The 65,415-nt window shown below is 37.4% G+C and overlaps 4 protein-coding genes and 1 pseudogene across 7 annotated transcripts; 3 read left to right on the forward strand and 2 right to left on the reverse strand.

Moving 5' to 3' along the window:
* The first annotated feature begins 12,105 nt into the window (after nucleotides 1-12,105).
* LOC147549259 (malate dehydrogenase, mitochondrial-like) lies at nucleotides 12,106-15,536 on the forward strand. The gene is made up of 7 exons (XM_086666605.1): nucleotides 12,106-12,740; nucleotides 12,852-13,025; nucleotides 13,128-13,296; nucleotides 13,511-13,572; nucleotides 13,703-13,827; nucleotides 14,553-14,670; nucleotides 15,192-15,536. Exons 1-7 carry the CDS (start codon nucleotides 12,498-12,500, stop codon nucleotides 15,327-15,329), a joined length of 1,029 nt encoding a protein of 342 aa, XP_086522731.1. The 5' UTR covers nucleotides 12,106-12,497; the 3' UTR covers nucleotides 15,330-15,536.
* A 438-nt stretch (nucleotides 15,537-15,974) lies between these two features.
* DSEL (alpha/beta-Hydrolases superfamily protein) lies at nucleotides 15,975-17,930 on the reverse strand. The gene is made up of 2 exons (XM_086666606.1): nucleotides 17,310-17,930; nucleotides 15,975-16,740 (listed from the first exon to the last, which is right to left on the reverse strand). The coding sequence occupies exons 1-2, from the start codon at nucleotides 17,889-17,891 to the stop codon at nucleotides 16,141-16,143; spliced, it is 1,182 nt and encodes a 393-aa protein (XP_086522732.1). The 5' UTR covers nucleotides 17,892-17,930; the 3' UTR covers nucleotides 15,975-16,140.
* Nucleotides 17,931-26,954: 9,024 nt separating this feature from the next.
* Nucleotides 26,955-31,074, reverse strand: LOC147549261 (uncharacterized). The gene is made up of 2 exons (XM_086668269.1): nucleotides 27,645-31,074; nucleotides 26,955-27,130 (listed from the first exon to the last, which is right to left on the reverse strand). Exons 1-2 carry the CDS (start codon nucleotides 31,072-31,074, stop codon nucleotides 26,955-26,957), a joined length of 3,606 nt encoding a protein of 1,201 aa, XP_086524395.1.
* Nucleotides 31,075-44,906: 13,832 nt separating this feature from the next.
* LOC147549262 (uncharacterized) lies at nucleotides 44,907-47,881 on the forward strand. 4 transcript variants are annotated; one of them, XM_086664916.1, is made up of 5 exons: nucleotides 44,907-45,266; nucleotides 45,408-45,453; nucleotides 45,675-45,834; nucleotides 46,499-46,542; nucleotides 46,610-47,881. In XM_086664916.1, exons 2-5 carry the CDS (start codon nucleotides 45,425-45,427, stop codon nucleotides 46,683-46,685), a joined length of 309 nt encoding a protein of 102 aa, XP_086521042.1. In that variant the 5' UTR covers nucleotides 44,907-45,266; nucleotides 45,408-45,424; the 3' UTR covers nucleotides 46,686-47,881. The 4 variants fall into 4 exon arrangements, 1 of the variants encoding a protein (XP_086521042.1); XR_015236595.1 differs by lacking the exon at nucleotides 45,408-45,453 and having other exon boundaries at nucleotides 45,668-45,834; nucleotides 46,499-47,881; XR_015236597.1 differs by lacking the exon at nucleotides 45,408-45,453 and having other exon boundaries at nucleotides 46,499-47,881.
* Nucleotides 47,882-50,440: 2,559 nt separating this feature from the next.
* Nucleotides 50,441-52,792, forward strand: LOC147549263 (putative cellulose synthase A catalytic subunit 6 [UDP-forming]; annotated as a pseudogene).
* The last annotated feature ends 12,623 nt before the right edge of the window (nucleotides 52,793-65,415 follow it).

Consider the following 65,415-nt stretch of genomic DNA (forward strand, 5'->3'; position numbering starts at 1 on the left):
TGGATCTAAAGCTTCAAACTCTCATACCCCTAAAATTATAGACATCATAAACCGTTTAGGTATTTTGGATTTAGGGTATCAAGGAAAACCTTATACTTGGAGCAATAAGCAATTTGGTGAACACCTCATTCAAGAGAGAATAGATAGGGGGCTAGCTAATCTTCATTGGCTGCAACATTTTCAGACTTCAGGAGTCACCCATCTGGATGCTGTGGGCTCGGACCATGCACCCATTTTACTTGACAACATAGACCTCAGCCAGCTTAGTCCTAAACCTTTTAAATTTATTCGGACTCAGATGACCCACCCGGAGTGTCACAGTTTCATTGAAGACAACTAGAATTACATCACAAACAATCAAAACAGTAATAATATCCAAGGAGATCTCAAAAAGCTGAGTAGAAAGCTCACCAACTGGAATAAAAAAGTCTTCGGGAACATTGAAAACAACATAAAACAGACTATGAAGCATATCCAGGACAACAACTCTAAAGAGGACTACATCCGACATAATAATAAACTAGAAGAGTTGTACAACCAACAAGAAAGTCTTTGGAAGGAGAAGTCTAGGAATAATTTTCTCAAGCTAGGAGATAAGAATACTAAATACTCGCACTCTCAAGCCATCCAAAGAGACAGAACTAACAAGATAACAACTATTAAAGATAACCACGGAGATTGGAAAGAAGACATTAAAGAGATCCAAGATATCTTCTCTTCTCATCTCCTCAATATTAGCGCCACTATTAATCTGAAAGAAGATCCCTCCACTCTTAACCTTTTTCACTCGGCGATTACTCAAGATCAAAATTTGGAACTTCTAGCCATTCAGAGTAAAGAAGAGATTGATCAAGCGATCCAGAGTCTTAAAAAAGAGACGAACATCTACACCCTGGTCCAGAACTTTTTCGAAACAGCCTACCTACCACCGGAGATCAACCATACCCACATTTGCCTCATTCCCAAAACACCCATCCCTCAAACCCCTGCAGACTATAGACCTATTAGTCTCCTCAACACCACCTACAAAATCATCACGAAGATCCTTGCTGATAAATTTAAGCACACTTTGAACCCTATTATCACTCATTTCCAAGCGGCGTATGTTCCTGGTAGACAAATAACGGATAACATCATCATTGGCCAAGAAATTATTCACTCTTACAAAAAGATGAAAGGAGCAACAGGATACTTCGGACTCAAGTTAGATATGTCCAAAGCTTTTGACAGAATTGAATGGAACTTCCTTACAAACATTATGAGAAATCTGGGATACAAAGATCACGGGATCAAGATGATACATATGTGTATCTCGACCTCCTCCATGTCTGTCCTGGTGAATGGTCGTCCGGCAACACTTTCTACCCTACTAGGGGAATTAGACAAGGCGACCACCTCTCCCCGTTTCTCTTCACTCTCGCTATGGAAGGTCTAAGTCGTAAATTGATGAATAGCAATGACAACAAGTTCCAGGGTTTTCCCACTAATAGAGCTGATCTGGAGATATCTCACCTTCTTTTCGCAGATGACTGTATCATCTTTGGTAGAAACACGATCGACAACATTCACATCCTCAAGAAGATTCTCCAAGAATCTGTGAGGCCTCGGGACAAATGATCAACTATGCTAAGTCAAATATCTTCTACTCCAAAAACTTGCATCCTAAGTTCAAGAGGCTGATTATGCGAACTCTTAAAGTCAAATATGCGTCCACCTCGGAGAAATACCTGGGAGCTCAGCTATTCATAGGAGCTCAGAAAATCAAGGTTTTTAATGATATACTCGACCACATCAAAAACAAGCTCAACAAATGGAACAACTCGTTTTTATCCCAAGCTGGTCGCAAGGTGGTCATCTCGGCCATTGCTGCGGCCGTACCCCGATATCAGATGCAGTGCTTTGCAATACCAAAAGGAATTTTCAAACGCATCAAGTCCATTCAAAGGAATTTCTGGTGGGGTAAGTCGAAATGACATTGTACCAAAGCCTGGTCTTTTATCTGCAAGCCAAAGAATCTCGGAGGTCTAGGTATTCATCTTCCGGACCTAGACAACACATCCCTTCTACCCAAGCTGGCCTAGAAGCTTAAAACTGAACCTAATACTACATGGGCCAAACTTCTCAAGGCTAAATATTTCCCGCTCACATATAAACCAGGTCCGGCGAAACCACATCATTCATGGAATTGGAAAATCATTAGGAAGCACTACAACATGATTGATAACTTAGCTATATGGGAAGTGCAATCAGGTAAGGACATAAAGATATGGGAAGATAACTGGATCCCAGATACTACCGGTCCTATCAATAACTACAATCACTCTCGCCTTAACAAAGTTTCCCAACTCATCACGAATAACGCCTGGAATGACGAGGTCCTCAATGCTAGCTTTGATATTGCGACGCAAAACCTCATCAAAGCCATCCCGGTGAACAGTGAAGGCAAAGATCAGATCAAATGGAAGCTTACAAAGTCCGATAAATTCACTGTTAATTCTATGTACCAGCACCTTAGCACCAACAACATTAATCTAGATCCCACAGAGCAGAATTGGAAGTTCATCTGGTCTATTCCCATGGTTCCGCGTATCAAGATCTTCATCTGGAAAATCTGCACTAAATCTCTACCGGTCAGAGATAGAATCGGAAAATACATTGACAACAATATGAATTGTCCTAACTGTACTAACATAGAAACCATCGAACATGCTCTTTTACACTGTGCTCTAGCGAAAAACATATGGTTCCATTTTAATATTATATCGGAGAACATTAATTCGATTACAGACTTGATCTTTTCCTGGGAAAAGGACTCAAATCTCTGTTATACCAACGAAGATATCCACTTCGCGATCATTCTATGGATCCTATGGAAAGTTAGATGCGACCACTGCTTTCAACATGAGGTTAATGACCTGAACAAAATTATCAAAATGATCGAATCGTTTCCTAGAAACAACAAAATCTCGGGAGAAAAGAATAAAAAAAACTATAGAAAAATGGCAACCTCCACCCGCTCAATTCATAAAAATTAATGTTGATGCATCTTTTATTAACATAACATCCAATGTGGGAATCAGCATAATAGCTCACAACACTGAATCTAAATTTATCGAAGCCCAAGTTAAAACTTCGAGGGCGAGAAACAGTGAAGAAAGTGAAGCAATGGCAATATTATACGGTCTTGAATGAGCGAAAGAACAAGATCTAAAGTCTATCATCATTGAAAGCAACAACATCAATATTATTAATCATCTCAACAAAAAGAAGAACTCAGTCCACCAAACGAGCGCTCAACTCCCATGCAGACAAGCTTGCCAAATGGGCCAGAAAGAAGAATAGAAATAAGAAGTGGATCAATATTTCTTGTATTTTAATAGATAAATATTGTAATAACGTTATGATCTCTTAATGAATAGTTTATTTCAACAAAAAAAAAAGTTAGGTTTTAGTTCGAACATTTTTTATTGATTCATTTTAGTAAAAAATACAAGTTTTTATTGTTGTTGGAGTATATGTGGAATGGATGAGTTATTTGTTTCTATCTAGCAGGAAATAATAATAGACAGAATTGCCTGGACCGATAAAATATGGGAAGCATATTTTCAAAATTTTAAAATTTATTAGTGACGGTATATAAGCCGTAAAGTAAAAATTTCTAGGGACGGTTTCTCGAAGTGTCACAATACAATTTTTCGTCCCAAACAATTAATAGGGACGGGTCTCATCGGTCCCCAATGACTTTAAATGACAGCTACATATTCTCTACTAGGTGTCCCTAATAACTAATTGGGATAGATAGTGGTCGTCCCGAAAATTAATTGGGATGGATAAAAACCGTCCCATGATTCGTCCTGATGTTATCTGTGACGCCAGTTTAACCACACACGCAGAACCGTCCCTGATACTTATTTGGGACGGTTTGACGACATTTAGGGACGGTTTTTTGCCGTCCCAAATAAGCCTTTTTTTTGTTGTGTATAAGAGAGAAAAGTGGATGAAGGATTAGACTTTTCTCACTGAATTTTCCACTGAAAGCCAAACGCACCCTCTGAGAAAATGATTTTCCAGCAGTAAAGGAAAATAATTTTCTAGCAGAACTTATTGACCAAACGCGATCTTCTTCTCCAACAGAAAACTTTCTCTCTCTACTGTTTCCCTTTTCTCTTTTGTAACTTCTTCTCTTCTCTATTATTTTATGTTTGGCCTCCTCTTTTTCTCTCTAAAATAGCTCACATAAGAAGAAAACTCTGTAAGTGAAAAAAGAAAGGGAAACCCCTTCGCCGGAGCTCATAAAAAATAAGGAGGGAGAGAGAGGGATGGTAGAGCAGAGAGATGTAAGACGAGAGAGAGAAAGAGAAAAGAGAAAATAGAAAGAGAAAGGAGGTTGGGGAAGAATAAGATGAAAAAAAAGGTTGCCGGAAAAATCGTCGGCCGGTGTCCTTCTCCGACGGTCTTTTCACGACGACCATCTTATGTGGAAAAAGGTGAGGTGGATATTGTTGAGGCGAGGTGAACAAAAATAAAAAATAAATCAAATTACAGAAATTCCATGAGGGTAGAATTGGGAAGTTAGAAAAAATTTAGGGGCCAAAAAGGAAGTTTGAGGGCTAAATCGAACTGCCAGACACTTATGAGGGCCAAAACAGTGAGTTGGTCACAAATTGGGGGTCAAAAAGGAAGTGACCCTTTAATTATTCGTAAGCATCTTGTATTTTTATTAGTTATTTATAAATTATATTAATACATAAAAATATATTGCTAATCTAGGTGGAGAATTTCAATAGCGAGTCATATTTATAGGGTTATTTTGTATCTCCAAGGGCTGACCCATATGTAGACCACACATGGTAACGGCCCAGGCTGCAATTTGTAAGTTTTCGTTTGAAGACATTACAACTACGGAAATGTGGCTTAGTGGTTGGTACTTTTCCTAGTGCGTTAAAGGTCAGACGTTCAAACTTCCTTGCGCCCACTTCAGTTCTTATTTTTTGGCTATTTATCGTCTTTGAGAAGCGTTAAATGGGCCCCATCTATATATCAAAGGCGCCTCTATGAGACAAAGTTTGTGATGGAAATAGGCGCCTTTCAGCTCTTTGAGGGCGTCTTTAAAAATATCCTTTTTAAATTATAGAGAACTAACTCCATTATGGTCTTATAATATGAACAACCAACAAAAATGACCCCCATTTTTTAACCACTTTCTAAAATAGCCCATTAAATAACTTTTTCGTTCTTTTAATGTTTTCTCTTTGATACTTCTTATTTAAGTCCGCCCCGGCTAGCTGAAGATCCTGGTTCCGCCCCTGTGCATCCCATTCTCATCCCATTTATTAATTGGTCAGGTACCCTGCGGATAGATCCAAATTGGCATCCCTAGAATTCTTTGGAAATGGGATGCTTATATTAAAAACATCTGACTCCTATAAAACTTTATACATGCCTCAATACAACAACATAAGTAAAACGTGAGAGCCTGAGTAGTCACATCATTATTGTTGTTGTCAAAAATGACAATCTCGGTTATTAGTCAGGGAATAGAGACTAGATGTTGGATCACGTCTGGATGAATGATGTTGCTCCCTTGATTCCCGTTCCTGAAAATCGGGGAGAAACCTGCAAAGAGTTCGGAAACCTCTTTGACGCTCAAGACAGTCAGATTGCCTTTGCAGTTAAAGTATTGAGTATTGATTGATCCTTAGAGAACGTACCTTGTTGAACGTGATGAGATGCCCTTTTATAGGCTGCTTTGGACCGAATGTGATAGAGGGTGAGATTGAGGCCGTTTAGTTCCACCGTGTTGTATTAAAAATACTTTTTCGTAGTTAGGGTTTCCTTTTGAGTTTTACTCGTATCTAGGATAATTAGAAGTTCTTCTATTCAAGGATCCTTCGTAGATATCCTGCCGAGTTGATAGATCTTCTAGGAGATGTTTCCTCCTTTGAGACTCTTGAAGCCCAAGTTAATCAAACACTTGGGATCGTAGCTGACTGAGAACTTTAGGAAGATTTAGGATTAAGTCGGTAAGCGTGCGGTGCGCTTCTGCATTCCCATGTTCATAGGGCAGACCTGGTCGTGTTTTAGGTCGGAGTTCCTTAGATGATCTTGCCGACCATCCGATTCTGGGCTTAGGTGGCGGACCTCTTCGGGCTCAACTGTTATGTTGCCTTGAGATAGGTTGACCCGTTGGCTTCTAGTCTTTTCTTGACTTTTGGACGTCAATCAACGGTTGACCATTTTATGTATATTCACGAGTCCCGGCACTCCTAAGTCGAAAGTAGAAAAACTAAGGAGTAGAAGTACTCTCAAGTTTTCACGTCGTAATTTGATAATTTTTAGTAAATAAATCTTTGAAGTTTCGAATATATCTAGGCCAGGGTGGTGCTTGAAGCCTGGTCGATCTTTGTATATTTAATTTTTTGAGCTCTGTATGTCAGGGTTGTTTTAGCTGAGCTGAACTCAACTTGACTGAGGTCCTAGGGCTTTCTATTTGTTGGGGTTGTCTTGTTAGAGCATGCCTGGTTGAGAATTCTGAAAGGTTCATCCACGTTTAAATTGCACGTATCCATTCTGTATCTTGGGAAGTAAGTTTCCTCTTTTTCACTTGATTTGGTAACGTCATAGATCTGATCGTCTGATCACGCGTTTTCGGCATTGATCTTTAAGGTAACTGCCCACGGTAACTTCGATGTCATGCGTGCAGTACGTGGCTTCTTTTGGTTGGATGAGCGGTTGAGTTTCATCAAGTCTCATTAATTCACCCCTAACTTGGTCAGTATTTTAGCCGCGATTTGACGTACGGTCATTATGACTTGGTATGTTTTCGAGGCAACTTTATTCGCTCCTTAATGTCTTCTTTTCATCGAGAGGAACCCTTGATCTTCTTCTTCCACTACAAATAGCCTCCCTTGGGTTTGAGTTTTCTTCAAGAACCACTTTTTCAAATTGTTCATTCTTCTTAATATATCTTCTTGCCTCCTGATTTTTGGCGAATTTGCGATGAGGCCCTTATTCTAGTTTCGGCTTAAAGTTTCTTTGAGTGATTTGTGTCCGTGATAGTAACGGCGAAAGGTTAAATTGTTGGTAATGGGAATGGCGACCCCCATGGGTCCTCCTCGTCCGGGATGACGACGACAAAACATTCTTTTTTCTTTTCGCGGTCGATCATCACCTTTTTCGTGGGGTCCCCGGCGAAGGTTGAAGATCCATGTGGTAAGGGATCAATGCTACAGCGGGCAATCTTTGCAGCCCTCTAGCCTTTATGGTTTTCTCTTGGTGCGACCGGTTCAATCTCTGTTGTTCCCCTTTACGTGGTGATTTGATGGTGCTCTTCGTCTTGCTTTAAGACTTACATTTGTACCCTCCTTCCGTAGCAATTTCATCTGTAATAGATGTTACCATATATGAAATAAAAGTTATTTTACCTTGGTTATTTTTCTTATTTTTTTGTCTGCTTGTTCTGCTTATCTTTGTTGATTTAGTCGGGCACCTTTAGTTTCGATCGAGGGTTTGTGGCGTTAGGCTCTTGTGCGCCATGTGCCCGCGACACGCGTGACCTTGATCTTCATGGATTTGCGGCCGTTTACGGCTGATCTTTCTTTTTAAATACCGCGATTTACAAAGCGTCATTTCACTTTCGATCTGCCTTTCTTTTGCGTTGCTTCACCTGGACTTCTTCTTTTTTGCTTCTAAGAGATATGTCTTCCTTCTCTTGACTCCGCGTTCTCCGGTCAGTAGTGTTACCCTAACTTAATGACCATGGAGGATCTCGCTCTTCTTTGTGAAGAGCATTCCATTCTTGACTTTGTTGAGCTACCTCTTCCCACTCCCAAAGAAAGGATCTGGCAGACTTCCGACCGCCGTGCTGGGGTTTATGAAGTCCTTTTTAAGTTAGGTTTGTTCCTTCCTTTTCCTGCCTTCTTCATGGGGGTCTTGGGCTACTATTGTCTTCTTCCTTTTCGGTTGAGTGCGAATGTCGTGTTGACCGTCATGGCCTCTTTCTTGATTTGCGAGCATCTGAGACTCAAGGTTAGTTTGTACGCCTTCGATCAGATCTTTATTTCGAAGACCACTTATCGTTCTTGATATTATTTTGCTTCTCGCAAGAGTCCCTTTATTTTTGCTCCGTCTACGCCGAAGGATTATAAGGGAGGTACTTTTTCATTTGTCCTTTGGATGCGACTCAGGATTTTGGTTTTGTTGCTCCTGCCGATCTTCCCGCATTGCCCTTTCGTCCCAAGGATATCGAATGTCTGAATGTTCTTAATGCTTTGGACAAGAGACTTGCTGGGATCATTCTTGATATGTTTGTTGATTATCCTGCTCTGCTTTGTGGTCACGTTATTCTGACCCTCCCAGGTATTATCTGATGGCTTTTCTCTGGTCTTTAGTTTCTTTGGTTTCCCTTGCTTATTCTGGCAGATTTTTCTTAATTTTCATCTTGTATGAGGAAAATATCCAGCTCTGGTGACCAACCTTCTTCTTGTGGCATTAAGAAGTCTCGCACCAAGCAGTTTGCTGATAGACGCGATCGGAGCTCTGTCGGAGTCGTTATTCGGGAATCGACAGTCCTGCCACTCCTCCGGCTCCTCAGGTTGTGTGTTTTCTCGGTTGATGGCCCCTTTCTTATGCCTCTGAGCTTCTTGACGTACCTCTGACCTTTCTGTCGTTCTTCACATGTCTAGGGTTCCAATTTTGGAGGGACCCCTCTGGGGGAGAAGCCCCTCTGTCTCAAGAGCTGATCATGGTGGTCGTTACAAAGCTGACAAGGGAAAACCTTCTCATGTCCCTGAGATGAAATCGCGCGTGGATGATTGGCCTAAGGACCTTCTGAAGGAGATAACCTTCGACTAAAGATGCGATGCGAGCAATTTGATGGATAGGACAATTGCTGAAGAAGATCATCAAGTTCGGATGATTTAGGGATCGTAATGTTTAGCTAGAAATCAACTACGATCGTCCAATCACGAAGTAATTTGCGAATAACTTCGTCCGGGTCCTACATTGGGTTACACCAAAGAGTGTCGACTTGATCGGAAGATATGACTATAGGGATGAGACATATACATGGGCTAGACCCATAAATATGTCTATAAGGCCTAAAAGAAATTTGGGCAAAGATAGTACAAAAAGACCGAATAAAGGAAATTTGGGTCGGGCAACTAAAAGGGGTTTTAGGCCCATTATAGGGGTCGTCCATGCTTAACCGACCTGCTTATAGGGGCCTGGCAGATCTACCCTGTTAGGGCTTATTCTGGTCGGCCAGGGTAAGGGAGAGAGGAAAATAGAAACATTTTTCTATTTTCTGAAAATCCTTATTCAAGCTTCTATTTAGGTCTTTAAGCAAACCTAATTAGGGTTTTACTCTAACTTAGGGATTCTATATAATACCTTTTAAGAGTTGAATAAGGTGTGCATTTTCTCAAGAAGCTTCTAACTCTACAACATCAAGTAGAGAGAGAGAAAAAAAAAAAGTTCCCAACTATCTATCTAGTCTAAAGAAGAAAGGTGTTATTCGTCTAACCACCATCAAAGTTCTAGCCAACTAAGAGGTGGGAGATCAAGTTGATTACTCTGTGTCTCAAGTAGAGGAGCTACAATTGGAGCTCTTGATCTTCTTAAGCGATTGGAAAGGTTTGAGGGAAAATTAGCGATTAAGGTAATCTCAAACATCCAGTTAACAAAAAAGAAATGCGTGTCTGACGCGTCATCAAAGGTTTCATGATCAAACAACCAAAAAGGTAATGAAGAAAATGCGTGATCATAAGATCAAAACAACCTATCGTAAGAAGATCAAAATGGGAATAATGAATCCCATTCTTCAAGAATTAAAGGTATTAAAACCTCTCGTATCTAAAAAGACACATAAGTAGCCCTGAAAAGCAGCGTTGCAAAAAGACCAACCGCCACGCGAAACAATAACGGTTTCACATAAATAACCCAGGTTGAGGTATGTCCTAAACGCTAAGGATTTATGTACTTAAACTAATTATGTGTGATGGTAATTTCTGTATATAAATCATCTATGGAAATCAAAAGAAATGCTATAAGTTTTTCGACTCCTTAGTTTCTCTTCTTTCGACTAAGGAGTGGTGGGACTCGTGATGATAAAAAAATGGTCATCAGCTGACTAAGGTTAAGAAGTCAAGAAAAGGCAAAAAACCCAATCGATCAACCTGTATCAAGGCATCAGGAGGTTGAATCCGAGAGAGGTTAAGTACGAGTATTCTAGGTGCATCAACCCTGCTCTGGCTCAAATATATAATCAGGCCTTCCCTTGATTTCAAAGAAGCCAAGAGATGCCCGCGTAAGTGGAGGCAATACCTCAATCCCAAAATTTGGAGGGGGGGGGGGGGTGAAGCGTGCCTAATGCTTTCTCAACTTAATCTCAAATCTTATTTTAGATCAAGGATCTTAAGATTTAATAAACTTGGGATACAAGAGTCCCACAGGGAGGAAACTTTCTCCGCGAGATAAATACGATCTGAAGCTCAATCTATCAAAAATACCGAATATCTTTGAACAAGGGAACTTGAATAATATACGAGATAATCCCGAAAACTTGATTTCTTACGACTGCAAAATAACAATTTCATCTCAAGACGGTGGATATAAACCGCCTCATCAACGTCGTTTATCGCAGACAACCACGTAAGCCTAAATAAAGCAACTGACTCGCCTTAAACTAGGTCCGACATCAAAAGCTCAAACAATCAATCGAATGTTCAATCCTTAAACTCGGAAACTTCAACATTCATTAATTAGCTGCCAAAACGCCTTTACTGTTAAAACGCCTTTATCCTCAATGACCTAAAGCCAAATTTAGACATCATTACAATTTGTTGTAGATCGTTGCCGATCAAAATAATACAACAAGATGCTTACCCCTCCCTACAGCTAGAGGGTGTTTGATTTTTGCACTTATTAAATGATTTTCACTTATTAAGTGCGGGCCGGCAATTCTAGGTCGTTTGTTTTTTCACTTAATAAGTGAAAATCACTTCTAAGTGGTGGCAAAGTAAGTGCAAAATAGTAAGCTCCAAATTGGAGCTTATTTTTCTGTACTTACTTTGTAAGTGCTAAAAATGACATTTCTATCCTTCTCCTAATATTGTAATAAACAATTGATAAATACAAAATCTTTTTATGACTTTCGCTATGACTCTTCTCTATCTTCACTCATCCTTCACCTAAGTTTTCCTCCTACATTTTTCTAACATCTCTTCCTTCACTAATCATGGAACACCCAAACTCCATGATACAACTAAGTTCTTTCACCTTCATAATTCTTAATTATTTACGATTAATATTTTTGACATAGTATTCGTAAACCGCAATTCTCTTTTACCTAAACTAATGAACTTATTACGAATTAATATGAAATGCTAATTGGTAAATACACTAAGGTTAAACACAGACAATTTTTCATTTTTATAACGTTTAGATTTAATATAAAAATTATAATCAAGCACTTAGAACTGATGAAAAACAAATGCCATAGCACTTACATTTGATATCACTTACTAAGTGATAATCACTTAGTAAGTGGTAGCACTTGTAAGTGCTAAAATATCAAACACCCTCCTAGACGTTGGCCCCAGTTGGCTCGATCCTTGCCCTGACCATATCATTGGTAACTACCAATACCTAATGGGTCCCAATCGGATGGACATATTTGGTATTTGAAGTACTACTTCTAATGCATCACTACTTATAAGAGCAACTCCAATGTATAGGGGCTGGGGATCCCAAATTCAAATTTGGGAGCCCCAGCCCCTAAGCCCCATAACTCCAACCCGGGAGCCCCAGGGCTGGGCTCCCAGCCCCTAATGTGACCGTTGGGGTGTTCCCAACAGTCACATTTGGGGTGGATTCCCAATTTTTTTTTTAAATTGATATTTTTTATTTTGTTATTTTTTTAAGTATTTTTTTCTAATTTTTTATTTTTTGTGTTTATCTTTTTGTTTTTATCTCGACGGAAGAATATCACATTTTAATTCGTAATCGAAATCTAATAATTTATAGTCGAAATTTAAAATCAAAATTTCGCACACGTACTTCGCACACGTACTTCGCACACGTATACTATTTTGATTTGAGAACCCCGGTTGGGAGCCCGACGTTGGAATCGAGAAAAAACCCCGGGGCTCCCAAAATTGGGAGCCCGAGCCCCACATTGGAGTTGCCCTAATGCTTGGCCTCCCCAAGCCCCATTCCCACCCCTATTATGTTCCAGCCCTTCTCTCGCTCATCTTATTGGACATATTTGGTATTTGAAGTACTCTCTCAACAGCCAAACATCTAAGTTCTAACGGTCCAGTATTGTCCAACTTGCAAGTTGCAAGTGTTGTGCCTCTGACGGATCTAAATTAAAGTAGGGCGTACATTTCCATACAAAATCACAACAAACTCCCCCCTTTCATCCCAAACCACCTTTCTTTCAATCACCTCTGATTTCACACACTCTCTTCATTTTCTTTCTCATCCCTAACCAGAAAATGAGGACTACAATGTTCCGATCCGTCGAATCAGCTCTCAAAAGAGCTTCATCTCGCCGGTATTTTTCATCAGAGTCAACTACTGAGAGGAAAGTTGCCGTCCTCGGTGCTGCCGGAGGTATTGGTCAGCCTCTAGCTCTCCTCATGAAGCTTAACCCTCTTGTCTCTAGCCTCTCTCTCTACGATATTGCTGGTACACCTGGTGTCGCCGCTGATATCAGCCATATCAACACCAGATCTGAGGTTTCCTTTCTCTCTCCCCACTTTTCCTTTAAATTAGATTTGTTTCTTTTTGGGTTTACTTTTCCCCTTTTCCAGGAATAGTTTTTTATTAGTGTTCCTGTTATATTTTAGGTTGCTGGATTTATGGGGGATGATCAGCTAGGGCAAGCTTTGGAGGGATGTGATCTAGTTATCATCCCTGCTGGTGTTCCAAGGAAGCCTGGTATGACTCGTGATGATCTCTTTAACATCAATGCTGGTATTGTCAAATCTCTTTGTACTGCCATCGCCAAATACTGCCCTAATGTAAAGTTTCTTCCTCTGTTTTTCATTTCCCCCCTTTTGATTAGGGTTTTGATATAAATATTTCTTACTAATGTTTATTATTTTCATGATTGGGTGATTTAGGCTTTAGTTAATATGATCAGTAACCCTGTAAATTCAACTGTCCCAATTGCTGCTGAGATTTTCAAAAAAGCTGGGACTTATGATGAGAAGAAACTTTTTGGTGTCACTATGCTTGATGTAGTTAGAGCTAAGACTTTCTATGCCGGAAAGGCCAAGGTTCCTGTTGCAGGTATACTTCTAACCTTACTTGGGTGGTTTCAATTAAGCGAAGCTTAGCGACCTTTGTTGGCCGAACGCTATTCGAGAAAGCTCTTCGAGCACTCATTCAATTTTTTTTTTTTTTTAAAAGCTCTTCGAGCATCCCTTCATTGGTTGCAACTGTATTATCCAAATATTGGTTTGTAGTGTTTTTGTTTATATTTTGGTATTTGGGTGATTTGCAGATGTTAATATTCCGGTTGTTGGTGGTCACGCTGGAATTACAATTCTTCCTCTCTTTTCTCAGGTGTTGTTTCTTTCTGTTTTTTGTTAGATTAAGCTTATTTATGATATCTTGTATTGCTTTTTAGTTTAATATTTGATTAAAATGATTAATTAGATTTTAAGAAATTCTTACGGTTTGTTTGAAATCTTAGGCAACTCCATCGGGTTGTAACCTATCCGAGGAAGAGATCGTAGCTCTTACCAAGAGGACACAAGATGGAGGTACTGAAGTTGTGGAAGCAAAGGCTGGAAAGGGATCTGCAACTTTATCCATGGCGTAAGTCTCTAGTCATAACTAGAATTCGTTTATGATATATCCTAATTGCTTGTCCTGTTGCAAGTACTACTTGATTTGTGCATTAATAAATCGGTAAAGCTGAGATCGAAAGTGTCATTTCCTAGTATGAGCTATAGCTACCTTTTGATTCTCGTAGTCATTTTCTATAGCTTCGCTTGTTGCCCAATCATAACTGACGGAGTCGTCAATCCTAGAGAACATCTAGTTTAGATCATAAGTTAGTTGGCTGGAGATTTTTTTTTCAATTGAATTGGGAGTTGGGAAATTTTAATATGTTGACATAAGTCACATAAAACCATATTAAATAAGTTTGTCTTTCGATCCCTAACGGTCACCCAAAAGTTGCCATATTATTTTAATCGTTCCTTAAACAAGTAGCTGATATTAAAATGGCATACTTCTGGCATGTAAGCTTGATTTGTAGTTGTGAATATACTTACTTGGTTATATTTGGTGTCAAAAAGTCTTGTTTTAGCTTTTCAGATAGGGTTAACCCATCTTCTCTGAATAGGCTAAAACACTAAGAAAACCAAGCTTTTACTTAATTATTTTTTATCAGTTATTATATAATGCATAGAACTTATCTGAATGCATACATGACTGGTTAATTCATAATACTAATTATCAACAATTTCGCATTTCCGTTCTTTCTGCCTTGGACTTTTGGTTGAGAGGGATTTGACTGTTTCTCATGTCTTTCATAGCTATGCTGGAGCCATTTTCGCTGATGCTTGCTTGAAAGGCCTCAATGGTGCACCAGATATTGTGGAATGTGCCTTTGTTCAATCTAACGTCACTGAACTACCATTCTTTGCCTCTAAGGTGATCTAAACTAAATTAACTTTTTTTTACCATTATATTATTCTTTCGATATGCTTATTTACTTCAAATGATTGAAACTAAAGGAAACTTCAAGTAAGAAAATTTTCTTTAATGGTGTGTTTAGATGAAGGAATCATGATTCTTAAGAACTCTTGAATCCTGTTATTCATGAATCCATAGGATTTTGCCTAGTCTATTTAGTAGCCAAGTTAAATCGTAGGATTCATGACAATTTGAATTCTTTTCGAAAAAAAAAAAAAACGGTTTTTGAAAAAAGTGATTTTGAAAAAAATGGTTAAACCCAAAAAAAAAAAATGTTCTTTCAGCAAAAAAAATGCTTTATGGGAAAAAACAGGTTTTTGAGAAAAATGGGTTGAAAATAATACCATTTTGCCATGTCGACCAGATAATCCATTTTAGCTCATTTCTGAATTTATAATGGTGGATCTATGCAACAAATCTATTTAGGCTCTGCAAATAACTGAATATTGACTTTGGGAATCATGGTTATATGTGTTCAGGTAAGGCTTGGAAAGAATGGTGTAGAGGAAGTGCTTGGACTAGGTGCACTTAACGATTACGAGAAGCAAGGATTGGAAAATCTCAAACCAGAACTTCTATCTTCAATTGAGAAAGGGATCAAGTTCGCAAATCAATGAGGGGATCTCATCCTCTGCCCAGTCTATAAGGCAGTGATCGAATGAGTAGGAACGTCACAGTTTTGCATTCATAAATGAAACTTTTGTTGCTGCTGCTGGATGGCAATGCAGATAACTAGTTATTTCATGTGAGAGTATTTTAATAAGTGATAGCACCCCTTTCGTGGGATGCTGCATGCCTTAATCAATGTACTTTTCTTCCTTTTCCATTTTCTTATTTTATTTTTGTAAGGTCAATCTAGGCCATGTCACCTGAAATTACTGATGACATCGTGGATCGATTGTGCTACAAGCAAGACATGAGTTGAACTACTTAAGACCTGAATATAAGTGTCATTAGACACGATGGAGTTAGGTGAGCTAGAAACATACTCTTGGCAATACTGCAATAGCTCTAACATCTTATACAGGGTATAATAGATAGGGGGTAGAAAACGAGCCTGACTGGAATGACGCCCACGGGTACTTAGAAATTGGGTTGGTCTTCGTAAAGTTTTGTACAGTCCGACCTGCTCAATTTGTTGACGGCGGGCGGGCATCCATGATTTCAACTCGTGAACTATTCATACTGAACAATATTTGTTGTGAAGGGTTTAGAGTCGCACCTTTGTTTCCCAAAAGTTTAAGAGAATTAAAAGTATATAGTAAGACTCAAACACTCTTTTTCGTGGTAGAAAAACATACATGTTACAACCAAGCAAAAGTGGGATTTTCGAAAGAAAATAAGACTTGGAACTGAACAACATAAAATGTCTACCAAAGATGTTATAAAGTTGGTTTGCACTATTCAGAACAAGAATTCATTCGACCATTATTCATCTTCCTCGTGATCCATCAGCCTCCATGTTCCATTAGATTGTTGTACCATTCCCTTGTTTTTCTCGCACCACCATGACCCCGGAACAAGATATTCATCTTTCAATTCATTCATCGATTTGTTTACAAGGGCAATATCGCGCTTAATTTCCAATTTGAATCCTCTATTCCCTTGTGTTCCCGCTACTCCATGAAGATGTGCCTCCAAGCTATGCCAACTTGATATATTTCCGGGGCTTTTCAGATACATGGATTTTCGGGTATCAATACCTAACTCTATACCCAAGTCTGAATAACCCAAAAATGGATAGTTTGGGACAATATCTAATGCATTGCTTATACGTAAAATCCGAAGATCTTCCATTCCTGAGATTACTCGTTTGAAGTTGGAATCTCCTACTCGTGGACTAGCAAAGACAATTACAGCCACCGGACAGGTCTTGCCCAACCCGTTTTTAGGCTTATTGTATCCGTTAGCGACTATGTCTGCCGAGTTTAGGGTTCCAAGTGCTGCACCCAAGCTATGTCCTGTTATAGTTATGCTGATTTCTTCATCTTGGAATTCTTCCACTAGTCTTCTTATTTCAGCAAGAACCTGCACTTTGATGTTGGAGGCTTTAAGTTAGTGGGTGACGAAAGAAGGCCTTTCACCTAAAAGCCATATATATTGGGTCAAATCTTGTGAGTTACAAAACCTACTCCTGTAGAAGATGTTGTGTTTATTGGTTCTTCTTCACTCATTGGAAATTTTGGATCCAATAGCTCTGATAACCAATAACCTACTATTTAGGTCTTCTTCACTCATTGGTCATTCGTTGTGAGTCGGATCACCACAAACTTAACATGGTATAAATCTGAGTTACGTCAGCACATGATAGGCCCAACTAAAATGAGACATGTTAGACTGCAAGGAACCCCACACAGACGTGTGAGGATAGTGGCAATTAGTTTTGAGTTGGATCTACACAAACTTATAACACTACAACTCGATTGGTAGAAGGAAATTACGCCACCTTTAGTCTTTAAGATAAATGTTTAAGTTTCTGTAAGAATGATTTCTTTGTTGATTTTTATAAGATGATAATATATTCTCATCTTACAAAACAAACCAAACCTCTTATACACAAATCACAATAAATCTTAAAATTAGAATCAGAGTCTCACCTGATCTCTAGCACTAGATTTGGTATATGCTGATCTAGGATCCTCTGAGGTATAAATAGAAAGCCAGCCCTGGTGCACCTTAGGGTTATCACCCAAATCAGCTCCTAATATTTCAGAAGCTGAAGAAAATGTGAAATCAAGATCATTTACCCATTCTAATGCTTGAACAGTACCTCTCCATGAAATAACAATATCTCTCCTACCCAATACTTTTTTTCCTTGGTCCGTGGCTACGGCCACATACCCTATCCAATTCGATTCTCTACTCCAAGACTCTCTTGATAAAGATTTCACGATAAACGCTTCAGGGACCTGAACTTGAGAAGTTGCATATAAGAACTTGGTTACTCTGTACATATTTGGACTAGTTAGGCATACTTTTCTGAAAAAATCATCTTTACCGTATCTGCAACTTCCGGCAAATTTCGATGCTTTCTCCGTGATGAAAGCGTCGTAAGTTGCCTGAGCCATCTCACCATAGTGAACTATGTTTAGCCGGAGATCGATATCAAGTGGTTCTAAGAGATTTTTCCAGTTACCTTGACCATTTATTATTCTCCATCTTTTGGCTATTCCCATCATATTGCGTATATAGGTTAAGACAGAGTTGTATTTTGTTGGGGGGAAAATGTGTCTTCCCTCCACATCATTATATATATATGGCATACATATATGTGTGTGTATATAGAGAGAGGGAGAGTCTTGACTCTTGAGGTAGCTTCACTTGCATGCATTGTTTTATGACCTAGCATCTATGAAAAAGATGGTGCAACTATATTATTTGCTTGTTTAATTTAAAGAAATCGCCAACTGCCTTACTCCATGTTTATGAATAAATTTTACGGTTGTGATAATCGGTACACAAACAAAAATAATGGGGTTAAGCCGAAGGTCTCATACACATCAACCTAGGCCCACAGAGAAAATCATGTACGACTACATTCTATTAATCTCCACAATCGTAAAATGTAAGTTTGAGTGGTACGCTCTCTGCAACTCAATAAATAAAAATCTATATCTAATCTAAAAGTACTACATGATAATATGGAACGTGCGCATATTTATAACACCGTGTTGTTTTGAAAAGCTCATTTACATGCATAACCATTTTTACAAAAGATACTTTGGAATTTTTGAGTCTAAGGTCCAAAAAGAGGGAGGGCATGTCATGTCATATGTCATGCGTGGGCTCAGCCCAAATAGAAGTTGAAGTGGAAATTAGGTCCTAAAGTACACTGTTTAGTGGACTCTTAAGTCTCAAACCATATTCTTCCTCCCCATGTTGCTCCTTCATAAATACACACTTCTTAGAAACCTAAAGATTTTATAGAGTTGAGCTTGGGTTCACTTAGGCCCACAGTCAAATTTCCGGGGAATCTATGTTTCATTCCAAAATCTCCAGGGCATATTTTCTTATGGAGAATATAGAAAAAAAATTTACAATTTAAAAATTAAATTTGAATAAAAAATTTAATTTTTTTTATTTTAAGTCATTTCCCCCTCTTTCTTCTTCCCCTCTTCTTTCTTATTTTCTAGACAAAAACTCATCCATCTCATCTCCTCTACAACTTCTAGTCAAACTTTTTGTTCTTCCTTCTCCCGTACTTCTCTTACTTATCTTCTCCAAATCTCCAACAGTTACTACCCTTACTTCTCTAAAATCAGAAATAAAGTTAGAGAAATGAAGAGGAAAAAAACATTCAAAATTGTAGAAATCATCAAACAAAATCTCTTGAAGCTCTTAATACATCTATCATAGGACGTTCAAAACAAGTTTCTTCATCCATTAATCCTCCCCAAGAGAAGTAGACACATTCTAAACCCTAAAAATCAGTTAATTTTGAGTCCTAAAACATACTCTTCATCACTTCTACACATATTAGGTTTGTTCTCCGTGTTTTTAGGATTTAGTGATTACAAAAAAAAACTAAGTCTTAGAGAAGAATATGAAGAAAAGAAGAAACACTTGGAAGGAGTTTAGGATTTAGATCCCTAGAAAGATTTTGTTTAAATTTATAAAAGTTCTTTCTAAAAATTTAATTTTTTTTTTTAATTTTAAAAATTTAATTTTTTTCTTTAACTACCAAAATTGGAAGTCCTGTAACAACTAATAGAAATAAAAAGTCAACCTCAGTTGACCAATTTTGTAGAAAATTTTTATTCTCCGGAGATTTTCTTTTATTCTAAAGTCGCGGCCTTCAGTTAATAAAAGTACACTTTGATTCATTTTCTCTAATATTTTCGCTTTTTTAGATAAGAAAAATTTGGGCAAAACTCCCTAAAAAAATTGGGCTTTGGTAAAAAAGATTCATTAAACTTTTATAGGCTCAGCTCCTTTTGGCAGTTGTGTAATATTTATTTAAGTGAAAATACCAAATTAATCTTGTTGGTCAACGATAATCACAAATCTTATTTCTAAAGATTTCCCCATCTCTCTCTAAACCTACTCACTATTTCTCTCTCTAAATCCACGATTTCTCTAATTTTATCTCTATCTGAAACCAAATGATCCATCATCTATGGCTCTAATTAAAGGTAATCAATCTTTCTAAACCTGCGATTTCTCTCATTGTCCTAAAATCTGTGGTGCTATTTAGAATTATTTGGATCTTTGATTTTTGGTCTACTTGATCTATTAGTGCATTCATTCATCTTTGTTCATCATTTTTGGTCTACTTGATCTTTGATTTTGAGTTATTGTTTTGATCATTCTCACTGTTACGACTTCGACTATTACAAGGCTTTGATAAAGGTCCTAGGAGAATAAGGGTTTACAAGAACTTTCAAGGAGTTTGCGAAGGATTTGTAAGGGGCTTGCAAGAAGCTTACAATAATCTAAAGGAGCTTTAAACCAAAAATTAATGTCAACCCAGTTGCAGTGCCTTGGAAATAGCTTGCAGAGCCTTGTAATGAGTTTGCAATATCTTACAAACCGGTTGCAGAACCTTGCAAACACTTTGTAGTGCCTTGTGACTCAATTTCAGTGTCTTATAAAGAGCTTTCATGGACGGAGATGCCATTTGGAATGTTGGTTGATCAACGTAAGTGATTTTCTTATGTTTTAATGTTAATGTTTTGCCACTATAAAGAAGTTGATTCAAACAGTTTGTAAACATCTTCGCAAGGTTGTTGCAAGGCACTGCAAGGTCTTTGCGAATGGTTATATTCTCAATAAATGTTTTTTGATAGACAACAATCAAAATTATTCAACTTTGATGTTTCTTGAAAAATATTGATATCCCCAATAAATCATCTGAAGACAAAGAAGGATCTCAATGGTTATCAACTCAATGTCTTGTCTTTTCTTTGTAGAGTCGATTGTGCTTTATACGTGTGCCAGTTTATTTCGAATATTACAAAGGGCGATGATTTTAAACAAATGGAGGTTTAACCATTTGAGATGACACGTACAACTTAGAGGAATGATGGTTGTTGATGTAATTTCAGATGATAAATATTGTTGGTCTATATAAAAAAAGACGTTTAAATTTGTTTCTTGGATGTGAATAAATTGATGAATGAATAAAAAATGTGTATGTGAATATTTTGTTGGATGGTGGTGATATAGAAGGCGATTTATGATAATTGCATTTATATCAATGTTTGTCTTCTTTTTGTTTTCATGTTTGTCTTTACTTTAGATTTTGAAAACAACTTGCGGTGCCTTACCAACATCTTGCAGTGTCTCGCAATGCCCTTGGAATGCTCTTGCAGTGCCTTGCAAACACCTTGCAGAGTGTTGCAAAAATTTAGTGATGCCTAAGCACGTCTTTAACTTTAATGGTCGGCCTATATGGGTGATTATAGGACCTCATTACCCATTCATAGTTATTTTTCATTTCTTATAAGAGGCATAAATTTTGTTGGCTAAAATCCATTTGATGATCGGGTAACAAGTCCGATGACATAAAAATTAAACATGTACGATAAAAAAAAATCAATGGAAAATTTACAAGAACGTAAAATATTTTCTAGGTTTAGTCAGAAAATACGAATGCAAATGTGTTGTTAGAATGAAGAAAATGTTAGGATAATATACAAATTTTTCGCAAAAATACATTATTTTCTCATGTTACCTTTACAAGACATAACCACATTCTAGAGAGAGAAACGAGTGATTTTCTATTTTTTTAAGAACTTTTTTTGGGATTTTTTTTCCCAAAATTTTTTTGTTAGAAAAGGTTGGTAAGAAAAAGAGGACTTCGGAGGAAAATGAGAGAGTGGTGGGTTGATGGATGAAAGTGAATTTTGGAGTAAAGTTTCTGAGAAATAGAGATGATGAAAGAAACAATCTACGGTCTGATGAATGAGAAAGGGAGAGAGGTTTGAGTGTTTTGGGGAAAGATGGGTAACGAGAGAATGAGGATTTGGGCGCACTTTTTGTTAACTAGAGGGTGGGTTGGGTATTAGGATAAAAGAAAAAGTGCTAGAGAAGTAAATTACTCCTAGAGGACCTAAATCAATCCCATTTGAAATTATCTTTGGTCTTTTTGAACCACTGATCCTATAACTTTGGACTAGTGGTGACCAACGGGTCGTGTCGGCACGGAAACGGACCGGCACAACCCGTTTATAAGGCAACACGACACGACACGGAACGTCGCGTGCCGTGTCGTGCCGACCCGTCACGAGTCAAGCGGGTCGTGGCGGGTTTGGGATTTTAAGCTTCCAGACCCGTCAACCACGGCACGTTAGGAACTGAAACACGACACGCCACGACTCGTGGTGTTCCTAACCCGCAACGGCACGGTAACCCGTTAGAAACGGGTACTTAATTTACAAAACATTACTGTTATTTTGTTGAAAGTCGTTGTTAATTGATAAAATTAATAGTTAATAAAATTATTAAGTAATAAAATAAACATAGATTCTAAAGTTTAAACAAAGATCACAACGTTTGACTTGAAAATTATTTAATGCTTTCTTTTGTTACGTTTGGCAACAACTGGCCCATTAGCCACGAGCCGACACGGAAACGGCTGGGACCGCCACGGAAACGGCACGGCAACGGTTGGGTCGTTGCCATGGGGCATTTCTGTGCCAAGACCTTGTCATCTAGGCACGACACGACATGGCTCAAAGTCGTGCCTGACGTGGCTGTGGCGTGTCTAACACGCCACGGCTGTCAAACGGGTCGTACCGCCACGTTAGCCACCACTACTTTGGACCCATGAGCCATTCACTCTTAATTTCTGTTGTGTTGTACTATTTTTCTCTCGATCTAGTTTGTCTAAGGTTTTAACAAGGAAATCATGCATATCAACTAATGTTCAACTTCTTCATAATCATAAATTTTTCATTGGTTAAGAATTTGCCCAGCTGGATTTTCATGATAGAAATTTTACGAGACAATTATGTTAAAATTAATAGACATGGAAGAATGAGTTTCCGCCACTTATAAGCATAATTGTTAAAATATCAATTGGGTTGCATAACCGTAAACGTGTCATTTTTAGCAACTAACAATGTCATTTGATGTTTCAACAAAAAAAAAAAAGACAATGTCATTTGATAACGTAAAGATAAAAAATGCCATTTTGGCAATAAGAGGTAAAAATGTCAATTTAATAATATTAGGGTGAACATATTACTTTGCCAACATACAGGTAAGAATGTTATTTTGACAATATACATGTAAAAATTATTATTTTCATAAAAATTTGTTGTCAATTAAACTACAAAATTATTTAATCCGACGAAATAATAAAGGACAACTAAAAGAAAAAAGTCGTACTTTTACAGAATACATTCCATGGAAGACATTCCATAGAAATTCTTTTAATTTCCATAGAATCATTTTTGAGATATCAAACACTATCTAATAGATTATAGATTTTTTTTCGATGAACTAAAATAATATTGAAACCAAAAGCTGAACCGTCCATACAAAGCTAACTTAAAATAGAAATAAAAAGGGGGGATTACATTCCGGATTTTTTCTGACCATGGTTTCTTCCCCATTTAGCTAGAGCGTCAGCTTTGGTATTGCATTCCCTGGGAGTGTAGGAAAAAACTATGTCTGTGAACTGATCCTTGAGAGATAGAGTTTGTTCTATAACTTTTTTGGACTGCCAGTGTAAACCATAGCTTATTGAATGACAAAAATGTCATTTTACTTTTACGTTAACATCAGTTTTCCTGCTTGATACAAAAATCATTTTGTAATATGCAAACTGCAATGGATTAGTCTGATTAGCAGTCAACTTCGTTAAATTTGGGTTGGTTTAACCAGCTCACATTTTTGCTGACATCTAAAATTTAATTTGAATTCATTTGTTTTAATTATTTCTTATGAATTGAAGTTACACAAGAAAATTTAGTCATGATACTCACTTTTAAGTGTTAGAGCACACAACACCCAAAAAAGAGTTCTAAAATCAAAGGTGCCAAGTGTTAATTATGATTTTTCTCAAAGTGGCAAAATAGAGACGCTCAAAATTTTGTGTCGACATCATTGGAATAATTATATTTGATACACATGTGACTTCTAAATTTAATGGGAAAAAATATCATATAAATAAATTTTTCTATTAGTTTAAATTTTTAAGTTTAACGAGTTGGCACTTTGGATACTTAACGCTAATTTTTAAGTGTCTTCTCGAGAGTTTCTGATATAACTATTTGATACATATGTATCTTTGTATCATCTTTTCATGAAATATTAATGCCTTCTAATAGTGACTCTAGTGATCTATTGAAAGAAAAAAAGACATGGAAACTCCACCAGGCCTTTTTAAATTCATAATGCACTGATTGAGTGGAATAACAAAACAATTAAGGCAAACAGGAGTTTGAAATCTCTCATTCTGAAGAGATGTTGATTTGAAATCTCGTTGTAATTTTCTTTAGCTGAAGGGCAAGATAACTTAGAGATAAAGTAGAGATAAAGAAAAACAGGAAAACATTACTTACAAGTTTCTTTTATCACCAATTTTTGCAAACAGCTAGATATTATTATAAAGGTGACTTGGTATTGATTAAGAAACCATGTCATAATCAATATACTCCCCCTAATAGAGGAACCCCCTTATTATAAAAGACATGATCAACCAACTAACTTGTACATAAAGTTGTAATGAAATAAATAACACAAAAGAAATCATGCTTATACATCTTAAAACAGACAATTAGTAACTACAGATAGTCTAAATTTTGATGGATGGCCCAAAAAAGTTCAAAGAGTTTGAAAGCTTGACTTCTCATATGAGCTTGTAGTGTAAATTCTATAGCTAATCAAACCTTGAAAATAAGATGGTGAAAAATAAAAGATTATATTTCCTTAAAGAATAAATTAACCATGAGTTTGTCTGGTTTGGAAATGTATGGAACAATGTGCACTGGCTTTACCTTGTTGCTCTTGTGCTTATAGATAAGCATAGAACATCTCGTCATGGATTAAGGAGAAAGAAATTAAAATTCTGACACTTTCGGTTAAAAATAAATATTGTGGATGCAAGTGTAAAAACTATGTTTATCTGCGTGTGGGAATGTCCGAGGACAAAGCACGGTTGATTAGAAGACGTGTAAAGTGATGATGCTACTGAATTATGTTTTTCTGTGTTTGCGAATACGCTTGATGGCGGTCATTCACCAATGGAACCATATGTTTTTAATTTGTTATGATGTAAGCTTCCTGGCTTTTGTTAGGGGTAAAAGATAGATTGATGTTTTTCATTTTTCCTGTGATTTTTCTTTTTGATGAATAATTTTTCCAGTGATTGTAGGTTGATACTTTTCTGAGGGTTTGGGCTCCCTTAAGGTTGCTGATTTTTGCAAAAAAAAAAAAAAAAACTGCAAAACATTTATAATGTTTGGTACTAGTGATGTGCGGGTGGCGGATTTGAAATGTATATAACTAATTGAAAGAACTAACAAAAATGGTAATATAAGCAATAACAAGGACCAGGAAGGATAAGAGAGAGAAAACGGTGTAGCAATCAGAGTTTTCGACCTCCAATATTTACGAGCAAAGAGTAGTTCCGCGCCAAGTCAGCGAGGGAGGTTGTATCCGTAGGAAGTCTGTCAAACTCAAGCCCAGAACTGGGGGGGGGGGGGGGGTCGGCATGATTGTCTTGGGCGCCTAAGCCTTGACATGACTCCAATACGTGAAGGTTAGGGAAGTCCGCTTAACCAAGGCCAATACCTTATGCCCGAAACATGGGAAGGTAGAAGCCTGCAAAACGCTTACCAACTTAATCTCGGATCTTACCGAAGATCCCAGTCGGTGAAGATCTTAAGTATTCGTCCAACTTGGACTTCAAGAGTCTGAAACGAGGAAACATCTCTTAGAGGATCTATCAACTCGGGAAGATATGTATTGAGGATCCTAAAATTGAGAAACTCCTGAATCAAAGATACGAGACAAGTCTAAAAGGAAATTCAAAATCTCTTAACTACGAAAGAGTATTCTCAATCCTAAACGGTGGATCTCAACCGCCTCATCATCACCGTCTATTAACAGTCAGTCCAAAGCATCCTATAAAAAGACACCGAATCACCTCGAAGAAGGTACACACACACACAAAAAGTTTACTCAATACTCAACGTGATATTCCTAGATATACCGAGAAAAAACTTTCTGACATCATCACTAATCATCTATGGTTCTTACTTATGTTATGAAACAAGAAACTCCGAATAGATCCTAAACGGAAACCCGATGTGACTTCTCATGATTTGAATGGGAGCTCCAATTGTGGAAAGCCATATCTGATTTCGTCTGTTCCAATCACGAAAAGTCATATTAGATTTCTTCTTATGGTTTGTCCGAAGTTTCTTATAGTTTCCAAGCATTTCTTCGTGTCAATTGGGCAATTCATTTTGGCTTCCACATGTGTTCTCGACTTCCATTTTGATATCCAGTTTTGTGGAGAGCAAAACAACTAGTTGACCAGAAATTAGGAGTCAAACAAGATTTAACCTTTTAATTACTCTACATTTTTCTAATATATTAGAGATGAATCACTAAATTTACTAAGGGTCCGTTTGTTACGCGAGAATGTGTGAGTAAGAAAATCTAACTTTTTCTAATGGGTGAGAAAGTCAACTTCCTTGGGTAAGAAATGATGTTTTTAACTGTTTGATAGAGTTGTGAGAAATGGGAAGTGCCTCTAGAAAATAATTTAAATAGCCTTGTTTTTTGGGTCATCCAACCCATAATAGTATGGACTCTTAGAGGTGCCTTTAAAAATTGTTACCATCTTCTCCAAGAACCCTAATGTCCCTTGTGTAGTTGTGTATCAGGAAATCTAACCCTAAAAACCATCTTCTCTTCTTCAACAAAAAAAAAAACCATCTCCTCAAAACCCTATAATCCTAAGAGATACTGAATTCAGTTCTGATATACCCATCTTCTCCAAAAACCCATCTTCTTCAAAAACCATCTTCTCCAAAATCTCATCTTAAGCTGGCTTTTATGCTTACACTAACTCATTCTTTAGTTGCAGTAAGGAGAGAATGAAGAAGTAAAGAAAATTTTCCCCAAAATCCAAGGGTTTGGGGTAGAAACGTAACAAGATATTATCATAACTTAAATCTTCAAATTTTATTACAGAAAAATTAGTAAACAAAACAGAGATGGTGCTTCTTTTTAGTACAGCATACCAGCCACATCAAACTCATTTCAGTCATTCAAAACTAAAACCTCTAATCAACTTGGGTTAGTTTGGAAGACCTCTTCTCCTCGAAATCTCCTTGCTTCAATACCCCTAAAACCATTAAAATCAGATCTCCAATTGCTGCATCATCTTCGTCGTCGTCCTCCACCTCCATTTCATCATCTTTCCCATCATCAATTTCCATACTTAAATCCTCGCGAAACCCTAGAATTTTAGAAAGGGGTGAACAAACTAAGGGGAGAGACCAGAGAGGGGGTGTTTGAGTCGAGAGAGTACGAGATCGAGGGGAGGAGAGAGAGCGTAAAAATCAAGAGGGTGGGAAAGAAAACGAATTCTCATGTTGTAAGTAGGAAAAAAATAGAAGATTTGCCCACTTTCTTTTCTCAAGAAATCGGTTTTCTTACTCAAAGCGGCCAATCAAACAGAAGAAATTTAATTTTATCGAAAAAACAATTTTCTTACTCACATTTTCATGCTATCAAACGGACCCTAAAAGATAGATTATTGAGATGTTTGGAAAAGTAAAGAAAGGTCAATCTAATTTAGGTAGCTTTATAGGCGCCCAACATTAATACTATGGGCGCCCACAAAAGAGAAATTTTGAGGGGTTCGTTTGTTAATTGGGCATCTTTTTTTTTTGTTGAAGAACAATAACATTAATGAAGCAAGGAGTTCTTACAATACAACTGTAAAAGAAAATAAGGGATATGATGCCAACTTTTAGACAGATTATGCTTTCTAGACCATTTTGCCAACTTGTCAGCATGCACGTTGGCTGCCCTATTAACATGATGAAATTGGATTGCATTGAATTCATTGCATTTCTCTTTGATCTTCTTGATGTGGATCTTCGATTGCCAATTTATAGAGTGCCGACTATTATGTAGATGATGTATTAGGTTGGCATTGTCACTTTCAATGATGACCGAGCTATAAAGCTTTTCTGCTGCCCATTCCATTCCCAAAAGGATTGCCTGAGCTTCTCCTTCTTCACTATTCCTTGCTCTAGAAGACTTGATTTGTGCTTCAATGAATTTAGCCCCACTGTCATGAGCTATAAGGCTGAGGCCGACCGTGGAAGAGATGTTGAGAAAGGATGCGTCGACATTAATCTTGATGGCATTATGTTCCGGCGGTTGCCACTTTTCACTGCTGTTGCCTTTCTTCTGTTTAGAGGGTTTTCCTGTGTTCGGGTAATTTTGAATCATTTGGATAATTTTCGGGATGTCGTTAATTTCATGCTGAAAGCAGTGGTCACATCTCGTTTTCCACAGGGTCCATAGAATTGTCGCGTAATGTATATTGTTACTAGTATAACATAGTTCCGGCTGTTCTTCCCACGAGAATATCCAGTCAACTATGGAGGCAATGTTTTCGGTAATGATGTTGTAGTGGAACCAAATATTTCTCGCTAAGGCGTAGTGAAGAAGGGCATGTTCAATGGTTTCAATTTCGCTACAGTTCGGGCAGCTTTCTATCTTATCTATATATTTCCCTATTCTGGCTTTGACCGGGAGAGCCTTGTTACACGTTTTCCAGATGAAAAACTGAATGCGAGGAATCACCGGTAAAGACCATATGAATTTCCAGTTCTTGGGATTGGAGCTCTGTTCACTATTCCTAGCGCTAAGGTGCAGGTACATAGACGACACTGTAAATTTCCCCGATTTAGAAAGTTGCCACTTTAATTGATCTTTACCGTCCGGTTCAACTGGTATTGTTTTTATGAGGTTCTGAGTATTTTCATCAAAGTTTTCCTTAAGGATGTCTAGATCCCAGTGGTTGTTGTTAATGAGCTGTGATACTTTAGTTAGACTGGAATTGTTATTATTCACAACATTAGTTTCTATTTCCGGGATCCATTTATCCGTCCAAATATTAATATCCGTACCTGTATGCACTTCCCAGATGGCTAGCTCTGCAACAGTATCGAAATGCTTCCTTATGTTTTTCCAGGTCCATGAGTGATGAGCTTTGGCCGGGCCTGGAGAATCTTTGTTCGGATAGTATTTGCTTTTGAGAAGTTTAGCCCAGATAGCATCCGGATTATTCCTAAGCCTCCAAGCCATTTTGGCAAGAAGCGCTGTGTTATCAAGTTCTGGCAAGTGAATGCCCAGTCCCCCTTCCTTCTTAGGAGCGCAAATATCAGCCCAAGCCTTAGTACGTATACCTTTTGATTTACCCCACCAGAAATCCCGCTGAGCGGCCTTGATGCTTTTGCAAATCCCTTTTGGAATAGCGAAGCACTGCATCTGATATCGGGGTACAGCCGCCGCTATGGTAGAAATAACTACCGTGCGACCAGCTAGCGAGAGGAAGTTGTGGTTCCATTTATTGAGTTTCTTTTTAATTTTATCCAAGATGTCTTTAAACACCGTTGTTTTTTGCGGTCCTATGAAAAGTTGCGACCCCAGATATTTTTCCGATGTAGAGGCATATTGCACTTTAAGCGCTCTCATGATCATACGTTTGAACTTCGGGTGAGAATTCTTCGAGTAGAAAATGTTAGATTTGGCGTAGTTGATCATTTGGCCAGAAGATGCGCTAAATTTCTGCAAAATATTTTTAAGAATATGAACATTTTCTATAGAGTTCTTACCAAAGATGATGCAGTCATCAGCAAAGAGGAGGTGAGAGATCTCCATGTCTAGGTGATTGGTGTGAAAGCATATGAAGTTGTCCTGATTATGACGGTTACTGTTATCCATGAGCTTCCGGCTGAGACCTTCCATCGCCAATGCGAATAAGAAAGGAGACAGTGGGTCTCCTTGTCTGATACCTCTCGTTGGGTGAAAAGTTGACCCGGGTCTACCATTGACCAGCACTGCCATGGAGGAAGTGGTTATGCATATTTGGATCATTTTAATCCAGTGCTCATTGTAGCCTAACTTCCTCATAATGCTAAGTATATAAGTCCATTCTATTCTGTCGAACGCTTTGGACATATCTAGCTTAAGCCCAAAGTAGCCCGTTGCACCTGTGATTTGCTTGTAGGAATGGATGATCTCTTGTCCCATGATGATGTTATCCGTAATCTGTCTGCCTGGGACGTAAGCCGCCTGGAAGGGGGAAATGACCAGGTTTAGAGTCTGCTTAAATCTATCTGCCAGCAGTTTAGTGATAACCTTATAGGTAGTATTGAGTAAACTTATAGGTCGATAATCTGTCGGAGTTTGCGGTGTCGCCGTTTTGGGAATAAGACAGATGTGGGTATGGTTAATATCTTGGGGGAGGATCGCTGAAGAGAAGAATTCCTTAACCATCCCATAGATATCTGAGTTTATGGTATCCCAGTTAGCCTGATAAAAGTGCGGGGGGTAACCATCTGGACCTGGCGCCGCTTCTTTTTTCAGATGATTGATAGCCCAGTCGATCTCTGCATTAGAAGGGATGGCCGTAAGAGTATGGTTTTGTTCTTCCGTGATAGTGGGCGAAAATAGGTTCAGAGTGTCAGGCTCTATGCTTGGGTTGTTGGTGGTACTGATGCGCTGAAGATGAGAGGTGAAAATATCCTGAATATCTTTAATGTCTTCCTTCCAATCCCCATTACTATCCTTGATGGCGTTGATCTTATTATTTCTGTTATGTTGTATGGCTTGAGAGTGAAAATATTTTGTGTTCTTGTCTCCTAACTTGATGAAGTTGTTTCGCGATTTTTCCTTCCATATACTCTCCTGTTGATTATATAAGTTTTCCAGTTCTATACTCATTCTATTATATTCGTCTTTGTTCTTGGCGTTAAGGATGTTTGTCGTGATATGCTTTATCCTGTTTTCTATATTACCAAAGACCTGCTTGTTCCAGAGAGTAAGGTTTCTACTGAGTTTTTTAAGGTCCCTCTGAATGCTGTGCTGACCTTTGTGGTGTTTGATTTTATCCCAGCTCTCTCTAATGAATCCAAAGCACTCTGGATGTGACATCCACGTCCTGATGAATTTGAAGGGTTTAGGATTATTCTGATGCTTCGTAATGTTGTTGAGAAAGATCGGGAGATGATCTGACCCAGCTGCTTCTAGATGAGAGATTCCAGTGTTAGGGTAAAGACTCAGCCAGTGGTGATTCGCCAAAGCCCTATCTAGCCTTTCCTGGATAAGATTTTCTCCGTACTGTTTATTGCACCAGGTGAAAGGGTGGCCCTGAAAGCCCATGTCCGATAGGCCAAGCTCATTTATAATGTCGATGATTCTGCTTGAGTTGGAGTTTGAGCCTGTTAAGCCCCCACTTTTGTCTGTCGGATCCAAAATACAATTAAGATCGCCAAGCAAGATCCACGGCAGTTCATTGTTAATGTGGATGTTCAGCACATTTTTCCATGGCTTAAGTTTTTCCTTGTTGTAAGGTGATCCGTAGAATCCAGTGACCTGGAGGGCGGTCCTGTTTAGGTTGTTGTTTAATTCAAAGTGTATGATATTTTTGTCCGCATAGGTTATATTGATATTGATGTGATGTTTCCAGTATAAAGCGAGTCCACCGACTTTATTGATCGGATCCACATAAAATTTGGAATAGTGTTTGCTTAGGGGAATTAATTTGTTCATATTAGTAGGTTTGTTCTTGGTTTCCGAAATAAAAATGATGTCCGGGTTTTTGTGGTTGATGATAGAAAGAAGATTCTTGCGAGTAATGAAAGAGGATGCGCCTCTAACGTTCCAACTCAGAATAGAGGGGCAGTCCATCCCTATGCAGCCCAGAGTGTGACTAGGGGCAGCCCTCGACCCAGCCCCGAGATGGGCCCAATACCCTGGCGACCAGAATAGAGTCTGGAGGCACCACCAGCAAGAGATCGTCTAGCTCGAGATTAACCTGCTACTGCCTGAAATAAGAACACTACCGAGAGAGGAGAGGGGAAAGGAAGCACTAAACACAGATAACCCCAACGCTAAAAGCAAATAAGAACACTAAAAAGAAAGACACTAATTACAAAGAGACAAGGAAACAGTTCATTAACAAAACATAACATCAAGAACAATAGCTGCTAACAAAAAACAAAAGCTGAAACTACACCTAGTCCACCATGCAGCTATCTAACTAACAAAGACACTAAGTACATCCAACTAACAACGAGACTGAAACTGAAATAAGAACAGAACAAACTAGAAGAAAGACCCAAACAAACAACTGAGACTGTAACAGATTAATCTAATTGGGCATCTTGAGCCATAAATTGTGTGGACTTTCGAACTTATCTCTGAATTGCTATTATAGGAATATAAGTACTGGTCAAGCCTCTTTTCAACTGTAACGTTGAGGGGTCGGGCCACCATTTTAACGTTGGAGTATCAAGTATGATGTATAGGGGTTCTTCATTAAAAAAAAAGTATGTGTAGGGGTGGGTACCAGCCCACACCCACTGACCAAATCTCATTGGGTTGAAAACTTTTTACTATGAACTTCAAACACACTTTCCAATTTCAATTTCATTTTTTACTTTTGCTGCCACTAGTTTAAATTTTTTACTTAGAGTCTTAGAAGTAGCAATTAGATGTCGAAGTAGCAAGATTGAACCAAGTCTTACATACTAATGACGTTTTTAAAGGTCATTTTGCAATAAAGATAGTCAGATAGAAGTATTATTGTTTTAACGATGACTATTGTGGCAGAGATAGAGATGATGATGGGGTTGTTCGGTGATAGAAGTGCTACAGCTGTTGGAATCTTGGAGGTATAGTGGGTGTAGTGATAGAGATATGGTGGTGGATATATGGTAGTTGTGGTGGGGTGGAGATATGATGGTGGTGGTGAAGGTATGGAGGTGATAGTATTGGTGGTGGTAGTGTTGGTTGAAACGAGATGATGGTGGTGGAGGTACGATGACGGTGGAGGATGTATGGTGGTGGTGGTAGAGATAGGATGGTCGACGTGCGGTGCCAAAGGTATGATAGTAGTGGTGGTATGATGGTGGTGGCGGAGGTAAATTGGTGTTGATTGTGGATTTGTGGTGGTTGAAGTGTGATGGAGTTTTTGTTCAGGTGGGGTAGCACTAGTCTAGTTAAATAAAATTAGTGTATATATAAAATTAAGTACATTTAGCTTTAAAATCAAAACTGCAAAAAACTTCATTTAAAAGAAAGTCAAATTTCTTAAATAAATTAAGCCACTTAAAGTCAATCACACATACACTTTTTCTTTTTTGTTGAAACCTTTAAGTCTAACTTTTTCATATTGGCAATTGGCATTTAGTAAATGGTAATATTGGAGGCTTTGAACAAACACAAGCATTCAATTTCATTTCAGGTGGGAGGTTAAAGGGTTTTTTTGAGGAGAGAGAGAGTCTGGGCTGACGTCAGCCGGCGATCTCTCAATCTCTCCTTTCAGTAACCCTAACAGCAACCAACACCATGATCAAGAACACTAACAACTAAAGCTAAAAGATTCCCACTCCACAAATCTTCAACCATTAAATCTCATTAAGACTTGCACGCCATCAAGCAATACCCAGAGGAATTAACACCAAGAAGAGGAGGCTACAAAATCGAGAAGCATAATCAAGAAGCACTAAGAACAGGCAAGAGTATCCCAAGGAAGGATTCAGGGACAATCAGCAAATCTAGCCGACTTCCTTCTCGGGAAGAAGCACCAAAGAAGATCAAGCAACCAGATAAGTATATCTATCAACCTTATTTACATCTGTCCATATTTAATTAGTCTAATCTGCATGGGAAATAACTAAATCGATAACCAAGACGGACTACTCATCAACCCTCACGCATGCGCCGGATTCCGAGGTTTGTACGACGCTAGGCCTTCCCTCTCTGGTTCGGCTCCCACTTACTTCCAAGTGGTAACTTTCTGGTCGGTTTTTCTGGGAAGAAGGATCGACTTGGAGAGATAAGTGTACACGTGGGAGCAGCCTTAACATGCAGAAGCCTAAAAGTCTTCTTCTCTTCCATTTATAAGAAGTTATGTCCAACCTTTTTCAAGTTAGAAAACTTCTTCTAATCCTCCTGGTTCTCCTTCTCTCTCTAATGTCGTCAAACCCTCAAGTAAATCCAGAAGAGCTTTCACAGCTGATGTCGATCCAGCTTAGCCTTTCCGACTATGGAAAGTTAACCATCAACTACCCCAAACCAGCCGAGATCAAGCAACTCCCAGTCATATCGACAGGATTTCTAGCTCGATTATGTTGTCAATATGATTACGGTATAGGCTTTATTAGGAAACATCTATCAGCTCAATCCAGATTCCTAAGAGAAAGTCGAATCATATCCTCATCTACCGGCCCTAACCACTTCATGATCAAACCAAGAAATCTAATAGCACTGAACAAGATAAATCAAGGTCGACCATGGGTCATTAGAGGCTATTTAGTTGTCATGCAGGAAGTAGACCTTCCTTTTCATGGAGAGGTTCCAGAGCTCATGCTAGAACCTATGTGGTGTAGTCTCTCAGGCTTAACCTCGTCAATCCAGAACCGCCATGATCTAGACATCATCTTTTCGTGCATGGGTTGGATTCTACAAATCCAACCTCGAAACTTCAGTAAGGTAACAAACACAAGCTTACGTATCCAATTTATGTATGATGTGAGAACACCCCTCCTAGCCACTCTCAACTCAGTCTTCTCGGATGGAGGTAAGCCAATCAATTTTAGTTATCTCAAGTTCCCAAAGGCCATCTGTCATAAGTGTAGGATTGTGGAGCACCCTATCAATCCTTGCCTTCCTTCTCATGATCATGATTCTGCTGTCCCAATGGAAGTTAACTTCATAGCTCATGGTCCGGCCGAGAACTGGGCTTTAACTGTGGTTCCTCCACACGTGGTCCCATCCAACCCTATCCCCCCTCATGAAATTTTCAAACAGAAAGGGAAAAGGAAGGACCTCGAAAAGCTTATGGATGTTAAAATAGAAATTGATGATCATCATCAATATATGAGTAAGAAATTCAAAGAGCAAAGTTTGGGGAGGAGCCCACATTTCTCTGGCTTTCTTCATGGTTGGAACTCAAGTCAATCTTCTGGTTCTTCTTTCTTTACTGGCTATGGACCTCCTAGTTGGTACATTCCTCCTCCAGAGTCTGTTGACAGTCAGGAAGAGCATTTTAGGAAGGTCTTTGAAGTGCAACGCTTGGAATCCCAAAGGCAAATCAAGGAAAACAGGAATGAAGGGGAGCATGAGTAGTCCTAAGTCTTGGTTCGGTTATAATATCATCTTGTGTTGTTGGATAATTATCTTTACTTTGTAGTAGGTTTAATAGTTTTCAGTTAGGTTCAATATCTTTAGTTTTATGTGTGTTTAGATCATCTCTATCAACTTACTGAGATAGAGATTATAAGTTGTTAGAACAGCTTTTGTTGATAGGACTGCTAGAACAGTCGCAAGTTTATTTTGAATCTTGTTTAGTTTAAAATACTGTAGTTTACATCTTGGTATTTAGTTAATCAGTAGCAGTAATAGTAAGAACTTTAATTAAGTATTCTTATGCTTAACAACTGTTGAATTATTCAGTAGTTAATATCTCTTGTGGGTTGATAGTATTAATAGTTCTTAGCGTCTGTGGTAAGTGATATAACCTTTAGGGGTTTACAGTTACGGTCACTCCTTCTTCAGGGTATTATTAACAGACTAGACTCTATCATTAGAACTTACCTAGATCTTCCTTCCTTAATCTAGTGTAACACCAGCGAGTGGCGCCTTTAGACAACCAAGCTTTATGCTTAGGGGGTGTCTGTAAATTTTAGACTAGCTTCTCCACATCTTAGGACTTAGACCAGCAGACACATTAGGGTCGATTCTGCTAGTCTTAGAAGCCTTAGAAAACAGAGACCCCCTCATTTTATTTTTAGGCACCTCTGCCTCGAGCGCCTTTTTAATTTCCCCTGTATGGTTAAAATTCAGAGGCCTTGAATTTCGAGATTTGGGAGCACCTCTGACATAGCTAGCCTCGACCTTCCCCCTATACACCCACTTCTATACCTCCAGGAATAACTTTTGTTCGTGGCCATCGAATTAAGGCCTATAGCTACTTACCTAGTACACGAGCAGAGCCGCTGCAAATTAGTCCAAGATGATAAATAAAGTAGGACCTACAGTGCTTAGCTGGAACGTTAGAGGCATCACTAACTTTAGTACCCGCAAACACCTCATGAGCCTGATCAACAGGCACAATCCGGACATTATCTTCCTTTCAGAAACAAAAACAAAATCTAATAACATCAAAAAATACATCAAAATTAACAAACAATATGACCACTTCTTTGTGGAGCCCACTAATAAAGCAGGGGGTCTAGTGATGTTTTGGACACACTCCCTCAACCTTAAAATCCTATACTCGGATAATAACATGATCCACACTGAAATCTATAATAGCAATACAAGCCCAGAATATAATATTACCGGTTTTTACGGTAGCCCTTATCAAAAAAACAAACTTAAACCTTGGAAAATTTTAAATAATATTAACACTCAAAAAGAGATACCCCGTATAGTCTTAGGTGACCTTAATGTCATCCTGGACGCCTAAGATAAAGAAGGGGGTAAGTCGATTTCGAATTCTAACACCCACAACATTCAATCGTACATAAATAACCTTAACTTAACAGACATGGGATTTAAAGGGTTCCCCTATACGTGGAATAACAGACAATTTGGAGAAAACTTCATTCAAGAGAGATTAGATAGAGCCCTCGCCAACCTTCCATGGTTAGAGAAATTTAAACAATCCTGTGTATCCCACTTGGATTCGGTAGGATCTGACCATCTACCCATCCTACTCGCAGACACAGACTTAAGCGGGAATAAACCTAAACCCTTCAAGTTCATCCGTACTTGGATGTCCCACCCTGATTGTCATAAGTTCATCGCAGACAAATGGACTAATCATCAGAACATTCAAGTCAACCTCAAAAAACTCAGCAGACAGCTAACGAATTGGAATAAAACAGTATTCGGTAATATAGACAATAACATTAAAGAACTAATAACACAACTTAATAACGCCAGTACAAAATCAGCTTACACCAGTCTAAACAATCAACTAGAAGAACTATATAGGCTTCAAGAATCCCTGTGGAAAGAAAAATCTAGGAATAACTTTCTCAATGCAGGAGACAAAAACACAAAATACTTCCACTCCCAAGCCATACAACGAAATAGAAATAACAAAATTACAGCCATAAAAGATGCCAATGGTGATTGGCAAGAAGGCCTAGAAGATATTCAAGCTATTTGTACCTCACACCTACTTAATATTAGCACTACTCAAGGCCAAAGTGATAAACACACTATTCTGAATCTTTTCCAGCAAACAATCACGCCTGAACAAAACCTAGAGCTCAACAGAATTCCCGATCAGGAAGAAATTAACGGGGCCATAAATAATCTCAAAAAGGAAGCGGCCCCGGGTCCCGACGGATACCCACCCTATTTCTTCCAAACTAATTGGGATACAGTCAGCCCCAACATTTACAGACTTATGCAAGAATTCTTTGAGAAGGCGATCCTCCCAGAAACAACTAATCATACGCACATTTGCCTCATCCCAAAAACCACGACACCCCAGTCGCCGTCAGACTATAGACCGATTAGCCTGTTAAACACAACCTATAAGATTATCACGAAAATTTTGGCTAATAGATTTAAACACTCACTCCACAATATCATCTCTCCTTTCCAGGCTGCTTATGTCCCCGGAAGACAAATATCCGATAATATCATTATGGGACAGGAAATCATCCACTCTCTCAAAACCATGAAAGGAGCCACGGGATACTTTGGGCTCAAGTTAGACATGTCCAAAGCTTTCGATAGAATAGAATGGAGTTTCCTCACAGACATCTTGTCTAGACTGGGTTATTCGGAACATTGGATCAATATGATTACCCAATGCATTACCACATCCTCAATGGCGGTTCTAATCAATGGTCGTTCGGGCCCCATCTTCAACCCCACTAGAGGAGTTAGACAAGGAGACCCTCTATCCCCGTTTCTGTTCACTTTAGCGATGGAGGGACTTAGTCGTCTCCTTAAGGAAGAACAGGATAGGAATAATTTCATAGGCTTCCCCACGAAAAACCCCAATCTCTCCATCTCTCATCTGCTTTTTGCTGACAATTGCATCATTTTTGGCCGTAACTCTCTAGACAATATCCACACTCTTAAGACAATCCTCAATACCTTCTGCTTAGCATCCGGCCAAATGATTAACTATGCAAAATCCAATATTTTCTACTCCAAAAACTCCCACCCTAAATTCAAACGTATGATAATGCGAACACTTAAAGTAAAATACGCTTCTACGTCGGAAAAATACCTAGGAACACAATTATTTATAGGTGCTAACAAAAAACAAATCTTTAATGACATCCTCCAGAAAATAAAAATGAAACTAGATAAATGGAATCATAGTTTTCTTTCTCAAGCGGGCCGCACAATAGTCATCTCGACTATTGCAGCGGCCGTACCCCGATACCAAATGCAATGCTTCGCCCTTCCCAAGGGCATATGCAAAAGCATTACGACTTTGCAAAAGTCGTTCTGGTGGGGTAAGTCTAAGGGCATATGTACGAAATCGTGGTCGGCGATATGCCTCCCCAAACAAATGGGGGGGCTGGGAATCCACTCCCCAGAGCTGGACAACCAAGCCATGTTGAGTAAATTAGCTTGGAGAATCAAATCGGAACCGGAGTCGGTTTGGGTAAAGTTCTTGAAAGCTAAGTATTTTGAGAAGACAGATAACCCAGGACCAGCGAAACCAAATCATTCTTGGATTTGGAAGAACATTAATAAATACCTAAGCATAATAGGTAATTACACGATTTGGGAAGTGCACAATGGAAAAAGTATAAATATCTGGTCTGATAATTGGATCCCAACGCTCCCATCCCTCCCGCATAACCATAACTCTAACCTTCATAAGGTATCTCAACTGATAGACCAGTGTACATGGAATGAAACCATTTTGAACAATGAGTTTGATAATGAGACTAAAAACCTAATCTTAGCGATCCCTATATCATCAGATAGTGACGATCAAAGGAAATGGTCTCTTACCAAATCTGGTAAATTTAGTGTCAAATCGATGTATCAACACCTTTGTATTAGTAGGAACACTCCCCAACCCCAATCCCCTAATTGGAACTTTCTCTGGTCCATCCCAGTGGTGCCCAGGGTCAAAGTGTTTCTATGGAAAATTTGTACTCAAGCTCTCCCAGTCAGGGACAGAATCGGAAAATATATAGATAACAATAGAATCTGCCCAAATTGTAATGAGATAGAATCTATAGAACATGCTATCCTGCACTGCCCCATGGCAAAAAACATCTGGTTCTACTTTAATATTATTTCTGAAAATATTACATCGATACGCGAGTGGATTTTCTCTTGGGAGTGAAAGAACCAGAACGCGTACACGATTAATAAAATACACTATGCTACAATTATGTGGAACATATGGAAATTTAGATGTGACCATTGCTTTCAACACGAAATCAACAAAATAGACACGATGATCACCATTATATCGTCATTCCCACAAATCCCTTCAGTGGACGAATCAAATCCCAAAATAGAAAACGGAAAATGGATTCCACCTGAAATGCACTTTGTAAAAATAAATGTGGATGCATCTTTCATAAATACCCAAAGTATCACTGGAATTAGTATCCTAGTACATGATAATGAATCTAAGATGATCGAAGCAATAGCTTCCACCGCCAGGAGTAGGAACGCAGAGGAAGGGGAAGCTATTGCGATCCTCAAAGGAATACAATGGGCTGAATCTAATGAATACAAAAAAATCATTATCGAAAGTGACAACATAAATATCATCAAATACCTTCAGAAAGGAAAGAATAACATTCAATGGAAATCCCTCACACATATTAAAAGAATCCAGGAAATAAAGAAGAGACTACAAACAGTGAAATTCTCTCATACAAGTAGAAAGTTCAATCAAGCAGCGGACAAACTGGCAAAATGGGCAAGAAAGAAAAACAGATCGAAGGTTTGGAAACATGTTCCTTATTTTCTTTGTAAATTGTATTGTAATAGAACTCTGATTTCGATTTAATATATTACAACTTTCAACAACAAAAAAAAAAAATTGGCATTTAGTCGGAAACTAGGACAGTTTTAGGGGTGAGTGAAGTTTTCTAAATTAAATTAATGTTGTAAATAGGGGTGTCAACGGGTCGGTTCTGGTTCGGGTATCTCACTACCCAGAATCGGAACCTATTAAAAATTACAGTTAAGGATCCTAACGGTTCCGTGTCCGGTTCCATAATTTAAGGATCCAGAACCGGAACCTATAAAAATTGCGGGTATCCGTCGGATTTCGGATATTTATCAATTCTTTTTATGACTTCTTATTTAATCACTTTTAACACTAATTAGGAAGGTTATACTTCATTCAAAAACTCAGATATTTTTTGTGAAACCTATTTAATAAAAGATACGCGAATGAGTTATTAAAATTTTATAACAAATCCCATTATTGTATATTATAAGTTGCTATAAAATTTGTTATTGAATATAATTTGATTACCAATTAAGAATGTTATGTTAAGTGAGAAACTCAACGACACGATTAGAAAATATTTATCATGTAATAAGTAATTAGGACCTTAAAATTTGTGAAAAAATCAACTAATTACGTATTAAAGTCAGGTATCGGGTACCCATCGGGTAGCCGTCGGATATACCCAATAGGTATTGAAATCTTATCGGTTCCAATCGGGTAATACCCGTCGGGTATTAAATTCTTATCGGATATCAAAATAAAGATCCAGAACCGACATAAACAGTTCCGGTTCGGTTTCGAGTAAATGGGTACCCATTGGCACCCCTAGTTGTAAAGTTATTAGTGGCCTTTTTAAGATTTTTTTTTAACCCCCTTTTTAAGGTTTTAGTTCTGAGTTTGGATTATTTCCGACCCTTTCTTACGTTGTCTAAAATGTTTGACATCGAATAAAGTTTCCATCACATTGGATTGCCCAATTTGGGCTTCTTTGATACATAACCACACATCGAATAAAGTCTCCGATGAATGGGTTTCCATCGAATAAAGTTTGGTGACCAATATGTGGACAACCGTTTTTCTTATATGGACAACTATTTTTGGGCCCGGTGGTAGTCAACTATGCTTGACTTAGTTGACCTTGATTTAATAAGAGGACAACTTCATAAAGTCTTAAATATTAATAGTTAACAACTTGTGGATCATTCACACAAATAATAGTTAAAAATAGAAAATCTAAGTTTGTCTTCTTCTTCATCATCATCTTCTTCTTTTTTTTCTTCTTCTTCTCAGTCTTGTTAAAAGTACTGAAAAACTCAAATATGGTACGGGATATATAGAGAGAGAGTTTGTAGAGAGAGAAAGAGGGATTAAGAAGAAGATTATTTAGCTGTAAATCGATACAAGAAAACGGAAACGAATTCGAGAAGAAAAACACAAAGACAGGTTTGAGGATAGACGTAACGGGGGAGGAAACAAGTAAAGTTGGAGTAAAAAAATTGAATTGATAAACGTGGAGGTTAGGAAAAAAGATGTGGCCCATAAGAAGAAAGGTTAATCTAAACATTTTTATGATTGGATAAGTATCAAGTTGTTTAGGTATTCATATAATTTGGTGTGTTTGAATTCTATTAACGAGAAACTCAAATACAGTTCTGGAAAGTACTACTCCATAAGGTTGGGTTGATTGAACATGAACATAAGGGGAGAGCTATTTGTTTGTAAAACAAAAAAAAAAAAGATTCTAGGGTTTTGAGATTTTTGGTTTCTAAATTTTAAAAGTTTTAGGGTTCTTAGATCTTATCTTTCTCTTTGGAAAGATTCTTCAACAATTCCCTTCCCTTTGTTTGATGCCATTATCACCAATGCTTCTCTTAAATTTTCTCTCTCTAGAGATATGGGTGTTGGTGATGAAGATGAAGTAGGAGGAAGAAGAAGACCAAACTAACTTAGGGTTTATGGCTTTCAACCAAAAAAAACTTAGGGTTTATGAAGAGGGAGGAGTTAAAATAATACATCTAATTCTAAGAAGACTTGAGTGAAAATAATAGAGAGTTGTCCCCTTAAAAATTGGTGTTCATATAAAACAAATAATTTATTTGATTGTCCGTATAAAATAGTTGTCAATATAAGAAAAACGATTGTCCACATATTGGCCACCTAAAGTTTCCATCAGATTTGAAAAGAGTATATTAGTTTATGATTGATTAACTTTCAGATTTGAATTATTTCCTTTATTTTTAATTTGGCTCCTCGTCAAACTAGAAATCACCTAATAGTCTCTTTACATTTACTTCATGACACTTTGATACCATAGGTCAATAATAAGTCGTATTAGATTACCATATGACTTGACCATACTTTAGGATATCCATAAAAAATGTTTGGGCTTATGGTCAAAAAATCTACCTTTAAACACACTTTTAGTTCTCTCTAATCCTAAAATGAGTTTGTAAACCAAAATATTAATGTAAATGGATATCTAGTCCATTTGTATCCATCTCTAGAGAAAACACAAATCCGTAGAATTCATATTAAATCATAATACCTAAACTAACCTTCCATATAAACAAAAACTGATTTTCCTTCAAATTCCCTAAATATCCGTTTTCCATTTGTATCTCTCACCTTCTCTCTCCAATCACGATTCTATTAACAACAACCATTATCTTCATTATTCTTCAAAATGGTACCTGTTACTTTTCTCTCTCTAAAACCGAATCATTTAATCAACCTCCATTTTGAGTCTCGAAATCTGCTTCATATTCATTAGAGCAGCTGAAACCTCCATCGTATATTAGGATTTCCATAGTCGAAGACTCGGTTTGTATGATTGTTAAGATCTACTACTGCTTCTCAAGTTAAAGTAACAGATTTAATATTGCACTGTTTTTCATCTTCATCTTTAAAGATACTTACGAGTTTCATCATCATCGTTTTCATCTCTGTATCATCTTTTCAAATATTCATCTTTATTTATGATTTTCCCTCTCTAAGATATTCATAACAGATTTATGATATTAATGTTAGATCCAAAAATTCTAATTCATTAACTTCGATTATGTTATGTTTGTCTGCATGTATTAAATTAGTCCTCATTATATTTTGGTTACAGATGTTGATTTTTTGAAAATTTCTCGATATCAGATCTGGTTAACGTACCATTACTAAACTAGAGAAATTTTTGTACATTGTTTTTGTAACAGATTGTAAATGATGTGTAATTTACATGAAAGTATGTGCAATGATTAAACATCACACGTTTGCACCAGAGAAGATTCCGTAAAATTGTTTTGTAAACAATGTGTATTGTGCAAACACTATATGTGTTTTATTGCGCTTTACACATTTGAACCACTGAAGATTTCGTACAATTATACTGTAACAGAATATAAATATTGTGTAATGTTCCAAAAACGATATGTAATTTATTCCACATCATACATATTTTTTCACATAACAGTGGTCTTGTGATTCAAACTATAGTTATGTTTGTCTCGCAACACATTATGAAGTTTAACAAACAACATGTATAATTTACTCCATTATACATGTCGTTTCTAGTAAATTATATGTTTTGTTGACAAATGTATATGTTTTTCTTATTGTAGTTTTGTTGTTACTTATGGAAGTTTCTACAGAATTATCCAATTAAGTAAGACCACAAAACTAAAATTTGATGGGTGGGACAACATATTAACTGAAGTTGGTCTGGTGGTGCAAAAGCATTTCGATATGCTCTTCGACAATATAGTATAAACACAGGGCATGATTTCAAATTCATCACAAAATGATTTAAAACGTGTAACTGTTGTTTGTTCTGTTCAAGACTACAAATGGAGAGTACATGGATGGGCACCATTTTTGAACCAGAGAAGATTTTGTACGTTTTTTTACAAAAGAATGTAAACGATGTGTAATTTAAAAGAAATTATGTGTAATTTATTGAACATGACACATATGCATTTGATAAATTACGTTGTATACATGACAAATGATGGTTTTCTCGTCATAAGTAACACATAATTTACGAACTTGTTTCATAATTTGTATCGATGTATGGTTATGTATAAGTAACAACGAAAACAAATGCTGATGTAATGTTCCGAGAAAAATATACTCTTTCCAAATCTGAAAGTTAAGTGAGAGAAAGTGATATATACGTTTTGTATATTAACCCCCAAATCACGCTAAATTGATCCCAGAAAATATACTCTTTTCAAATCTGAAAGTTAAGTGAGAGAAAGTTATATATACGTTTTGAATATTAACCCCCAAATCACGCTAATTGATTTAAAAAAAATATACTCTTTCCAAATCTGAGAGTTAAGTGAGAGAAAGTGATATATACGTTTTGTATATTAACACACAAATCACGCTAATTTGATCCCAGAAAAATTTGGTCCTTGATCTGATTCGGAAAGAGGGAGATTCTATTTGGTTTCAAAATCTGAAAGGATGAGAGAGAAAATCTGTTTTGAAAAATATTCGTTTTTCCTATTTAATTCCCCCAAAATCACGCTAGAATGTTGTTGTTTCAAATTTGGTCCGATCTCAATTTTAAATTAGCGTGAAATCTGTTGGGGACACGGACGGAAATGTTTATTATATAGTAAAGGTTTTTAGGGTCCAAAGTGCAAAAAGACTACAAACGCATTTTTTTGGAAGATTGAACCCTAAACCCTTTTGAACATTATTTTGGGCCTTATACCCATGGGCTCATCCATAAACACACCTTTACATATGTGAACCCACATATGTTGAATTTTTCTAACATTAATAACTTGCCGTTATTATAGAGACCGTGTAGCTCAAGGCAGTTACATGGTAAATCAAGGTTGCTACATTTAGGTTGAAAAGATGTCAATGTTTATAAGGAAATTATATATATATATATATTATATATCTATATAACAAAACAGAGAGGGTTTTTGATGACTAGGACAAAATAAATGCAAATCTGACATGGACAAAGTTAATACACCCTATTCATATCCCAAGCCTTTTGAGTCTCAAATGAATCTCAACCCTCCGTGTTGAATTAGCCATCCAAAAGACAAAACCCCTTCCTCTGCCCTATCTCTTCCTCTACATCGTTACGCACCTCTTCCTTTTACTCCAATTGATTCTAAATCCCGTCATCTTTGCAACAGCAAAATCGACACCAGTTATACCATCTCCCTCTTCGTAAGAGACAAGAACTTGGCAAGTTTATGATAATCAGATTATCTCTCTTATTGGTTGGCTCTCTCTCTTTCTCAAATGGGTTTTATTCTTCCATCATCAAGATGGAATTCAATTGGAATCCGTCGACTGGAATTCAATGTCTATCGAGGTTCAACACCTTATCCCTGATGAAAAGAGACCCGTCTTGATGATGTTTCTGGTAATTCAAGTTCTCTCTCTCTCTCTCTCTCTATATATATATATATATATATATATATATATATATTCCTGGTTCTGTTTAACAATCGAGTGATAATGTGGGGGCGATAATTAAAATCTTTCGAGTTTGGGTAAGAATTAGACTCTTGGTTAGGTTACATGAAAGTATCCCTCATTTTCGAGTTTGGGTAAGAATTCTATTGGTGAAAATGGGTAATTGATTTCTCTTCCTTATTCCAATATTTGTGAAAAATTTCCCACAACATATATAGAATGGTGATGACATTATGGTTTCAAAATTGTTACAGTATTATCTGATTTATTCAATTGTTCCTTTCATGTAGCATATTCTTTTACTCAAGTTTTTTTATCCTAAAACTTCAAGTTTGTTATTTTGGATAGATTACAGTTTCACATTTGAGAACATAGAGCAGATATCTGAGGATAATCTTGAGGCAGGTAATCCTCTTGAGCAAGAAAATGTGGATAACACTCTTCTTAATCATGTGGAAGAACCTCTCTCCTTCTCAGCGAAAGTAGACTTGAGAAAATGTTTTCATACGGACCAGGTATTGTTTCTTGCATAGTCATATATCACAGGTCCTTAAATTGATATAAGGATAAAACGAAAAAACAATTTAGTGGGTTCTTGATTTATTGTAGGTATTTGACTCACGTGAAGCGCTAATTGAGTGGTGTCAAGAGGTAGGAAGGAAAAATATGTCCGTCATTGTGATTTCTAAGTCAAGAAAACAAGTGCAAGGAAGGACTGCAAGATTAGAATTAGGATGTGAGAGAGGTGGTGTTTACATGGACCATAAGAAAAAGGCACAGCAACTTGAAAATAAATACCTTACGAGAAGAAGAGAAAGTGGGACAAGAAAATGTGGATGTCCATTTAAACTGAAAGGAGTTTGTATGGTAGGAGAAAAATTGAAGGTTAAGGTGCATTGTGGAGAACATAATCATGAGTTATCAGAATCATTAGTTGGTCATTCTTACGTAGCCAGATTGAAGGATGAAGAAAAACAAATATTAGTTCATTTGACCAAAATTGGTCTTCGACCTGGACAGTTTTTAAACAGTCTCAAAGAGAGAAGTAAAGATCCTCTACAACTTTTCTGATCGGTTTCGTTAATTACTCTCTGTTTAATTTTTCCACTTGTTAGTTGTGCAAAATCACAATTTTATGAACATTCGTTTTTGTAACTAACATATGGAAATTCGGTGCAGGAATTAGATCCGGGTGAGATAAGTAGGTTCAACCTCATTTGCAGGTTCTTTCTTGAATCTTCCACCCTTTCTTATTCATAATAGATTTCATCTTCATCTCTTTATTTGCAGGTTTGAATATTTCCTCTCTATCAGTTCAGTCCGATTTCAGATATGTAGTTTTTCATCTCATTATTTGTTCGTCTAATTTGTGGTAATGCAGTTTTGCATCTCAATCTCTTATTGTTCTATTTTTGTTGGAATTTAATCAAATTTATTGTCCCATTATTGTTGGAATTTAATCAATATGAACTTTGTTATGTAGAAGTTGTCACTTACGTGTTCGATCAATTATCTGTGAAAAATGAAGCACCTTGGAATACTATGATATCAAGCTGTGTTGGCTTTGATTTATATCCAGCACCTTTGAATTTTCCCAGAAATTGGTTTATTTCCAAATTAAGAGGTGCTGGAAAACGTTTCCAATTGGTATAAATGGAAAAGGTTTTTGGAAATTATCAAATGGGTTTATCAGTACATACTATTAGATTTCATACAATTGATGGAAACCTAATAACCCACTTTCTAAAAAAGTTCTTCGTAGTATTTTCCATGCAAGAGCTATTGGTGAATTTGATTATAAAGCGTATGACGCTGTGGGATCTTCCATGTAAGTTTTCTTAATCTAATCGATCAATTTTGTTTCGTTATTGATTTATTCATTTCTGCAAAGTTTCTTTTTTTCTAAAGTTCGACCATAAATTTTATAAATCTTCACCACTTTGAAACACAAATTCAAGAAGGTTACATTTGCTTACACGTACTCGCGGAGTTTCTCTTTTATGAATTTCACTATTCATCTAACCCAATCATCCATTGTTTTTTATTTCTGTAACAAGTTTCAACTTTATCTATTGAAAATAAATTTTCAAACTCAGTCTTTTTAGTGTTGTTTTCAAGATCAATAACTATGAAAAATTTATAGTTGCGAAGGCAAAAGCGACCTCCGGATTTAATTTAAACATATACATCACATAATTATATGTTGATGCCATTTTCTTCATAGATTTAACACCAAAGACTCAATGTGAAGCACAAAAAAAAATTGAAGAGGAAAGAACAAAAGCAATGAGTTCATCGCCCGTCCATTGGTGATTGATGCTGACTAACAATTCAAGTTTTGTTTGCTTCAATAGTCGGCATTGATTTGCTCACTGACACACATTGGTTTGACAAATAAAAGTTTTGTTTTTCATATGTTTCCATAACAATAGGTTCTTATTTGTAAAAATTTGAATGTAGGTATACTAACCTAACATATGTGTTGTATTTCTTGGAATCTAACAGGATCTCCATAAGAACGTCTTGCCCTATTGGAAGTGCTCCTCCCATGATTCAATTAAGGTTAGTTTTTTTTCAGTTAATAACTAATCAATTTCCACTCTAATAGTTTGCGGAAAAACAGGAATGCACAGATGCCAATAATGTTGTTATTTTACTGATTCATCCACATTTGTTTTTAATTCAAATGGTACTCTGCTGGTAACTATGGTATGAAAACTAAGACTACAGGTCTGTTATTCTGTCATTTTAACCTTATGTTTCTATTACTGAAAAATATACATATTTTGATTGATGTTTCGTGAATTTTCCCATGTAGTAAGGTTATATTTGAACACTCTCATTTCTTCTTTGGGTCCAGCATCAAATCAAGGTTAGTTACCTTAAACACTGCAATTTTCATATTAACAGTTCAGAGATATTCAGTTCACCCACCTTTGGGTACTTCTCCAAGATCTCAACTTTGTTATTTTCGACTACCGTTAATTATTTAAACATAAATTACAAGAAGAATTGACATTATCATGGTAGTTACAAGATTCAGTTATTAATCGCTATAAATCAAGTTATTACTGCACTTAGGATCCACACATATTTTCATGAATATAATAAAATTTATCATCAACCTGTGTTTTGTATAGGCTTCTTGGAATTTCTCTAAATTTTAATAAATATATGTACTTAAATGTTTTTAGTTTGAAGTGTAAATCAGATTCTGAAACATGTTTTGTACGAATTTCGTATATTTCAGATTTCAAATCTAAGGATTCATTTATATTCGAATTATATTTCATTAAGTTACAAGTTTTCGTTCTTCTTTTTGCAGGTGGATATGGGAGGTTAAACTTGGCAAAGATGCTTGAAAATCCATACATATTTTACAGTGATTTTTTTTCATCGAAGAAGAGGAATACGCGTAAGAAGACAAATTTCGTTATTTTTTTGTGAGGCTACAAGTCTTGTGTTTTGGGTGGAATGTTTACAATACCTTGGGTCAATATATTTCTTTTTTTTTTTGTGGTAATTCATTTAAACAATTATCAAAATCTAAGTCTCTTGGATTCCACTTCCCGCATCTCTTTCTCTACGTATGCTCTTCTCTCCTAAAAGTTGAATCGATTTAGAAGTGTTTGACAATTTTGTTTTTGTCCTATTCTGCAATTTACGTTATTCTTTAACTTCATATCATTTTTCACGTCTGTTAATAGTTTACTTAAAATTATAGGTTTACAGGATTTAAGTTACTTCCAACAAATTATAAAAGGATATGAGTATGATAATGTCAAGGTATTTAAATCTCCTTTTAGATTTTTTATATTTGAAATAGTTATTCTGCTATTTTATTTTTTAGTAAAATTTTGATGCTTACATTTTTGACTCTTTGGCTAAATTCTATTATTTTTTTGTAGAATTTACCATGCTTTTTGTGAATTAGCACAACAAACTGCCCGTGCCCCATGGGCACGGGTTATACCTAGTATATAACAAAACAGAATGGGTTAGTGCTGATTAAGACAAAATTAATGCAGCTGACCAGGACAAAATTAATTCATTCTCATGTTTATTGGGACAATCTCCTTGCTTACTTGGCCAAATTATTCCAGGCGCTCTCCCTACTTTGCTTAGTTCGATACAAGTAATATAAAGTGGCGCTTTAAGAACAACCCATTAAGCATGTTCGTCTTCTCTGTCCGTCTTCTCCATTTCATCTTTTTTCTTTCATCCTCCATTACACAACCAACCACAAGTCCCTCTAACTTCAAAACAGTTGCATATTTTAATATCCAATTCATTCTTCTTCCGTCCATCTTCCATACCACATTTCTCTTCCTCTATAATTGCACATTAAGAAACCACATCAATGACAACCGTTATAAAAATATAAGAATCAACATTCCTTCAATTCAATTCGTTTATGTTGATCGTCGTCGACTATATAAATTGGATCCTAGCTTCGAAGTTCCCCAATTCTTCTCCACTATTCTGAAGAATTTATATTTGCTGATATTTCTGCATATTAGGGTAATCTATTTCTCATTTTCTTCTCCCATTTCTAATCTTTCTTTCTTGTAAAGACTGCTTAACAACTGTTTGATAAATCGTCTAAGTGACCTGATATGTTTGTTACCATTTTTCTTTCAAAAGTGAGTGTTACTACGTGATTGATTTTCTTTAATGCAGAGAATATATGTTGGTTATTCCCAATAAATTGTGCCTTCTTCTTGATCTTACCGCTTTCCTCATATTAGCATCCTCAATTTAGCAACTACAATGGTTTAATCTTGAACGCTTGATTAAATAAGGTTGTTTTTGGCAATTGCAACTTAATTGAGTAATTGTTTTATGAATTGTTTCAGTAATCTCTTACTTGGTAGGACATATAATAAATTAAAGATCTTTTTGTAGTAACATATAGATTTTTAATAGTCGTTCTGCTATATTCTTGCGTTCTGTTGCTTGTTCTTCTGCATAATTTTAGTTTCATATCAGAACCCGTATTTCCTTTGTTGCCACCATATTTGTTTACTGTAAAAGCCAATGTACATTGTGTTGTCACCAATGTCTTATCATTTATTCATGTAGCATAAACACTCACGATCGCTTTGTGAAATGAAATACAGAATGAGTGTAGCTATGATTTCAAATCTTGGAACAGAAATATCCATTAAGGCACATAATCCTTACAAAGGCCACTACACAATTAAAGCGAGAGTCACTTTAAAGAGTGAGATCAAGAATAACACAAATGCGAAAGACCCTGAGAAAGTCTTTTCCTTTGACATTGTTGATTTCAAAGGAGACCAAATCCATATAACTTACTTTAATGCGGTAGTCGACTAATTGTATGATAACATTGAATGTGGGTACCTATATTTTATTTCTAACGGTATGATAAAACCAACATCTAAATCCTTCAATCCCCTTCAAAATGAATACGAGATTTATCTTGACAAATCTTCTAAAGTTGAACGTTGTGTGGGTGATAATAACACATAATGGGTTTCTGCTGACTGGGACAAAATAAATACAGGTTGACTAGGACAAAACTAATACACCCTCTCAACCTTTGAGTCTCATGTGCATCCTAACCCATCCCTCTTGATTTGGCCATGAAAACCCTTCCTCTGTCCTTTCTTTAATTTTCTGTCTTCTTCCATTATATGTTTCTTGACAAGAAAATCAGCACAAACTTAACTGTCTCTCTCTTCGTAAAAATATATCTCCTGTTCTCCGTCTCTCTGTAATGTGTTTTATTTTCAAGTACATATTTCACCAATAAGTTTGAGTTCATGTCATTGGGAAATCTGAACAGTACTTTCTAGCTCTCCTGATCTCTCTGGGTTTTACATTATATAAATTTTGTTTGTTGTAAATATTTGTAATGATTCTATTATCTAGAGAGGTTTCAAGTAGGGTTTCTGAGCCAAAGAAAAACATTTTATATCCTTTATCTCATCATCTTAGAAATTATCTACTCAACCTATTTATGCCCAAGGAAGAAGATTCCAGAAATCAAATATAGTTTTTCCTAACTTTCTATAACCATTCATCTTAAACATTGATCTTTTTCAAGAGCAACGATTTTAAACAGACCTGATATTCTCAATGCTCTTAGTTTGTGTCTTCTTCAATCTTTATTAACTAGATTTTCATTGATGTCTGTAATTTAATTTGTTTATACTATTGATTAACAAAAAAAAAATTAGGGAAGAACATGAAGACGTTGATAAGCAAGAAAAATGGCAGATTGATATGGTGCCCTTTTGTTATCTTCCCTTTGATTTGCATTAATATCAATATTAGACATGTTAAGATATGGTTATTTCAAGTATGAGTAATATATAATTTTATTTGCAATTTAACCTTCAAATGGAATTTCATTTGCAAACTTATCCTTAAGCGGATTGTTAAGAGTTATAGCTTACAAATATTTAGGACATATATTTAAACTTCAATTTTTGTTGTCCTTTCATTTCATCATATCATTCTCTACTTATACTATGTTGCTTTGGTTTATGTTGTTCCTAATTGAATATATTTGACAGGTTTTAAGAAGCATTTGTATGGAGGGAGATCTTTATTGTAATCGTTGCGGACCTATCTTTTTGTTATCTGTCAGTATCAATCTTTCTTATCACCTGCACCAAGTCATCCGACGGACACTTGGTTCTATTGATATTTTCTTGAGCGTAAATGATCCTCTCTGAACAGTTTGTGGATGGACTTAATGGCTCGAGATATTCTCTCATATAAATGCCTCCATATACAAATGAATTTCAACTGCCTCGTTCGCTTCTTGTACCTTACCACTTATCTGTCTACCAAAGGCAACTTTATCACTCTTGACATATGACATCAACCAAGTGTTCCATGTTTTTACCGCTTTCCTTCAGTCTCGCCAAATCAGAATCTAAAGTATTATAACTTTTGTTTTTCTTTTTTTTAGTTAAGTAACATTGCTAGCTTATGATTTATCACTCTTCATATGTATGTTGGCTATGGGTATCATAAAAATGAGATGGATGAAAAAATGAACAATTTTGAGTTATTAATGGTGTTTCTTCTCATCTGTTTGCAGTCTTCGACGGTTCATGAAGGTATTGACTTATGCTGGTACCAACTTCACTATGATGTCAAAGGTAGGGAATTATGAGGCATTTCTTTTAGTTATATACATTCAAGTGCACAACTTTGCTCATTCCACCAACTACATTGCTCATCCCACCAACTACGTACATTGCTTATAATAAATTTATTTGGGGGCGTGGCTGGAATCTCAAATGTTATCAGTAATGAGTATGAATTATGGGTTTCGTTGTTCAATTAGCTTTTCCTTGCTCTTTGGATGATTGTTCATCGATATTGTTTCTCAAAGTTCTATTGGGGTGACATAACTAGACATCCACGATCATTATTGTGCAGTCGTCTCTTCTTGCTTCAGTCTTTGGTATTTCAAGGAAGGTTTCTATTTAAGATTTATTTCTATATGATACAATAAGGAATCGATTCTGCATGCAAAATCAAAGCATTTCCTTTACTTGAATTTTATCGTTTGTGACTAACCTTAATAAACAGATTATGCAATAAAAGTCCTCCGATTATTTATCGAATCCAAATTTTTAACTTTATCTGTTATTGAAGTTCATTTGTCTCTTATCTGATTTCTTCACATAATAAAGTCAGTCGATTCCTCACTCTAGTATCACTCTTAAAATATACTTACTGCTTAGAAGTTCAAACGCGTTGCTGTTGCTGAATGGTGATGATGATGATGATGACGAAGAAGAAGAAGAAGAAGAAGAAGAAGAAGAAGAAGAAGAAGAAGATTAATATAAGAATAAGAAGAAACATAAGTGTTCTATGATCTCTATAATTTGGGTCTCCTCCCGATGGAATGGAATATCTTTTTGGATTTTAGTTTCAATGATGGATAAACATATTAACTGATTGCTCTTCAGGTAGTCTTGAGTTTATATTGTGGCAAGTTATTCACAACATAAAAAGGAAAACTATGTGTGAATTTGATGGTTGTTACATCTGAATATTTATTAGTTTTTGATATTTCAATGTGAAAGTTATTTGTCCGTTCAAACTTAAATACCATACCTACTGTCATTGTCCATTTTTTTACTTATGTAGTTTGTTTTCATTGTTGGTTCTTCTCACTTCACTTCAATTTGAAACGGGGAGGTAAGTCGTAGGGATCTCTATATGTATCTATATAATAAAACGCAAATATTTGTGGATTAACATCATTTGTTAATTATAAATAAATTGATCACTTTCTCATTCAAATTTTCTTCTTTTTTACCGACTCAAAATTTGAATCACAATGAAGTTGTTCGTGCAGAAGGCATGGGTTATGCCTAGTATATATGTAAATATATATATATATGCTAACATTATACTTCTTTTAGACATTATTGGACTTTTAGGGAAAAAAAACTTACATCATAAAATACAAACAAGACATGAGAAATTATTGAGCTAAATATTGGTTGTTTTGATCGATCAAGAAGTCAGCGGATTGACCTCGGTCGCAGGTATCATTGCCCACGCGCAAATGGGTAACCCGTGATAAAACCATCAGAGGAATGAATTCAACAGAGCTCTACTACCTGGGCCCAAATCTAACGAGAGACATTTTGGGAGGTCGGTACGAGTCTTCATTGAGACTTGAAACAAAGTTGGGAGTTCTACAAAATTCAGATCGACATCTTCAGCTCTGCTCTTCCTCGAGGTAAGTGAAGAGGTGGATCCGAGTTAACTTTTTTCCCTTGAGGTCTGCTCTGATCATAAAAACAAAGAAATGAGGTCAGTGGAATCAGCTCAACATCTTTAACTCTACTATGTCCGAACAAAACAATAGTTGTGCGGAAGGTCAGGTAGAACCAAAGATCTGCTTTTCATAATGAAATCTAAGCATGATAACATAAATCACTCACAAGAAAAACTTTCTCTCTTTATAATTCCATTAGTAACAAGTCTAAGTAGCTCAACACAACCCTAAGGATAACTTCAAAACCCTAAAAACTTTAAAGGATGAAGATACAAATAAGAAACACCAAGGGGACCAAGAGTGTAGCCTAACCAAGCCTTGCAAAGGTTTGGTCAAATGGCCCTAAGCTGATGTGAACTAATATGACCATGAGGGAGCTGACCCTAACCTCTCCTTAATGTTTTGACCATTGCTCTACTCTTGGGCGAGCTTTGGATGTTCCTCCTTTTCCCTTGCTAATGGGTCCTAAAATGTCTCCACCCGCAAGTATACGGGCATCAAGTGATAAACCCGCAAGATCGAGGTTTCTAATTCATAAAATTAGACGAAGTATCTGAACGCAAGAGTTAGCTAGACATGGTTAATAAAGTTAAACGAGGTATCCATGCACCTGGAGATGTGCTTTGCTCGTGCCCGAGCTTCTGTCGTTCTTGTTAAGAACCGTATACCCTAGTTGTTGCTCGTGCTACTCACTTGAAGTCCTGTGCCTCCATTCCAGGCTTTCTCATGTTCTAACTATGTCGGCCCATGCGTGGCTGATGCACCCGAAAAGGTTGCACACCCAAGCGGAGGTATCAAGTAGTAACTGGTAAAACCGGAGTCGATCCAAGGATAGGAAGGTACTTCGAATGCCGAAAGGTCTTATCCGTCGATTTTAGTATTACTAGCTAACTTGGACTAAAAAGGAAAGGAAACAAGGGTAAATGGGGGGTTATGATTGAAAGAGTAGTAGAGAAAACAAATAAACTAATTAAACGATAAAAGTAAACGGGCGAGAGAGATTCGAGAGAAGAGTCGGAGGAACAAGAGTCGAGAGACGGTAAGACTCGATTCGGGCAACAAATAAGTGAGAGAGGTGTCGAAGTTCGGGAATCCATAATGATAAACCTACGACTATGTGTAGTCCGATTTAATGTGTCGAAGTACAATCGATGTTCGACTCCTAAAGTAGATGTCTCTAAGTACTACGTATATCCGGAGATCATGCTTAGTCAAACAAACGTCTAAATCGGTTAATCCCGAGTCATCGAAAGTGTCGTCTATTCGCCTAACTATGTGAAGTGCATGACAAGACACATGAAATTATGACTTAGACTACGATCGATATCGAATACTTCGTTTCGTCTATTAACTATGCGAAGTGCTTGACAAAGACACATGAAAATACGATCAAAACGATAATCGAAATAAATGAACATCAATTTATAATCAAAACATCAAATCATATTAAACATAATCACGAATTCATCACATTTCATCTCATATAATCGACACTAAAGTTAGCTAAACATGGTGATTAAATAAGAAATGGAAAGAAGATGATGAGAGAATCCCCCTTTTTCGATGTGGTTCGAGGCTAAGATCGTCGGAAAATATGAGTCTTTAAGGTGCAACCGATCTCCCCTTAGCAAATTCGGGGTTCCCCATAGCGACCACCATCATCTTCACCATTTAAAGCTCAACCTCCATTAAAGCTAAACCCTAGCTTTCTCTCTCTAGCAATCTTCGACCAAAATCAAATCAAACCACATGGGAAGCAAGATCATGGCATGGGGAGTAAAAGCTCTAAGGTTTCCGGCCAAGAAAGTGGCGGGAACACCATGAAAATCCGGCCAAAGAAAGACAAAGAAATCCGGCCAAAAACCATGAAATCCGGCCAAAACACTTAGATCCGGGCCAAAGGAGCTACCGGCCCTTGCTGCGCGTCCCGTGCACGCGTCCGAGCTGCCGTCCCGAGCTGGAAACACTCCCGAGCTGCTCCAAAGCAGCTCGGGTTGCTGCTGTTCAGAGCAGTTGTGCACGTCCGAGCTGCTGTTCCGGTCCAAGCCAGCCATCCCGTGAAAGCTACTATTGAGAATCCCGGGCTGGTGCGTGCCGCTCGTGCTTGCAGCTGCTGAACGAGTGCCTCCTTGTGCTGTCCCGTGCTCTAGTATCCGCGGCTTGGCCAGCCTAGCTTGGCCGGCCTAGCTTGGCCGGCTCCTTCTCTCTCCTTCCCTCTCTTCAAGCTCAAACCCTAGAAGCTTAGAGCTCAATAACACCCAAAACCCTAGCCTCTTCTTTTCTCTCTCCTCCTTAGTTGTTGAATGATGAAGAAGATGAATAGTAGCCTAAACTACTAAAACCCTGGAGTCCCTTGACTTAGTCAATTCATTTAGACTTTGTTGACTCTAATCCATAAAGAGAGGGTGCCCATATAATTCTTCCTTGTCATTCTTCCTTGGGCTCTTGGACTTTGATTTAGAAACCAAGAGAGTGCCTTCATCTTGTCTCTACATTTAAAACCAAAAGGGGGTGCCTTCAAGAAAAGACCTTAGCTTCTACCTTTCACATCTTCCCTGTCCGAACTCCGAATTGAATTCTGTTTTTACCGTCGGACTCGTCATTAACTCCTCTTGTGATTTGATTTGCTTGAAGTCTTTTTCTCTCGTTTTCGACACATGAAATGATAGTGACAATTCGTTCCCTTTATTCCGATTTACATGTTTCACTCCAAAATAGGTACCTAACATGAAAAACACATAAAATATTATTTATAATACTCAAAACGAACTAACTAGGCTTAGTTAGGCTCTCCAAATGTGACATTTTCGTGTCACATCAAGATCCCTAAACTTAAGCTTTGCTAGTCCTCGAGCAAATAAAACAAAATAAAAGCCTAACTCACTTTCGGAGGCATCCCGGTTGCATTTAGCGTATGCAACAAGCCTTTAAACCTCTAGGTTACCCCTAGAGGACGAGTGTCGTCTCGCGAGGGTTTTCATAGATGATACCCCCAAACATCGAGTCTCATGAGACATAAGGGTCCAACATCCAAATCATAGATAAGCATGGTTCGTATGGTAAAAGATTTAAGCATGTCAACACATAATGAATCAAGTAAATAAGTTCATATATAAGCTAAGGACCACTTCACTAATGATCTTACCCTAAGATGCAAGTGTCATACCATAACGACCAACATCTATATTCCGAAGTCACAACGCCTTGATTCCTAGTTTAGTACATTTCGCCTCGACTTCGACCTCACGGACACACACTCCAAATATGAAATCACTCAAGAATGGTTCGCTCGTATGTGTGAGTGTGATCGCTAACATGGACTCAACACATAAAAAGGGGTGAGGACAACATTTTGGAACGAATGATCTACGAAAAGGAATTAGCCACTAAACAGAGTGGGGAAGCTCACTCACCCTTCTCACCCATTCTACCCTCTAAGAATGCCTTCCAAAGGTTAACGGATACTAGAGATGGATGACGATGGAGGATTCCGAGAATGTCGAACTCTTCATGATAGAACCTCTTAAGCACTTCCACATTCGTTTCTTGCTTCGAATACTTATTCATGAACATACACACAAACACACATATATACAATCACATCACTCACACAAAAGAGCTAACATGCTCAAACACAACATAAACAACTTTATTCATCATTCTTTTTTGTCTTTCTTTCTTTCTTTTTTTCACTTTTTCACTTTTTTTTTTCTTTTTTTTTTCATAACACAACATCACATAAAACAAACATAACTCACACAATACTATATTCGTGCAATCAACTCTTTTTATCTTTCATACTTGCTTTTGACATTCTTCATTCTTTTCTTCTCATGTCTTCATTCTCGGGATATAAGATGATGGATGATGATGGAGTATCCGTTTTCCTCTAGTTGACACTCTTATTGGGTTTCATGGACTACAAGGGCAAGGTTAATTCGCTATCCTAATGTCACTCTTAGTGGCTAAGGAAGTTGAGCACACGAGATCAAATGAAATCTTTTAATAGTTACGAGGTTGAGTAGCTCTTCATTCTACTCGGAGTTAGCGCGGAAGAGTACACTCGAAGGACAATTTAGGCTTTGAGCTCTCACATGGGTTAAGTCTCCACTAATGACTACTCTAAGTCTCTTAGAGATGATTCTTCTTCACTAAGATGTTACTCCCATAGTATAACACAAACACTCAAAGACTCGACTTTCATGCAAAGACCATTAGCAATCACAAAACCCATCAACTCGATACATATGCATCAACATTCTTAAAACTATCACTATAATCACATGCAAATCTACTAAAAATGTTCACAGATTTTCAAATTTTGGCTAATTTGAACCCTTTTGTCTTTGAAACCCATGGTCATGCATTGGTTATGGTCATATCCCGCATCCCCAAACTTAAAACTAACATTGTCCTCAATGTTCTAAGCATACACTCACCAAAAGATAAAGAGGCACATCAATTTAAAGAGAAGAATGGAGAGATATTACCATAACCGAAGGAGATAAAAGATGATACTACCAAGGCTTATGTATAAAGAGGTTCCAAGTTGATGTTAAGCTCGCGCAATCCCCAAATTTGGAACAAACCACGCCTTAGAAGTAAAACATATAAGGGATGCTCCTAAAATATCCAAAAATATAATGAGAATGAAGCACATAAAAAGCATGACCATATAGAACTCTACCACTAACGGGGGTATACACGATTGCATTGAGCTATGCAATTAGCCTTTGATTCTCTTGTTTTCACACAAGAGCACGAGTTATGTCTCGCGGAGGGTTTCTAGAGATGCTACCCACAAACATCAAAGGCCACCTAGTCGGCTAACGATCATATAGTAAAAGCCGGAAGATTTGGGGGTCAACCCAAAGAAAGCTATATACAAATGGTAGAAGTCTCACAACTATGTTTAACCAAAGAAGTGCACGTGAGACGAAAACCGAAAAGAGGCCATCTCCAAACTTAATGGATGCACGGTCCACTAAGTTAGCATGAATGCTAGGGGCGACGACTAAGAAGTCGTCAAAAGGATCGACATACAATTGAAGGGTCAGGAAGTCGGTCGAAGGTAAAAAGTCAAACTCAAGCTTAGTGGATAAAACATCCACTAAGTCCCTAGATATGCTAGGAAAGACGTCCGAAGTGTCCCATAAGGGGTCAACAACCGAGTCTGAGATCATGTGGATGGTCAAACTAGACTCTAAGGGTAAGGCAATAGGCTCGGGGACCAAGTCAAGGTCCGTAATTTCCTTAGGTAAATGGTCCGATAAACTATCCATTATGTCTCTAACTACTATGTCATCGACGTCCTTAAAGGCATCGGGAGCCTCAAAGTTAGGCATAACACCTTCCATTCTACATAACCCATCCAAATAATCACAAGTGGTAAAAGTTGTAAAATTCAATAACGTGTGATCCCCAAACTTTCTCATAGAGCTATCATCCTGAACATTACAATCTAATGTAGTCAGATCATGGTGAGATGACAATGGTCGAGGGAATGAGCAATAAGGGTTGTCCGTCAATTCATGTTCAAAGGGTCTATCAGGAGCTTCTCCGACATTTAACTTAAGACTAGAGTTAGGTGTATTACCTTTACCATCATTCATAGTCTCTTTTTGAGTTTGGGGTGCGCAAACCCCTTCCTCGTCGACGATAGGCTCCGACTCAAGTCTATCAACAATTTTGAGAATCCATTCCGTGATCTCTGCAACATCTCGATTGAACCTAGTCTGATACTCCAAAATTGCTTGGAGACTATCTTCAGATGTCTCCTCGTAATAAGACACACGAGTATAACTAGATAAAGACTCTTGTGGAACACGGCTCTGAAGGAGTTGAAGGAGATGTCCTTCGACCAAGGTGACAATGCGAACAAATTGTCGGATAGGACAATTGATGTGGAAGATCATCAAGTCCGATTGATTTAGGGATCGTAGAGTTGTAGCTAGAGACCAACTACGATCGTCGAATTACGGAGTAATTCGCGGCTAACTTCGATCGGATCCTACAACGGGTTACACATAAGAGTGACAAATTGATCTAGGATATGACTAGTGGGAGTGAGATATAATCATGGGAGTGTCCCATAAACATATCTCATAGGCCTAAAAAGGAATTAGGCAAAGATAGTACAAAAGGGCCAAAAACAGGGTTTTTGGGCCTAGACCGGTTCGGGTACTTCTAGGACTCGGATTGGGCTGAATTTTGGAGGGTTAGTTGCTGATATAATAAACATTATATCTGCCAATTTTCGTGGTGTTTGGGCACCTCCTCCTTAGGGAATTGAGAAAATACCAATAGTTGCTATTTTCGACTATTTCCCTAAATCTTATTCTAAAGGGTGTTTTAGGAAACCTAAAAGGAGGTGGATTCTTATTAGGGTTCTATATAAACACTCTTAGGGCAGAGAATAAGGTGTGGAATTTCTCTCTAAGCTTTCTTACTCTACCACATCAAGTAGAGAGGAGAAAGTGAGCTAATTCCCATTAACTATCTATCTAGTCAAGAAGAAAGGAGTTCTTCTTTTCCAACCACCATTGGTGTGCTAGCTATACAACAAGGTGGGAGATCAAATTGATTGCTCGTGTCCCAAGTAGAGGAGCTACACTTGAAGCTCTTGGTCTTCTTCAATCAATTCAACTAGTTCGAGGGAAAAGCGATTAAGGTAATCTACTATCTCCATTAGATTAATTACTAGTTTTGCATGTGATCCTGGGAATACTAGTGTAGACATTAGATGTCATATTTCCGCTATAAACACTAGTAGAAGGGTATAAATCCCTACAGTGGCGTCAGAGCCTCTTGCCATTAACTAGTTTTTGCTAAGAATCGAACTAATTAATATGCTTAATAGTTTGAAAATTGAGTTTATAAAAGTATTTTAAAAGATGTTTTTTAAAAGTATTTTAAACTCATAATTTGATGGGATTCAATAAATTTTCAAATTGAGAATCAAATTGATGATTAAAAGTGTTTTAAAAGACTCAATTTCATTGAATTTCAAACTAATCCATGCTTGATTATATTGATAGTTATATTTAAAAAGGTTTTAAACATAAAATTTGATTAATTATGAATTGGATTCAAAGATTTTTCAAAATTGATTTCAAAATTGTTCTTTGAAAAATTTCAAAAACCTAGATTTTGATCCAAAATTGGTTTCATTAAGAGTTGTTTTTTAAATTTTGGAAACTTTTGAAAAACAAAGATTTGGAATTTTAGAAGTGTTCTAAAAGAGTAGTTTTGAGTTTGGGAAACTCTCAAAACAAATTTGGAAAAATTTAAAAAGTTTCTAAAAGTTTTGAAAAATTTTAGAAGTGTTCTAAAAGGAATTTCAAAAATTTAAGAAAAGCTTTAAAATTGGAAAATAGCAACTTAAAGTTGCATAAGAAAAAAAAAAAAAATTTCTTTTTGGAAACTAGGGTTTTGAAAAACCCTAGTGTCCGGCCAGGAAGCTTCCTGGCCGGACCAGAAGCTCCTGGATGCGTCCTCTGGACGCGTCCAGAGCAGCTGCTGAGACGCGTCTTGAAGACGCGACCAGCAGCTGCGACAGAAGCTTCTGGACGCGTCTTGAAGACGCGTCCAGAGCAGCTAACTAAGGACGCGTCTTGAAGACGCGACCAGCAGCTGCGAAGGAGCTTCCTGGACGCGTCTAGGACGCGTCCAGAGCACTCGACCGGACGCGTCTTGGAGACGCGTCTGGGAGGTTCTGGGTGTCTCGGACTAGTCCGAGACACCTAGTGCTGGTCCGTCCAGTACCAGACACGTCTAGGACGCGTCTGGTACATGGACTAGCGTCCTGGCTCCGGCCAGGACGAGACCAGGCCTTGATAGGCCTCGGCCAGGACATGCCGGAGCCAGGACGAGACCAGGCCTTGATAGGCCTCGGCCAGGACATGCCGGCCCTATGGGCCGTGCTATGTCCGGACCTTGTCCGAGCCCTTTTTGGGCTTGGGCCGGGACTTGTCTAGGACTTGTCCCGGGCTTTTTTCGAGGCTTTTCGGACCACGAAAAGGGACCATCATTCGAGTGGGAGTTTTTGCCAAAAATTTTTTTCCGATTCCAACCAAATAATTCCAAAATCAATCCGGGCCATCCAAGAGCCCAAAACGGATTTCTCTTTAAATTGATTTATGAAATCATTAAGAATCGAACCAATATTTTTTCCGAAATTGACCCGGGCTTTCTCGAGCCCAAAACGGAGTTTTTCTAAAAGATGATTTTAATCATAAAACATAAAACCGGAAAGCACCATTAGTTGAATTCTTCGAATTTAGACTTAAGGTCCGCAATGTGACATGTGATGTCAACAAAAGTATCTCCCAAGATAATCATGCATATATAATTCTTAGCCTTGATATATTATATGATTGCATGTGATGTGAATGCGGGAAACTAGTATGGCCATAGATTTATTTCCTTATTCTTGTTTTAAGCACGGATGGGTGCATGCTTTGTAATTAATTTTAATTTCAAGTTTATACGATCTGCGAATCGTTAGAGTCTTGTAATTAGAGTTTAGGGTCTATGAGTCCATTGAAGAAACTCGAGGATGAAATCCAAAGGCGAGTGGGAGAAATCAATGGAGGTTCAAAGATGGCGATCCAAGACGAACCAAAAGGCGAAACAAGAAGAAAACCAAGGGAGATTAGATCTTCTAGGTTAGGGGCCATACTAGGATCCATATCTGCTTGATTTACTTTCTCGCGCGCATTTACTTACTTATTTACGCTTTATGTCGTGGATGTTAGTTAGGCTAAATAGTTCACTATAACAAACGCCAGACTAGCGTAAAAGTCCCCAAAAGTAATCTTGAGTAATCGCCTATCCAGATTAAGACACTCGTTGCGCCCTTGTTCGAGGAAGGTGGGTCGGCCTTCGCAGAGTACCTCCTCTACCTTGGGACAATGCGGGTAGGTCTATAGAAGAGGCCTACACGTCTAAATGGTTCTACTCAACGAGATCAGCAAGAGAGTCTTGGATACTCGAGGCAAAAGGATAGATTAGTCATTCATTAATGAAATCTATTAACCAAGAGTCATAAGGTATGATCAGTGAAGGAATTCACTCACCCGGAACGACGGAGTCAAAGGGTAGGGCCTTCGTCCGCTTTACTTCGAAGAACTGGGGTCTTGGAATCACTTATTCAATCGGGGACGATTTTTATTGAATAATGTGGGAAAACTAATGTTTTTCAAAAACGATAACGAGTTTTGAAACTTTGCCATTTCTTTATGTAGTTTTAAGATGACACAAACGATTTCAACATTGAATCACACCTAAGGGAGGTGCTGATCCACTTCCTAGAATGGAAGAATGAATCCGAGAATAATTCTCAGATTCAAAAGGAAGGTCACTAGAATACCCAATCCCAATGTTGACTCATACAAGAGAAGGTCAAAAGTCATTTGCAAGCAATCGTATAACATTCTCTTTGGAAGAATAATGAATGCTAGCATAACCATTAAGACAAACTGAGGAAGAATTTCCCACAGAAGTCATAAATGGAGAGGTACGAGACCTCCAATGCAATCTGAAAGTCATCCTAACGGAAGACAACAGAATACATCTATCACCCAATTCAATATTGATTGAACAAAGATAGATAAGACCTTAGATGAGTCACTCAGGTTGTTACAAACAAACTGAGCAGAACATACGGGAATATCCAGTCTAAGAAAGGTTCTTGAGATTTGGTACAAAGAATCTAAGAAATAGATTCAAAAGGGCAAAAGGATCAGTCAAGTGAGACAAACATTTGATCAAAGAAAAGCAGCTACCGAGTACATGATCAAGAGTATTTCTCATTACTGTGAATGTTTCTGAACAATGGCTAGACCATTTAAAAGGAAACTACCTTTAGCACCTGGAGGACAAAAGGAATGGAATTATGAATTCCGATTCCGTATCCTTGTTAACAAAGTTAAAAACAAGTATCGTAAAATTCCTTCATCAGGTATTTAAGACCAGATGAGCGGCTCAGTGGGAGCTCAAGGAAATCACATACTTGACTAAAAGAAGTAAAGATCCAAGAGGGAGCAGAAGCAGTAATGCTAGGGATGCTGAAAGGGATCAAAATCTTCTTTTAGACACTGATCTAGCTTAGAACTTAATAGTGATTATTTTGTTCTTCTAGAAACGTCTGATGTTTTAAACCAGTGATAAAATTAACTGAAGGTTAACATTGATAATGGCTAAAATCAAGAGATTCAAACTCATTAAACTTCAGCATTGTCAATTGGGTCTTAAGGACTAATTGACAAAGTCACCCTTTTCAAAAGGCATAAAGACTAGTAATCTATTAGGACTCATACGGTGTTATGCAGACCTATAAGTTTACTTGCAGAAGCTAACGAGAGAAACTTCAAATACGTACTCTGACAACTTCATGAAGTATGGAAACGTACAAATCATAAAGTATAAGTCAGAATGTTTGAAAGGTTCAAACAAAGTACAAACCGAAGTAAAGAATCACTTTGACAAGATAGTGAAAACTTGAGTCAAACACTTGATAACCATCAAAGGAGTTGAGAAACAGTTTCCCAACTCTGCTCCATGGAACACATCCGACGGATGGTGGATTCAGTGGGAGCAATCGAACATTGCTATGCATAATTCGATCAAAGATGGGTTTAAGCCAGTCTTCCGAATATTTTGGGACATATTCTATAAACGATTGTTTTCACACTTACCAAAATTCCGTCTAAAGCTAAATTTGTAAAAGCATTACAAAACTAGCTAATATCTGACCCAATTTCTTTTTTAAAAAGAAATTTGGGCTTCTTCCATAACCAATCAAGAGAACAAAGTGTTTGTTGCTCATGATAGTATTCTTCTAATAATTAGCACACCTAGTAGTCTGGGAGAAAACACTAATTATTACAAGAATAAGTGGGAGAAAAGTACAAGTCGATTTAATTCGATCATGAGAAAAATCATGGAGGGTCATGAAGAACAATCATGAAACTTGTACAAGTCGATTAAATTCGACCAAGAGCAACAAACTGCGACTCCTTGGAAAAGGAAAGGTTAAAGATATAATCTTATAAACCCACCGCACAAAAGCGAATGTCATTCGCCGGAGAACTCTCAAAACAAGTGAAAGTGTCTCTAAAGGAATATCTCAAAGTAGTTGAGAAAATTCCAAATTGTTGTTCAAAAGCCCTAAAAGGTCAAATCTCAAAGACACAGAAAATAAAGGTTATTTCTGAAGAGATAAAAGACCTGCGCAGAAACGGAAACTGACTCTAGATTTTGGCTAGAAGCCAAAATCATCGTGGAATCCATATCTCGTCAAGACATGAAGCTTGAT

This window comes from Eschscholzia californica, unplaced genomic scaffold, assembly GCF_041429995.1.
Source record: "Eschscholzia californica isolate CP2 unplaced genomic scaffold, dmEscCali1.0.p SCAF_3, whole genome shotgun sequence".
NCBI lineage: Eukaryota > Viridiplantae > Streptophyta > Magnoliopsida > Ranunculales > Papaveraceae > Eschscholzia > Eschscholzia californica.

Bases quoted from the DNA above. Each gene is read 5' to 3' on its own strand.
- LOC147549259 (XM_086666605.1), top strand. From the start codon at position 12,498: ATGAGGACTACAATGTTCCGATCCGTCGAATCAGCTCTCAAAAGAGCT. The intron at 12,741-12,851 runs GTTTCCTTTCTC...GTTATATTTTAG, and splicing joins ATATCAACACCAGATCTGAG to GTTGCTGGATTTATGGGGGA. The intron at 14,671-15,191 runs GTGATCTAAACT...ATATGTGTTCAG, and splicing joins TACCATTCTTTGCCTCTAAG to GTAAGGCTTGGAAAGAATGG.
- DSEL (XM_086666606.1), bottom strand. From the start codon at position 17,891: ATGATGGGAATAGCCAAAAGATGGAGAATAATAAATGGTCAAGGTAAC. The intron at 16,741-17,309 runs GTGAGACTCTGA...ATCAAAGTGCAG, and splicing joins AATCTAGTGCTAGAGATCAG to GTTCTTGCTGAAATAAGAAG.
- LOC147549261 (XM_086668269.1), bottom strand. From the start codon at position 31,074: ATGGGCTTTCAGGGCCACCCTTTCACCTGGTGCAATAAACAGTACGGA. The intron at 27,131-27,644 runs GTTGGCATCATA...CTAAAATTCTAG, and splicing joins AAAGCATAATCTGTCTAAAA to GGTTTCGCGAGGATTTAAGT.
- LOC147549262 (XM_086664916.1), top strand. From the start codon at position 45,425: ATGAAAGTATCCCTCATTTTCGAGTTTGG. The intron at 45,835-46,498 runs GTATTGTTTCTT...AATTCGGTGCAG, and splicing joins AATGTTTTCATACGGACCAG to GAATTAGATCCGGGTGAGAT. The intron at 46,543-46,609 runs GTTCTTTCTTGA...CTTTATTTGCAG, and splicing joins AGGTTCAACCTCATTTGCAG to GTTTGAATATTTCCTCTCTA.